The sequence below is a fragment of the Morus notabilis genome, unplaced genomic scaffold, assembly GCF_000414095.1.
Source record: "Morus notabilis unplaced genomic scaffold, ASM41409v2 Scaffold384, whole genome shotgun sequence".
NCBI lineage: Eukaryota > Viridiplantae > Streptophyta > Magnoliopsida > Rosales > Moraceae > Morus > Morus notabilis.
The window spans coordinates 318,215-379,162 of NW_010387635.1; the positions used below are offsets into that span (position 1 = coordinate 318,215).

Consider the following 60,948-nt stretch of genomic DNA (forward strand, 5'->3'; position numbering starts at 1 on the left):
CATCAAGGGTATTAGCCCATTAATTTGCTCCCATCGAATTCATTTGGAAGAAGGGACTAATCCACGAAGAGACCCCTAAAGACGCCTGAATCCAACCATGAAGGAAGTAGTTAAGAATGAAGTTTTGAAATTGTTGGATGCTGGCATAATTTATCATGTTACTGATAGCAAGTGGGCTAGTCCAACCCAGGTAGTGCCTAAGAAATCGGGGGTTATTGTGGTGGAAAACGAGAAAGGGGCTCTAGTTCCCACAAAGGTCGTGACTGGTTGGCGCATATGTATTGACTATCGCAAGCTTAACGCCGCCACTCGCAAAGACCATTTTCCACTTCCATTCATCGATCAAATCCTAGAACGTGTGGCAGGTCATCCTTTCTATTACTTTCTCGATGGCTATTCTGGGTATTATCAGATAGAGATAGCATTAGAAGATCAGGACAAGACCACATTCACATGTCCTTTTGGTACTTATGCCTTTCGGTGAATGCCATTCAGACTGTGTAATGCGCCGGCCACATTTCAAAGGTGTATGATGAATATTTTCAGCGACATGATCAAAAAATGCATGGAAGTGTTCATGGATGACTTGACAGTCTTCAGAAATTCATTCGACACGTGCCTTCTCAACTTGGAAGTCATTCTGTAAAGATGTGAAGAGAAAGGTCTCGTGCTCAATTGGGAGAAGTGTCATTTCATGGTGTCATCCGGCATAGTTCTTGGGCATATTGTTTCTAAAAGAGGAATCGAGGTCGACTGCTCCAAGGTTGAACTTATTTCTAACTTGCCCACCCCCAAGGCCGTTAAGGATGTTAGATCTTTTCTGGGGCACGCCGGATTCTACATGAGGTTCATTCAGAACTTTTTATCTATAGCGAGACCGCTAAGCAACCTTCTACCAACCTCCTAGCAGATTTTCATCTATTTCCCTTTGAAGGATCGATTGAAGCGTCTATATGCTTCCCGTCACACTGCTAAGGAAATGACGTGGCACATGCAGGGGCGTTCGAGGGATGAAGACTCAATGCGTCATCCAGTTGATGGTACAGAGTGGAAAGATTTTGATGCAAGACATCCACAATTTACACGTGAACTGAGAAATGTTTGATTAGGGTTAGCTACTGATGGTTTCAACCTATTCGGGAATATGAGTCTATCATACAGTATGTGGCCTGTTATTGTGACTGCATATAATTTACCCTGTGGCTATGTATGAAGGACCCATATAAGATGTTGACGTTATTGATTCCTGGTCGCAATGCTCCTGGGAAAGATATTGATGTGTTCTTAAGGCCCCTTATAAATGAGCTAAAGGAGTTGTGGGATGAAGGGGTTGTTGTTCTTGATGTTGCTACGAATACGTCGTTTCAGATGCGGGCTGTGTTGCTGATGACAGTTAATAACTTTCCTACTCGTAGTAGTTTATCTAGTTGGAGTGGTTGATTAACGCACAAAAGTGATGTTCAGAACGACTTTTTTACGACGACACGTGTTGTCGTAAAAAGCAGTCATCCTTGATAGAATTTTCTGGAATCTTTTTTTCTGACGACATGTGTCGTCGCAAAAAAGTCGTTCTGAAAAGAGTTTTATGGAACCATTTTTTGCAACGACGTTTTGTATAGTCGTCAGAAATATCTGGAACCTATTCGCGGGAAATTGCCAAATTTATGTTGTTGTTTGGCCATGTCACTGCCAGCTGTACGCATTAATATTTGTGACGACAGGTCCTCGCAAATAATGTACAAACTGACGCCATATTGGTTTTGGCGCCAATGGGTATTAGCGAAGACATGTCGTCGCTAATATGCCGTTTCATTTTAGCGATGACATATCGTCGTAATTTTATAAATTTTGTGCAACGACGTGTCAATGCAAATATTGAATGCGACAACAAGTCGTTTAACAATTTTGTTTTCTTTTAAGTGACGACATGTCGTCACTAATACTGTAATTTTTGCAACGACAAATGTCGTCGCTAATAACCCTTTTTGTTGTAGTGAGATGGGGCGTTTTGATCAGATAGAAATGACATTGTTTCAAGTAAAAGATCAGCACAACGACAAATAGCTTCTATAAATTACATGTCATTTTTCTAAGATACATTACACATAAGGCTTGGTTTTACTTACAACATACATATCGCCCCCTTCAAATCACGGCATGTCTACGACACGCGTTTTAAATTCCCAATTTGTGAATTACATATTGTTTTCTAAATCACACGTCAAATACAAAACGACTTTTATAGATCCTATCTCCAATTCTGGCAACTAAAAATTTAATCTTCTTGATCCTATGTACGCCCATTTAGATTAAGAAAAAACAACATTTAAGAGCAAATAGGGAAAAGCTTCAGCATCAATGTTTTGTTCAGTAAATATTACAAGATAAAAGGCTGTGTTCTTGCTTCCAACAATAGTTTTACCCATTTAAATCGAATAAGGATATACATATGTACACATGATTTTTGTAAAATTTTTCCATATGTGATTTTTCCATATATATATATATATATATATATATATATATTGATTCTAACTACCGTGGTGGTGGTATATACGACCTCCTAAGGGCTCTTTAATTTCGCAGCGTAGGATTGATTTTCATTAATGTTTGCAGTGACACTGAAATTATATACCTCTTATCAATCTATCGGATATGGTTTAGACTTTTGATTTTTGACTCTTGCTAGATGCTAGTGGATGAAAATATAGGTTAGATATATATATATATATATAATCAAATGCTATTCCAACAGGGCAAAACATTTCACTCTCATGCATCCATGAATCAATTTTTTGCTCACAAAAATTTATACACACACACACACACATATATATATATATATATAAATCAAGCACTAACCCAACTAGACATCTGCATCCTTAAGCTTCTCCCTCTATTTAATATTATTAATAAGAACAAAAGATAAAAATTTAACAAAGGATTAAGAATACATCAAAAGTCAAATTAACAGACATCCGCATGAAAAATAAAGATCCTACAAGCAATTAAATATGAACAAGCGGAGAGCTAATACCACAAGCTTAAGGCGAAACTACACCGTTGGGGTAAAACTAGAAGGGAAAATAAATTAAGACATGATATTCAAATTTCTTTCTTATCACTCTTGAATTATATCACTCTTGATGAAATGTCACAATTCGTTTCAGTCCTCTAATTAATGTATCTGTCTCCAATAATGGCTATCTACCACGAACACGTTGATCACATGCGTTGCAGTCCTCTAATTAATTTCTTTCTTATTGGCTTGTACTCTATTATTCAGTTTTAATGAGAATAACATTTTCTCTCTCTAGACAAACAGTTTTTCCTTCGTAATATGTTCTGGCCCTTTTCTGTTTGTAATGAGTAAATAGGGTATGTTTGGGATATATGATAAACTTTCTTTTTAGTACTAGTTTTGTCTATTAATATACCGGTTTTTGTTATTCTCTTTGTTAACATTAAAAAAAAAAAAAATTCTTTCTGTTCTGGGAAAAAGGAATTAAGTAGGATATGGAGTATACATATAAATATTATTGGTATAAAACGATTAGTAAAAATAGTTATCAAACACGCATATAAGGAAGAAGAAACAAGCCAAATGCAACCTTAAAAAAAAAAAAAAGAAAAAAAAAACGAAGTATTAATGGTTAAGATTTTTTCAATTAAAAACGCTCTCTACGTACTACGATAAGGGGAAGCATTTCTTCAAAGAAGGATGCTGTTATCGAAAAATTCGACAGTAAATTAAAATTAAGGATAAGATAGCAGTTCAACTTTCTTACTAGATTATAGGAGTACCAATCTGATGGAACAATATGAGATTGCCAATAGCATTGCTTAATCTGAAATTGGCGTGGAATTCACACAATTACACTCCCATTTTATAAGAATAAAATTGGGTAACTGAATATGCGATTTCCCACATCCATATAATTTTTTTCTTTTTTTTTTTTTTAAAGCTCACACCCATATAATATTAGGTAAGAAAAATTTAGTTCATATTTCAACCGAATTGTCACCTACCAATATTCTTTCTATATTAAATCGCCCACTCTTTTGTTTTAATGAAAAGAAAAAAAAAACATGAAATAAATAAATAAATAAACTCTGAATACGAATAATGACTCCATGTTAATCACTCTGGAGGGATAATGGATCAAGTTAAGTGAGTACGAATAATGATCACTCCATGTTTTCAAAAGGAAAGATAATAAAGTAATTAATAAATTTAAGTGAGTACGAACTAGGAAGATATTTTTCCATAGAAGGCAGAATTCCAAAACTCAATATATATATATATATATATAAGAGAAAAAGAAAACATAGGTTAATCACTCTGGAGGTCACATACCTGAACTATAAACTCACGCCATATAAAAAGAAAAAAAAATCCCAGAATGAAAGAACATTTTCAGATGAATGAACATGTTTGTGATGAAGTAATACAGTATAACCTTAATAAATTAATACTCAGATAAAAAAATAACCTCGATTAAATAATATTTTTGGCCGGACCCAATTGATCCCAAGAGTATTTATTTATCTCGATTAGTTATTAAATTTTCATGGTTAAAAGTATATTAATCTATAGAGGTTTTACTGTATTACTACAAGTACAAATCCAAAAAAAAAAAAAAAAAAAAAAAAAAAAAGAGAAAGAAATTAGAAAAACGTGCGGTTTGTAAGTAGGCACGTAGGGTTCAAAGAAGGATAGAGAATATATTTTTAAATAAATGAACATGTTTCGGTCCTTTTGGAGATAATATTACACTTAGTACTAATCGAAAAAAAAAAGGAAAATAAAAAAACGTGGTTTGGAGGTACGTAGTTGGGGTTCAAAAACTCTATATATAGACACTGATGCAATCTCATGCATGAACCACCTTACTACTACTTGCAAGAGAAAAGAAAAAAAGTAATCAAGATGATGATCAACTTCCGCAGCGCTAGCCTTATAATAATCTTGGCCCTTAGCTTGTTGGTAGGAACATCCGGGGCTCAACAATGTGGAACACAATATCCCAATTGTAACTGTCCGGAGGGGTATTGTTGCAGCACCTACGGATAACGCGGCAAATCAGACGCCTACTGTGCCACCGGAACCTGTCAATGCCAATCCCCCGCTCCTTCTCCTCCACCGCCACCGCCTCCACCGCCTTCACCACCTCCTCCCTATGTCCCGCCGCCTCCCCCTTCTCCCGAAGACGTCAGCAATATCATTTCTAAGGACCTCTTCGAAGAAATGCTTCTCCATCGGAACGATCCGCGTTGCCCTGCTCATGGCTTCTACACTTACGACGGTTTCATTACCGCCGCCAGACGTTTCCCTGAGTTTGGTGCTACCGGTACTCTTGAAGATCGTAAGAGAGAGATCGCGGCTTTCTTTGGCCAAACTTCTCATGAAACCACAGGTACTAATTACTCTCTCTCTCTCTTAAGAAATTTACGTACGTTAGAACGTATGTATAACGTATGTATTATTGTGTAGGTGGAGCAGGATGGCCCGACGCACCGGATGGTCCATACACCTGGGGATATTGCTATACACTGAATGGCCTTGTGTTCCTGGTCAAGATTATTACGGCCGAGGACCCATCCAAATTAGTTAGTAAGTAGTAATCTAGAAATTGAATTAAGTAATAATTAAGTTATGGATGTTCGTAATTAGTTAATTACTTTTTGAGAAATATCAGTTATTTTCACTCATAATTGTTTGTTAAAAAATTCGTTTTTGAAACATATCAGCAACTACAATTACGGACCAGCAGGAGCCGCACTTGGATTAGACCTACTTAGCAATCCCGATCTGGTTGCCACAGACATCGTTGTATCATTCGAGACGGCCTTATGGTTTTGGGTGACTGTACAGGCCCCCAAACCCTCATGCCACGATGTTATCACCGGCCAATGGACGCCAAGTCAAGCTGACAAAGATGCCAACCGACTTCCAGGCTACGGTTTACTTACGAACATCATCAATGGAGGTCTAGAATGTGGCCATGGTCCTGATGATAGGGTGGAAGATAGAATTGGCTTCTATCTGAGGTACTGTGAGTTGCTGGGAGTGAGCCCTGGGGATAACTTAGATTGCTATAATCAAACTCATTATGGGGTTACTCTTCGGAATAATAATTTAAAATATGGGATACTCAAAATGCCTGTAGACATGGCATAATAACGTATATGGGACGAGAATAAATCATCATATTATTAGCTTTCTCATATCAACAGAAAGCTAGTAATTTGCTATATATTACTATATATGTTGCGTGCATGTAATAAAATAAGCACTCCTCATCAACTGCTTGTAATAATAAAATAATAAGCACCTCAGCTTAGTGTAGTGTGCTTTTTATATGATTTGTATCTGTAATAAAATAATATTAGCTTGCTCATATCAAATTTTTTTTTTCCCTCAAGGCCCTTAAGATCTACCCTTACCATAGGAATGATGCTTCAATTTTTTTTTCTTTTTTTAGACAGAGAAAAAAATTATTAAAAACACGGAAAGGAAAAAAAACAAAAAAAAAAAAAAAAGAAGTAAAAAGAAGAAGGAAAAACAAACTAAATGCAAACTATAAAAAAAAAAATGAAGTAATCTAAGAGAAAAATCTCAAGACTTTCTTAATGTTAAACCATTGCCACCAGAATCAATGAAAGCATTTCTTTAAAGAGGAATGGTGTTATCCAAAATTTTAAAACTGAAATTAAGGATATATAAGATTGCTGCTTTAAGTTCATTATTAAAATTATGAGTACCCATTCCTCAATCCCAATTGTATGGATTTTTCATGCCAAACTTAAGATAAATTTGGTAAAAGAAGTTTATTATGTCCCAACTAAATCGACACCTACAAATAAATTATTTTATATTAAATCTCTCACACCATTTTATTAATAAAAAGAAAAATACATGGAAAAAGAAAAACTCTGAATCTAGTCACAACAATTAAATAGTGAATGCTTCTTAATGGAAAGGTAATTAATAAAGTTAAGTGACAGTACAAATAATGACTTCATATTTCTACAAGAAAGATAGAAAGTTAATAAAATTAAGTGAGTACGAATAATGAAACTCAACAAGAAAGATATATTCAAACTCAGCATGAACATATTTCAAAGGTATTATTAATTAGGTCGGTGGTCTTCTCTGGATAATAATAACAGCGGAGGCCTGTTTTTTTTTTTCGCTTCAGGCGGGCAAGAAGTTCCATCTGAGGTTCAAATATTTGGAGATCCTGTAGTTTTTCTTTTTTGTTTCTTAATTTTAAATCAAAATTTATGTTTATTTCTTTTCTGTTGGATTCTGTTCTGTGCAATCTTTTGTAGTCTTAATTACGTACTTAAAAGGGAAATATATATTCTTAACTCGTAAAAAAGAAAAGAAAAAAGAAAAACGTGTTTCCAAGGTAGGTGAAATTCCAAAACTCTATACAACAATATTGCACTCTCATCCATGAATCAATCTTTTGCTCACAAAAAAGAAAAGAAAAGAAAAGAAAATCTACATACAAACATATATATAAATATAATATAATATAAGACGATAGAGCTCCTATGCCAACTAGGTTGGTAACCCTAAACCTCTTTTTATTCATACTGCTTTTCACTCTACATTATTAATAAGAACAAAAAATAAAAATTTAACAAAGGATTAAGAATACGACAAAAAAGTCAAAAAAGACGTCGGCATAAAAAATAAAGATTTTATAGCAAAATTAGATAAGAACAAGCGGAGAGCTAACACCACACGGTCAAGTCAAAACTACAGATTGAAAAATTAGGTAAAAATCTTTCTAGTAAAACCAAAATAATTTAAAACACATTCGAAATTCTTTCTTATCGGATAGTACGTGTTCCATGGTCAATCATGAATTATAGTAGTAGAATTAGGTAAACCTTAGCATTACATGAAATCGACAAGAAGAAAGAGAAAGAGAGGATTAGATAAAGACAACACAATATAGAGACATCTAAATACGAGCAAAACAATCCATAACTAATAGTTTTTTTTTATTTAAAAAAAAAAAGCCCTTTTGGAGTTACCCTCACCATAGGAATGAAGCTTCAATTTTTTTTTTTTTTTTACTTTTTTTAAAGACAGAGAAAAAATTATTAAAAAGAAAAGAAAAGGAACATAGCAACAAAAAAAAATGGAAAAAAAGAAGGTAAAACAAACTAAATGCAAACTAAACAAAAAGAAAAAAATAAAGTAATCTAAGAGAAAAATCTTTAGATTTTCTCAATTTTAAACCCTTCCAGCAGTCGAGCTAAAGCATTTCTTTAAGGAGGAATGGTGTTGTTCAAAAATTTAAAAGTAAAATTAAGGATAAAATAGTTGTTTTTAAGTTTAGTAGTGAAATTAGGAGTGTCCATCCGTTCTTTAATTCTAAAAAAAAAAGATGTATATATATATATATATATATATATGTATGTATGTATAAACTATCATGATCCCAACTAGGTTGGTACGCCTTGAAGCTGTTACCCATACGGCTTCCCACTCTTATATATTATTAATAAAGAACAAAAAATAAAAAGTTAACAAAGGATTGAGGATACAACAAAAGTAATAACAGATATTGGCATGAAAAATAAAGATCCTACGGGGAATTTAAATAAGAACAAGCGAAAAATTAACACCATATAAGGTTAAATCGAAACTACACAATTGAAAGTTAGCTTCCAAAATAGGTTTAGTTTAAAATCTTTATAGTAAAATTCAGAAGGGAAAATAGATTAAAACGTATTTGAAATTCTTTCTTATTGGATCCTACATGTTCGATCGTATTCTAACTTGATCTAGAAAAAACAAATTGAAACGTTCAACACCAATTCAGCAAGACTTTGGATTTTCCTGTCAAGTACATGTAAGAGAGCGTACATAAGTAGTATATATGATTATTTTTAACTTCCATTTAACCTTGAGTACTTTTTCTAGAAAGACAAAGAACGGTGATAATTAAAAAAAAAAAAAAAAGAGTACTTTAAAACGGTGATAAAGTACTTTAAAATGTTATATATAATTGTCTCATAAAGAGACAAGACCACTAAGCTAGCAAATCAAGAAGATATCTTAAAAAAAAAAAAAAAAAAAAAAAAAAAAAGGTTTAAAAAAAAAAAAAAAAAAAAAAAAAAAATGAGTTCAAGAATAAAAAAAATTCAAGAAGATAATTTGGAGTATGGAAATTGGTCATGAGTACTACTCCGTGGAATGTAGGGTGGTGTGTGTGTGTCTATATATATATATATATTATTTCTTTGGCTTTTTGGGTACATCTTTTTAGCCATCTTGACGCAAGTGTTTAAGTGGTCAGAAACACTGAGAGAAACATCATATAGTCGTGTATAGAAATAACAAGAAGTCAAGCATTAACCGAATTAATGGAACAGAAAGTCCGCCATCTTTTTTGCCTTTTCGTAAGCTTTGAAAATCAATCTTTCTGTGCATATCATCTATAAATATCAAAGCAATCTCTCAATCTTTTCAATATACTAAAAGAAAATTATTTGAAAAAAAAAAAAAAAGAAGTCGTGTAGTTCTATGATCATTTTCCTCTTGCCCTTAGCCTTGTTGGTAACAAGATCTGCCTTTGCCGAGCAATGTGGAAGGCAAGCGGGAGGCGCTCTATGTCCCAATAGTTTGTGTTGCAATGAATATGGGTGGTGTGGCTCCACAGACCCCTATTGTGGAAAGAACTACCAAAGCCAATGCGCCGGTTCAACGTCGACGACACCGTCTACACCAACCCTTAGTAGCGGCGACGTCGGCAATATCATCACAAGATCATTGTTTGATCAAGTGTTGAAATACCGGAATGACACTACAACAAATATCATTATCAATAGCTGACTAAAAACGCTATTTAGCACTACCAATAGCGTTTTGTGGAGCGCTAGGACATCGGACGCTATTAAAAATTCTACGAAAACATAACGCTCTGAGAGAGATATGAGAAACACTATAGAATTGTGGTCTTATAGCATTTGAGACATGTTATTTTCAACCTCTTACAGCTATTTGGTGTTGCTACAGTACAGATCAATAGCTTTTTTTCCTTGTTATGTTCATACTCCTGTAGCTTTCTAAGTCAATCACAATCTATTTTGCCAATAGTAAAAGTAATACATACTAAAGTTTTATCTACTTTTATCATATTAATATCATTTTGAATTCATTCAAATAGATGGTGATTCTGAGCAACATCTTACATTCAAATAGGAACATTCAAATTAAAACATAAAAACAATCAATGCTTCAATTGTTATCAGCATCTACCAAGTTGGCAATAAGATCATGTTTACAACATAAGTCACACAATTTGTCCAAAACCTTAACATTCAAAACAAATAAAGATAACGGATGAATAGCTAGAGATATCAAAGTATCCAAAACGTCTAGCTAAATGAAATGGTGAAGTAAATCCTTCCATCATGACAAAATCCTTCCATCTGTGTTTGAATTTTGTGGTTTTTTGTTATTTTCAAGTGTTCTAACGATGACAATATGGCCATCGGTATTGGCTATTTTCAGCCGATATCGACTTATATACCTTGATATTAGTGCCCAATACCAGTATCTAGGTGGATGCTGGCAAGTATTGCCAATATCACAACAGTCATCAGTTACGTCTGTCGGTTATTGCCGCCAACACCGGTGGTTGTTCGTTGGATACCAGCGGATATCTTAGTTGGATACTGGTATCGTGGTGAGATATTAGTATCATGGCCGTATACTAACTGAATACTAGTGTAATTGCCATTGTAGCACGTGTGTGGCCCAGCCCATAAGGGCCATGCGGACTTGACGTCATCCCCACCTTCCTCCAGTATATCACCGACAGTCCCTCGTGAGTGCGGCACGCACCTTTTTGTTTGTTTCGGAGCCGTTTTGGCGGGGCACCCACTACGTACCACACCACCGGGCGGCTCGCCTGAAGGCCGAGTCTTTCTCCGCCGCCAACTCGACGTCGTCGTCACCTGCAAAATAAGGCCAAACGTCTCTGTCGAGGAGGCATTAAATTGGTTTAATAACAGCTTATCGCAGATCTGTAATTATCCTATCGTGTTCGCTCGGGAGGCTAAACGCCCCTTTCAGTTCCTCGCCAATATGGTTTCCATCACATCTAACAAATTGAACGTTATTAAGAGCATCCCTATTACCCAAGACGCGTCAGCGAGTGCATATCAGATCATGAGTTACTTTTTGTTGGATGAAACCATGGCTAAGAGAACGAATCTCATTGGTATCGTGGTGAGATATTAGTATCATGGCCGTATACTAACTGAATACTAGTACTGTAATCGAATGTTTTACCTTTTATTATTGATTCATAATTTTTTAGTCAAATAATTACACTAAAGTATTTATTAAGAATAAAAAGTAAAAGTTTAAATTCATACACGTTTAAAAATAAATTCTTCTTTTCTTCTCGCATGGCACCATATGTCAATCCAACCCTCAACCTTAAAACCTGTGGCAGCTCCTTTTAAAGCCAGTTTATTATTTGTTGGGCTCTTTGCTCGCCAATACCCGAAAGTTTTGTGAGTCTATCCATGTTGCCTTTGTTGAGGATTAACAGGAAAAAGTTTATGTTCTGAGCTCCAATGCCGTCCATTCCATATATTAAGACTGGATAAATTAAAGCAGTTATTATATATAAATTATATATAAGCTAAGACTGGATAAATTAAAGCAGTTATTATAAATAAATAATGTATAAGCTAAGACATTCAAAAAAAAAAAAAACAGGAGAAAACTGAACGAGAAATTTAGCAAACTGTGAATTGTGAAAACTGAAAAATAACTTGCACCGAAAGAAAGAAAAACGACGTCGGCAAATCTGAGAGAAATGAAGACAAAAAAATACGACTAATTTTTAGAGAGCAATTTTAAAAATTTAAAAAAAAAAATACAAGAATGATATCATTATAAACGACGAAAAAATAGAAACAGAGACGATGAATGAGAAAACCAAAGAACCATAGCATTTAACACGACATCAAAGGAATAAGAAGAAAGACAATGAGTAGAAATAAACAGTAATCTTAAAAACGACATCAACTGGACAAAGAAAGAACAGACAAAATCTAAAATCGACTGTAAATAGAAGACACATCAAATGGAGAAACATGGAACGACAACAACTAAAAATGACAGCAACCCAAAAACAACTACAATTTCTGTAGTTTGTTTCTCAAGACATGCAGAGAGAGAGAGAGAGAGAGAGAGAGAGAGAATAGGCAACTAAAGACGAAGGAAAGAAAAAATAAAACTGAACAAGAAAGAGCAAGGGTAGCAGTTGTTGATTTTTCCAGAAGAGCATGCATGCATACATACATACATACATACATATATAAATATAAACACAAAAACAAAAAATAAAATGTACGAAAGAAAAGAAAACATAGAAATCTAAGAGAAGTACTCCAGTACCTGATCAGAAGAGAGACTGAAGGCCCGGAGAATGCTGAGGAAAACGGAGGACAGGAATCGGTGAGAAGAGATGAGAAGAGAAAAGAGTGCTTCCGTGAATACTTGGCTGGTGAGTACAGAGGGTATTTATATATAGGTAGATTCATATAATACCTTAAAATAATATATATATATATATATTTTTTTTTTTTTCTTTTGATCACTTAAAATAAATTCCACGTACCAAACAAATTAAATTTGATGCTTCGGTGGTTGTTGAGTTTTCCTGTCAAAATAAATTTTAAGCAGAGAGCACTGATTGTAATATTTGATGCTTTGGTGGTGACTAGCGTATTATCACCGACATAATCAATTTTGGCGTTGAATGTGGAAGTGTTGTGGCATGTTGGGAGTCAACTATTCATTTGTATAAAGATTATAGAATATTTGATTATAATATTTTAATTAATGCAGTTTATATTCAAAGACTGCTCATAAGTTTTTTTTTATTTTTTATTTCTCGTCTTAAATTTATATTTGTTTTAAAAAAAGAATATATATATATATATATAATACATACATATATATATATATATGAGAACTATATGAATACTTTTACTGAAAATGACAATGTTAACTTGAAAACGAAAATGAAGAAATTTAAGAATGAAAAAATAGCTAGAAGCACGGAAATTTTAGCGGCCACATGTTGTCATCACGAAATTTTGCTGTTAAAGACTCTTTTTCGAGATTGAGAAAGTCGTGATGTCAATGGCTTTTCATTAAAAGAGATATCTGTAACTTAGATTACTTGCAGCATTTTCAACTGATCAGGTCCGTTGTATTCTTTGATTGTACTTATAAGAAACTCTAATTAAGGTCTGAGAGGACTTGAGAGAGTGTAAAATTAGAACATCGACAAAATCTTAAAAGAAATATTTCCAAGAATTGATGGAGGGAAACACATAGTCTTCTTTTATAAGAAAAGAACGTATATGGACATTTTACCCTTTGTTTTCTTTTCTTTTCTTTTTTTTTTTTTTTCCCCGCAGTTCAATCAACAAGCAGAAGTTATTCCAGTCAATGAAAATAAACTCTTACATGTGATTTTGCAGTTTTAGATACCTCTGAGCTTTTAGACAATCCCATGTACGTCGAAGTATTTTTTATCTAGGTTGAAAATATATTTAGCTTTTTTTTTTTTGGCCATATATGGAGAATTTCCTTAAGAGAATATCGATTCACAAGTAGCCTAATGGACTTTGGTGTTTTGGTCACTAGCACAACATTTTGCTTTTCTTTTTTTGCTGAACAATATGAATTCGTTATTATCTAGACGAAGGAAATGTGTGGTGAATAGCATGGTTACTTTTTTTAATAACCCTATACAACAAAGTATATATGTGTGTATAAATAGTAATAAAAAAAAGTCCTGTTATGTTTTTCTTAGTGGAAAACATCCTGCGATCATTAAAACGTGGAACATGTCGTTTGTTCTAGAAATACAAGCAACAAGTCGTCTCCCTCAAACGACCCAATTCCATGACTTGAACCAACATGTCGTTTTATCACCTTTGCAATTAGCTGCCAAATCGACATGTTTTCTCATATACATCTCCTTTAAAACGATTCCATAACTTAAAACAACATCTTTTCTCAGATATAAACGACAATTCGTATCCCCAAAAGGACACAATAAGCTACCCGAGCCCAACAAACAAACCAACCAATTTTTCCACTCATTTGCAAAATCCCCAAATATCCCAATCCCAAATTCTGCAAAACCCTAAAAAACAAAAAAAAAACAAAAAACCTCACTTTACCAGGAAAAAAAAAGGGGAAGATGAAGAAGATGAAAATGGGAAAATTTCCAAAACCAGCTTCAATCCCACAACCAAAAACTCCATCTTCTCTGATTCCTTCTCAAAAACCCAGCAAAACCCCATTAATCCCTTCCTCCAAGTTCAACTTCAAATCTCCAGACCTCTCAGCTGCCAAATCCCTCTTCAACTCCATAAGCTCCACCGTCAATCCCGATCTCAATCACACCAACTCCTTTCTCAAATCCTACGCCTCAATCTCCACCGTCGACGATTCCATCTCCCTCCTCCGCCACATGATCAAAACCCACCCCGCCTTCTCCCCCGACCGATCCACTTACCACATCTTGCTCACCCACTCCTGCGCCGCACCCGATCCCTCCCTCTCCCCCGTCCACGGCGTTCTCAACCTCATGTCCTCCGCCGGCTTCTCCCCCGACAAAGTTACCGCCGACATCGCCGTGCGGGCGCTATGTTACGCTGGAAAAATTGATCATGCGGTCCAACTGTTCGACGAAATGTCTCTGAGACATTCCGTCCCGGATTCGTACACCTACAACTTCCTCGTCAAGTGTTTGTGTAAATGCCGGCCGTTGAGTACTATTTACGAGTTTATCGACAAAACCCGGAGCTCTTTTGGGTTGAAACCCGATCTTGTTACGTATACCATTATCATTGACAATGTTTGTAACAGCAAGAACCTCCGCGAGATCACACGGTTGGTGGCGGTTCTCGGGGAAGAAGGGTTTAAGCCCGATTGTTTTCTTTACAACACGATCATGAAAGGATATTGTATGCTGAGTCGGGGGAGCGAGGCGATCGAGGTTTATAACAAGATGAAGGAGAATGGGGTTGAACCCGATACGGTGACGTACAACACTTTGATCTTTGGGTTGGCGAAATCGGGGCGGGCAAAGGAGGCCAGGAAGTACTTGAAGATCATGGCAGAAAAGGGTCATTCGCCCGATGTTGTGACGTATACGTCGCTGATGAATGGGCTGTGTCGGGAACGGGATGTGTTGGGGGCGTACGCGTTGTTGGAGGAGATGAAGGAGCGGGGTTGCGAGCCAAATGAGTGCACTTACAACACTTTGCTTCACGGGTTTTGCAAGGCGAAGATGGTGGAGAGAGGGGTTGAGTTGTATCGGGTGATGAAAGAACGTGGGATGGAGCTTGACACGGCGGCTTATGCCACATTGGTGAGGGTGTTTTGTAGGCGGGGTGAGGTTGCGGAGGCTTATGAGGTTTTTGATTACGCGGTCGAGAGCAAGAGCTTGACCAATGTTGCTGCTTACTCGACTTTAGAGAGTGCACTCAAGGAGGTCAATAAAGCCAGAGAACAGGGCCGAATTGCCTAGCCTTTTTTATTTGGTTAATTTATTGGAAATTCTTTGTTATTCTCTATTATAAACTTCACTACTTGGTTACTTGTAACACAAGAAATGCCCTAACGCTTCTTTATTCTGTTTTTTTAAGTATATTGAGTTGCAAAAGGATTTAAAGGGGGTGTTGGGAAAAATGGATAGTGGAGAATAGATCCTCAATGGATGTCATTTAAAGTTTGCACAAGGAAAGATCAACGGTTCCTCCTTTCACTTCAATAGCAGGTCATCTCCTTTGTGTTGCCGGTAAAACCATGTTAATTTCGGTTTATCATCTCAATAACTGTTGTGTTATATGTATAATATATATCCTGATTCTCTCTCTGTGAGAGGATTTACGACGAGAACATAAAAACGACAATAAAATGGAAAACCGACAACAACATTGGAACTGCATCCTAAACAATAAACGTCATCAAATGTGGACGGGCACACTTTTCGAAGCATACTGAATAATGGGCAAAAAATAACTAGACGCTGAGAAACGATAACAATTAACAAAATGAAAGGAGAACATCCAGAAACATTACAACGACATCCAATAACTCGAGCATGCTGAAAGAATGGCAGAAAAACAACTAAAGTCTGGATAACGACGACAAAGAAAATGAAACGATAAGTTGAAGACCAAATGACAAGATAAACGACCACAAATGGTAAAACGACACCAAAAAGAGAGGCAACAATTCAAATTACGACAAGAAAATGAAAAAGGGGCTTAAACAATGAAAATGAAAACGAAACAAAAATAATAAAAGACAACAAAGAAAACGAAATGGTATTGAAATTCATTAATTATTTATTAACCTACAATCAATTTTCACGTTCAATCCCGATTTTCTGTTTTTTTTTTTTTTGCCTCGGCTTTTTTTGCGGCCACATTTGTGTTCCTTGTGGCCTTTTCCGAGAATTTCGACTAAAGACTATTAGAATCTCGATTCCAAGCCACAGTGTACTAGAAAGACTTCACTCTCTTGACAAAAAGTTGTAATTTCCATCACATGTTAAGAGGTAAATCCGACCATTCACACAATTAATTACAAGTTGTAACGTCGTGAAAGATTCAAATTGCTAATGTGTTTATTGAAGATTTTATGGTTATTTTCTTTTGTCGTTTAGCTATGGCATTTTTCATGAATCGTATCAAGATTTGATACGAAGGAAAGTGTGGCAGGTCAACTTTACAGGTCGAAAGATATTCTGGTACCTAAATACATTGTCTTGACAAACAAAAAATGATTAGCTTGGAATAAACATGAGTAAGATCACTACCGTACAAGAAGCATTTGAATAAATAATATTGGTGTGTTTATGAGGACAAATGGGTACAAGGCACGAAAGAATGCCATATTTCTTGTACTCCACTTGGTTTTCCCAAACAACGCATCAAACAGACAATTTGTGTTGAGAAAATAAATTGTAATATCTTTAGGGAATCAAGTTTGCTGTCTTATTTTCCCGTTTCATTGATTACCCTTCCAATTAAATCTTGATACCTTATAAATTATTTAAATATTTTTAGTATTTCATTCTTATTCATGTGGACAAGTTATTAAATTTAGATGACATGACAGATAAGTAGTTAAGAGATAGTCAATGAGACAGAAAAATATGAACATTAGATCTAGACTCGCATTTAGATAGCTAGGTGCAATGCCCCACTAATTTATGACCAAGATTCATGTGGGAAATGGGCATGTGATGTAAATCAGTACAATTTGAGAATTCCTTGGGATTAAACTTTATTATTGTGATACAAACTGCCAACAAGCTGCCGGGCCTCTCCCCACAAACATTATAAGATGTTTTACTATAATCTTTGATTTGGGATTACAACGTTTTCCAAGAGATTCAAACTATATAAAACAAAGTGTTGTTTCCCTGTCTTTAAACAAACAATTTCTCTCCACCATATGGGTTAAATATTCAAAGGAGGGAAGAATTAAAAAACAAAAAACAAAAAGCTCTTTTGTCATTGCTAAATTGCCATATGGTACGTAGTGATACGGAATTCATTGCGGTGCTATATTTTATATATACATATATGTATAAATATATATATATATGTAATATCTAGAAATAGGGGAATGAATTTGAAAAAGAGCCATCTTGGTTAGTTGAACCCTAATTATTTTTCATATGAATCCTATATTTTTAGACATGAGGTCTAGATTATATGCTAAATCTTGTCTCAACTTTGTCCCTATTTATCTACTTTGTCTAACATTATTTTCCCCTTTCCTCTTAGCCATTTTCCTCAGTACTTTGCTCTTGCTTTTTAAAATTCTTGCAATTATTAATTGCCAGCCTATTAGTGGACATAAACAATTCAAAGGAAATGATTGAGTTTTGGTTTTGAGGTTAATGATTGTGGGGCAAGAAGGCATACGGCTAGTACCACCTGTACATTTATGTTCCTTAACGAACATTAAAGAAATGAGCAACTTAAGCTACTAGTTGGCCATCTCATAACCATAGAGACCAATTATAGATTTTGATGGTTCAAATTGTTGGCCAGAATTGTAACAAAGTATCTTCAACAAAGGCAGTGTGGGTCACACTGCTACCTTTATGTGCACCGTACAGAATTGGCATGAAAAGGACCAATAATGGAGGTCTCTTACAAAGGTTTGTTTATTTGATATAGAAGAAAATTACTAAATTCTCCCCGAGTTCGAGTGAAATACAATGTGAATTATAAAAAGTAATCTTTTATTTATCGTTCATTTCACCGATTTGAGTTTAAAATTTGAGTTTTGCTATCGTAAAAAACTTTCAGAAACAGTCACATTTAACTTTTTTACTACAGTAAAAAGCTCTCACATAAAGTCATATCTCAACTCGAATTAAAAACTTGAATCAGCGAACTAAATGGGCCCTTAGATTGTCGATCCCTTGAAACTTTCAATCCAAATGTGGATTTGGTCGAAATTGAATACCAAGAAGTCCTAAACTTAGCAACGAAGGAAAAAAGAATTGTCATAAAAAAACTTGATATTCTGTCCAATTTCTATGAAACTAAAAAATTAGCTAAAAAGTATCAAAAGGGAAAAGGAATTTTTAGGAGTCGACAATATGTCTGAGGACATCTCTGTAATTCTCGAGTATTGATAATTTTCTCTTGTATATATAACATAGACCGAGAGTGTTGTGGTGAGTCAAACTTCTCTTTCAAAAGAGAGTGACATCTTCAGCAATTTCATACAGATCAGATCATTGAGATGGCAGGCTCATCTGCAAAACCCAAAAGGTCTATTAGCTTGCCAACAAGGCTACACCCCAACTCCCAAAAGATTGAAGCACAATTGAACAAGCTGAAGACTAATTGGGAATATTCATCATTCTCTTCAAGGGAAACTCCTCTAGGAAGTGAGAATATTCAATCAGGCTTGAGCGATCTTGCAGAGTTGTATAATTCTACCAAGGAACTCATCCACTCTCCTTTGACCCAACAAGCCCTTCTCCAACACCATTCAAGACAAATGGTCGAAGAGACACTAGACATGTCGATCGGGTTGCTAGACGCTTGTGGCGCCACGAGAGACTTGCTTTTAAGAATGAAGGAAAGAGTTCATACCCTCCAATCAGCCCTACGAAGGAAGGCTATGGGAGATTCAAGCATCGAAATCGATGTCCAATCTTATATCAACTTCAGGAAAAATGCCAAGAAGGAAGTCTCCAAAAGCCTTAGAGCATTGAAAACCATGCAAATTAGCAACGTCCAAGCTTTCCATGCCTTGGATGTTGTGGATCACCCTCTAAAAATGGTGACCACATTGTTGAGAGAGCTAAGCGCCATTGCCGTCTCCATCTTTAGGTCCCTCTTCGTGTTCTTATCCGTGCCTGCCGCGACGATGTCAAAGGCGAGTAGTGGATGGTCTTTGCTCTCCAAGTTGTTTGTGCCCACGTCATTTGCAGCATTGGAGAGGGAACACAAGATTTTCAACGAAGTGGGCAGTGTTGATATTAGTCTCTGGTCATTGCAAGGCCAATTAAGGAAGAACAATATCAATAATGGTGCTCAGATTGACGTGGGACTGGTGAAGAGAAGATTAAAGAGTCTTGATTGTTGTATTGAGGGACTTGAGGCTGGATTAGACTACTTTTTTAGATGCCTAATTCAACATAGAGTGTTTCTCCTTAATCTTCTCACGCCTTGAGAAGATTGTGTTAATGAGTAATAGCATTATGAATTTTGGAGTAAAAGTTCCTTGTTGAACAATATAATTTTTTTTTTTTTTTTGGTAGTGATCAGTTTGTAAAGTTAAGAAATGTCAGAATGATATTCTTTATTCGGTTTAAATATTTACTTTTTTACAATCTTTCTTTTTTTTCCCCCTTCAAATGAGGGGGTCCAAATTTGTCCCAAATATAGTTTGTTCATAATTAGTCCCATTTATTTTTTGTTAGAAAAAAGACACTGAAGACTGAAATTTAAGCAATTTTATTTTCATAAGTCGAGCCAAACTCCTTTAAGCACCCAACTACAGCTTTTGAAATTTAAAAAATAAAGCAAGTGAATGAGAAATTTTTGTGAGAGAATAAAAATAACAAAGATAGCCGTGTAACGAACAAATAACAAGAATTTATATAGTCTTTCTGATGCAACCGGCAGTAAATATAATTAAAAACCAAACAATCCGTATATTATACGACACATATTGCATAGTTTCAATATTGTAAAACGTTTATATATATATATATACGTATAATTAAAAACCAAACAATCCGTATATTACACAACACATATTGCATTAGTTTCAATATTGTAAAAGGTTTATATATATAAGTTGGAAATTAAAGGCTATATAAGGTTGTTGCCTAAGGTATATATGAGATAAAGCTTAAAAAAAAAGGTTAATTCTAGGTTTACACTCAATTTTATTTTTGTCCTTGACTTTTTAAACGTCACAGAGATAGTCTCTGAAGTTTTATTTTATTTCAGTTTCGATCATTCTATCAACTAGGCATTAAAATTTAATATAATCCTTATAAATTAGATTTTAAAATTAGAAATAGCTAAAATTTTAAGTCTGTCTGTGGAAATTTACTTTTAATTTTTTGTATTGTTTTAGTCTCTAAACTTTATATGTTTCCAATTTTAGTCCATAATTTATACATATTTCGTCAAATATTTAATAACAAATTAACATAAGGATTGAAACTGAAACATAATAAAATCTTAGAGACTAACTGTGCGACGTCTGAAAAGATATTGACTAAAATATACTTCAAGAACCATTTGTGAGATTAAAAAAAAATCAGCACACATGAAAACTTTAATTTGAGAAGAGGGAAATATATACGCAGGGAAGACACTTTTTTTTTTTGTTTACATGGACGAAGAGCTACATTTGGAATTATGTCCGAAAAGAGCCCTTTTGCTTATTTGAGAAGGGAGTTTCAGTAAAATATTGTTGAGAGTTTTTAGGAAATTCTTAAATTGACAAAGATAAATATGGTAATAACGACTCTTTTTCTCCTCAGCTCCATCCCAAACCGTCCACTTATGGGAGGACTAAAATCTGTGGACCTAAGGGATTCACTATCCAATTGCTTCTCTCTCTCCTTTGTCTTTCCACCATCCCAAACAAGGTTATATTTTACTTCTCACACTTTAATTCCTCCACCATTCCATATGAAGCATACCTCCAAGGATGCAACCAAACACGCCTTTAGGCCAATGACGAATTTACCCATGATGAAAAGTCAAATACCAAACGAACAAGCTAGTTCCAATGTGCCTCTTTATAACGAAAAAGTTATTATTGATACAGCCTCTGTAGTAAAAAAGGTACTTGTGAAGATTTATTTTGTTTTGTCATTTGAATAATTTATAGCTTGACTTTAATAAAATTAATATGGTAATTTAAACATACTACTTTTTAACATAAATATTGTATGTGTAGAAAATTTATCATTGAGGTATTATTCATGGAATTGCTTGAGTATTACGGTCAATAAGCATACACACCATCAGTGTAAAGAAAAAAACTCCATTAATGCTAAATTAATTCGAATGAAAACTCAGTTTAAAGCTTACGAATGACAAAGAATATTTAAGTATTCATTACTTTTTAGTATTGTTTTAAAGTTCATGTACAGAATGAACTTTTCTTTTGTTATATAAAAATTTTCACCAACTCAAGGCTCTTTATATAGGTTTTAAACCCTTATCCCTTTTACTTTTTAAGCAATGTGGGATTAGACTCTTTTTATGTTTCCAAAATCTTAACACGTCGTTTGCTAAATACTATTCTTTAAAGATTAATTTTATTTTGATCTTTTACTTTTAAAATGTCTGATAATTGGTATATGACGTTTTACTCTGTTTCAGTTTCAGTACTTTCATTAACTAGATGTTAAATGTTTAGCGGAATATATAGAAATTATATACCAAAATTAAAAATATCTAAAGTTTAGAGGCTAAAACAATACAGAAAACATAAGTTAATTTTCACATAATCCCTAAATTTTAGCCGTTTCCAATTTTGACCCCTAATTTACATAGATTTCTTTAAATATTTAATACCTAGTTAACAGAATGGCCAAAATTGAAACAAAGAAAAACTTTAAGGACCAACTATGAGACATTTTAAATATCACGACCAAAACGGGATTGAAGGTAAACCTTAGAAACTATTTATGGGATCAATCCTTTTGTTTAATTGTTAATAATGTCACTACTAAACATACGAATTAGCGTAAATGACAAGAAAACATAAATGAATAGTGGAGAAAACAAAAAGAAACAATAAAATAAAAATGGTTTTAGTACAATTGCTCTCCTAACTTGTTGTAGTTTAACAAATTGTCCCTCTAAACTTTCAATTTTAGCAATCAACTCCCTGAACTTGTGAAATTATTGCAATATATCTCATTTTACTAAATTTGCTCAAATTTTTTTAAGATTTAAGGGATTAAAAATGAAATAGTTGAAAGATTTGTCTTACATTTAAATTGAGATGTTAGAATTTTTCATTGAACGTGTTTTTCGACACTACTTTAACACAATCATCGCCAATTGGACATATTATAATAATTGTACAAATTGAAGGGAGTAACTTGTTAAAATTAAAAGTTTAGGGGGCAAATTTCTAAAGCCGTATAGTTTAGGGGCAAATGTGTGAAATAATAAATTAAAAAAAAACAAGCTTTAAAAGCTAAACAGCATCAAATGATGGAACGACAAGAAATAACAAATATAGAAGTCGACTACAAATGAAAATTCGAGAACGAGGAATTTAAACGACAAAAAATCAGAAAAAACGCTTATAGTTAGAAATGACAAGAATATAGACATCTACTTCGATCCACGACAACAAATGATGAAAACAACAACTAATAAAACAACAAACCTAAAAACGACATTTAGAAGAAGCAAGGGTATAGAAATAGAATATACAACAACTAAAAAGAGAAATCGACCGCAGCCGGCAGATAACATATCTGAAAACGAGAGGGAAGATAGATGAGCGACAGATAACCTTCAAAACAAATGAGTATAGATAAAACGACAAGAATTTCAAATGCAACAACAACAACTCTGAAAATGACCAGAAAAGGTGTACACAACAACTATAAAGAACGTGACACTAAAATGCAAAAAAAAAAAAAAAAAAAAAAAAAAAAAAAAAAAAAAAAAATGAGAAACAAGTACAACAAAGAAGAAAACAACAAGGATATAAAATACGACAACAAAAAGATAAAATGACATGTCCAAGTGGAAGACTACGACAAAAACATAATAACAGTGAACCATGTACGACAACAAATGGCAAAATTTCACCGAAAATATAAACGACAAATCATCAAGCCAGCTAATCAATATTATACACCAAAATATAACGAGATTCAAGGATAAAACGACAATAAAACTGAATGAACTAAACAACAACATTATAGTTTAACAACAACTATATTATACCACAACATTAGATAAACGACAAAAAATTGACAACGACGGCCACCATAAAAACGACACCAACTATAATTATACAAAAGCGTAGGAAAGGAGAACAAATTATGAAAATACGAAAGAAGGTAAAAGATAAGAAGAGGAATGAAGGACATGAATGAGAAAAAGGGAAAGCCATTGAATGACGACAACAAGTTGAAAAAGAAATAAATGTTACAAACGACAACAATGAAAATAAGGAGAAGCACTTTGCATAGCAATAATAAATGAAACAAACGACATCAACATGAAAACGACTCCAACATGAACAGATGAAAATAAGCTTGGTTCCAAAGGCGGAATCGAGGAGGAAAGTTAGATTCGAAGAAATTAGGTCAAAAAGGGAAAACATTGATAGAAAACGAAATGAAAACATCAATGAAGGAAGGAACAGGTGTGACATGAAAGATGATTGAAGAATGGAAAACGACAGCAAAAGTAGGAATCGCCATCGAACAGAAAACTTTATCAATGTTTGGAAAACGACAGACAAATAAAAGCTGTAAGTACTGCGTTCTTTTTTTTTTTTTTTTTTTTTTTTTGCAGTTTTTACATTTTTCAGTATATATATAGCTTGGAATGGATGTTGGACATGACCTTCTGTTGAACTTGCAGAGGGGCTAAAAAAAAAATTTTGGGCAACAAGTTAAAAAGTACTTCAGATTTACTTATAGCCTTCCTTCAAAAAAGTTTCAACTTTGTATTACATGATACATATTACATGGCAATTACTAATGACGACATTTGAAATTAATTATATATAAAAATAGAAGGGATTGGGGAAAAAAAAAGCTTGAAAAAAAGCAAGCTAGTAGTAGAAAAGAAAGATAGCTAATTATATAGTAAATAGTAATAAAAAAATTTTTGACTTTTTACTTGAGATTCATAATAATACATAAATAGTAAAGGTGTTTTAACATTTGTTTCTTTTAATAACTGAATAAGCTTATGTTTCACATAAATATTCGATCCGCCGGCATATGCTTATTGTCTTCAATGTTCGATATTAAACTATAATTCTTTGCAGGCCCAGAATTAGTTAAGCCAACGAGAACCAATAATTCCAAACCATTTTATAAAATGAAGTACAAGAATGATTGAGATGAATGCATAAATTCTTAATCAAATGGGCAATGATATTTATTTATGTATTTATTTATTTGTTTGTGAAGTCACACATTGCTCCACATGCATGCAACTCACGAAAAAAAAAAAAACAAAAACAAAAAACAAAAATACCCCCCACTTTTAAAACCATATGATCATGTGGTTGTGGCAGAAGAATTAACAAAACGTAGAGTCATCATAAGCCATCTCTTCGGCTGAAGAATAAGATTCTTTCTTGGTTTAATGGGCTCTTGCATATTAGCTATTCACTTAATTAAGACATTGCCGTCCAGTGTGATTATTTGAGTCCGTGGTTTGTCACTTCATGCATGCAAATAATGCACATTCTGTATGTACTTCTATATATATATATATATATATATATATATATAATATAAATGCTTCAAAAAAAAAATATATATATATATATATATATATATATAAATTCGAGAACAGAGATGAATAATCGAGTTGGATATGAGTATTATGTCTCTACTAATTATATGTGTGCATCACCTAAATTGTCTCCTTTGATAACGATGGAAGGCCAAACGCCGTCCATTGTAAGCACTAGATTGAAATTTTCAGCCAAAAAAAAAAAAGCACTAGATTGATATATTATTGAGATGTAATTAAGAGAGGATAGAAAATAAAACGCTTTGGTTTATTATTGTTCCTTGGAGTTGAGATAATCTAGCATAGTTTCACCATCCCTAATTCCTTTTATTTTTTAAATGAGTTATAGTACCCTAGATTACCATTACAAGAATCTTTCTTGATTTTTAACAATAGTTCTTAATTGTTTGTGTACGCGTCTGTCTTTGACTCGATAGAGATTTTTTTTTTTTTCTCTTTTCTGATCATGAGTTGATATGAGAAATTTTTTACGTTCTTTTTAGCATTTGTTCCTCTCTCTCGCAATTTGGTCTTTCAATTATACGTAATAGCTAGCAATTAACTCAAATTGTTAGTGAAATTTAAATACTTTAGTTTTTTTAGCACTTGCGCCCCTTGAATTTCTTATAGTTTGGCAATTTTATCTCTAAAAGCTCATAATTCTTCACAACTAAATCCCTAAATCAATCCAAAATTTCCCTAAACTTGGATTAATTGACGTTGTTTCTTTTCGTAGAATTTAGAGATCACTAAATTGAAAATAAAAATCTTAAGAGACAAAAGTATCAAATCACAAATATGAATTCAAGAGACACAAATGGTATTAATAATAATAATAATAAAAACCCAATGTTTTAATCAACTTTTGGTTGAAATCAATTGAACTTTTGCTTCAAAAAAATAATAATAAAAGAAAATAAATAAAAAAAAATCAGTTGAACTTTCGAAAATTTGGACGTGGTATCTGCTCAGTCTTGGGGTCCTCAGCAGCACAAGTTTAAATTGATAGATTGACTAAGCGGAAGTGTTTCACATGTTGGGCTCATCGTCAGCATGGATTGTTAGCCATGTGCATGACTTCAACCCTTTAACATGTTTCTCTCTATATATATGAACCACAATGCGTTCTAATTTTGTCCCTAGAATATACATTGAATTTTAGGACTAATTACAAGATTAATACTCATTTTGGACCCCTTGTGACTTCCTGTACTTTGTTCTGTTTAGGAAGATAATCACATGAGCATGTTGCTATATACATATTCTAGTTAATTTTGTCTCTTAGGCTGAACAAACTCTTATGTTACCTTGCAATTTGCAAAGTTTGTAGTGTGTTAATTCTCCAATGAACCAAGACAACATGAAGGAACTGTATTTGGGACAAGAATAATCATGTCGCCATACATACACACACACACACACATATACGTATATATATATATATATATATATATATATATGTGTGTGTATGTATGCATCTATATGTATATGTACATTGAATTTGTTGTATCAAGCCCATCCCAGAATTCTGCCCACTCCCTCACATTTTCAACACTTCATATATTTTAGTGTTTTCATTGGGTTAATAAGTTCAATTTCCAAGGTATACATAGGAATATCTACTGTCTCATGTCTTCTTGTCCCCAATAGGGACCCTAACCAAGATAACATTTGGGTTTACATAATTCGATGCAACTTGGAACTAAATTAATCAACATTTAAATAATTAGTTATCATGCCCCCCATGAACTTGTCCTTGTAAGCCTTGATACATGGCCTATACTTCATATTCAATGCTAATATGTCTTATATATATTGAGCTACACAAAAACATTAAACTTCAAATAGTCCTGTAGTTTTTTAATAATGCTGTAGGACACCAGTAATACTGAGTACCACACACCATTAATAGGCAGCTCCCATATTATATAGAGCCTACATATAATTCAAGATGATACCAAATTTGTTATTGAACCTATAACAAATTGGGATTAAAGAAAAAGACTAAAGGTGGCAGTTTGTTGGCCAAAAATGATACAAGAGGTATCAGAGATGGTTGGGGGCGCTTCTTGCCTTGGCCCTTGGGCATCAAAGAAACCAACTTAGTCTCCTATATATTCAAATTGAACAAAATTCTTGTTTTCCAAGCATAACTTGTGAGAAATCTTGAGAAGTACTTACAAAGTTAAGAACACAAAAAATATGGCAAATCAACCTGTTAGATCCATTAGTTTGCCCTCCCGGGAACACCCGTGTTCGGTTCGGATAGAGGCCTTGTTGAACCATCTAAAATCCTTCCAATTTTCACCATCAGATGTTCCTCATGAATCAGAGATCGTCCAAAGCAGCCTAGTTGGTTTGGCAGAGTTGTACAATTGTGTTGAGGAGTTTATGAACTCTCCAAGCACACAAGCAGCCCTAACGCCCACCAATATTACCAAGCATGGGAAGATTGTGGAACAAGCCCTTGAGGGCTCCATCACATTGCTTGACACATGCAACATGGCAAGAGAAGTATTGATGACCATGAAGGAACATGTTCAAGCCCTTCAATCCGCTCTACGCATAAAGGGCCACGGTGGGGACACGAGCCTCGAGAGTTGTATCCGTGCTTATCTCAGCTTCCGAAAGAAGGCCAAGAAGGAGATTGCCAAATGCCTTGGAGGGCTCAAGAGAATGGAAACCAACAACATCACTTACTCACTTCCCTTGGATACTCTCAGCCAAGATTTATCCACAATAGTCAAGATCCTATGGGAAACAAGCTCCATTACCATCTCGGTTTTTCGGTCTCTTCTCAAGTTTCTCTCCATGCCAACATCATGCGCTACAAAGGCTAATGGATGGTCACTGATCTCCAAACTAATGAGAACGAGATTGTTGTCGTTTGAGAAGGAAGAGAAGAAGAATATTTTGAATTTGGTTGGGAATGTTGACGTTTCCCTCCAAACTCTTGTAGGAAACCTGCAAGGCAATGAGGGAAGAGCTCATGAGGTGATCAAAATGGCTCATAAACTGTTGGAAACAGTGAATTTGAGCACTGAAAACCTTGTGGCTGGATTAGATTGCTTGTTTAGATGTCTGGTTCAGAATAGAGTGTCTTTGCTTAATATCCTCACTAAGTGAAAATTGTTATTAATTGCCCTTAATTTGTATATCCCACTTTATTGTTTCTTGGTCATGTCATGGCATCCAAATTTTATAGGATTTGCTATGGTTTTTAAACTTGTAGTTGTATGAGAGTTGAATTGGAATTCACTTTTATTACAATTTTGATCTCCCATCATTTCAATTTTCAAGCGCTTATTAAATTTGTTTCACCTTTCTTTCTTAGTTGAAAGAGAAAAAAAAAAAAAAAACACACACACAAGAGACATACATATAATGTTACCCCTGTATGTTGAAAATCAATAGTGATGAGATTTAACAGTTCTTTTATTGAGATGATGGTGTATTTATTACTTTGTTATTTTAAGAAAGAATTTAACTTCAAGGGAACTGTCTGTGTGCTCTTCAGAAGTTCTTGGAAAGGTAACAAACATGACAAAATACATTAAAAAAAGTGTGTGTGTATATATATACACACGCACACACACACACACACACACACACACACACACACACACACACTTATGCATAGGTGCAAAATTAGCCAATGGTAGTGTGAAATCAGTCAGAGACAGATCATGGTTCATTGAATAACTCCTTCCATGTCTCCTATAGTCCTGGGGTTGACCAGCTGATGATATAATTAAGCTTTAATATATATATATATATATATATATATATGTATGTATGTATATATGTATTTCTCATCATCATCTGTTACATTAATATCTGAGTAGAGATGTCATGTACCTATATGTAACGTTGTCACCATTAATAAGCATGAGTGATGTGAATTTGACAAGTATGGCCAAGTTATTACATTTTTAATTGTAACATAAATAGTTTTGTGAAAAATGCTATGGATAACATATGACTCAAAAACGACAAAACAACTCAATTGGAGCAGACTTTGGGCCATAGGCAGGCCCCCAGGCCCAAAGGCTCCTCATGCTTGAGATAAGAAGGCAAAGTAGAAAAATAAATGACAGAAATTCCGGATAAATTAGTAAATAGTAATAAATTCAGAATCCACCGCATGACTAAATGCGTAGCCAGTAATCAAAAACGTTAAATTCGAGACTCACCTGCTAAATTTCAAATTTACCCAATAATTAAATTTAGTAAACTGGAATTTATCGGATTTAGTCCATAAAACCCTAAATCATATACATTTTTTAATTAATATTACTAATCTTTTATTTACACTATTTTAACTAAATTTTTAGCTGATAAATTCATATTTTACTCTTACAAATCTTTTTTTATAATAAAAAAAATGTTAATTTATCAATAATTATGGGAAATGCCCAACTTAGTGCCATAGAGATTTAACACACGATCAAAATAATTGCAAAGCTTAACTTTTCGTTGCAGTACTTTTTTCTGTAAGGATCAAGAGCATAGCACGTGTTCCTCAGGCCTCGATCATAATGCAACTTGAGAATTCTAACACGTAGATTAAAACTAGCATCAAGATCAATATATTATTGATGTTGATAAATCTACTCCAACACTTTTTACCAACAATACTAGCAAATCGGTGTTGAGCACCAACGAAAATATATAATATATACGGTTATATATTTATATTCTTTCCTAATCGAACTATATATAGCACTTCTCTATACAAAATATTTTCACCGTAAATTTTCAACTGAAGTTCATTGAAAAAGTTCGCTCTTCATTTTCTCAGTTCTATTCTTAATTATCTTATCTTATTCTTAAAAAAAGAGAGGCATCCAAGTAATTAGTTGTTGAATATGATGAAACATTCTCTCCTGTAATATTTAGCAGATCATTTATCACTCTCTTTGATTGTTACTTCTAACGGTGCTAGAGAAAATAATAGTTTTGAAATAAATAAATAACTTTTTTGTTTTCTATTTTTATCTAAATGAGATGGAGATCATTGGTGTTATCATATCTCTCATTCTTTTTGTCATTTTAGAAATTTTAACTCTTAAAACGTAAAAGACTTGACTAAATTTTACTATTCAATTTTCACTCAAATAACCACACACTCAGCTCTACACAAGACTTTAACGGGATAAAATATCATGAACGTAGTAGTACGTTTTTAAAATTTAAAAAAGACGATTCAAACATAGAGTTAAACTTTAAAATTACCATTGTGTTACACCTACAATAAACTACAAATAACATTTATACGTAGATTAAACATTACTAAATTTCATATTATTCCTAAAATGAAAAAGAAGTTGAGTTGCTGAATGATTGATACTCCTGCTTTTGCTTTCCTGTAATATATTGCATTAAAGTTTGTTCAAAAAGTAGTAGCAAAATTTGTAATACAAAGTCAGTGAATGGAAAAGCACCACCTGTCTAAGACCACCAACTGCCACATTTACTACCAAATCCTAATGGCTAATTCCATTGACTCGTTTTTCATTCCCCTGACATCTCAGCAACACGCGTCAACCCACCACAAACAAACGTGTCATACTTCCTTTGCTTTAGCCTAGAGAATCAATAAAAAAAAATTAAATTAAATTAATTGATTAATTTTGTGCTCATCTTTGGATAACGTAAACCAACAAATAGCATATATATTAGAGACCTTGTCACTAAGTTCGATGTTTCACCGTTAAATCTATTTAAGATCACATTAAATTATAAAAATATGTATAATAAATAATTTTTGATATAAATTTAATAGTTAAAAATAAAAAATTACTGGTGGATTATTTTTTTCAATTCACTATAGAAATTCTCTATATATTAAGCCAAAAAAATAAAAAAATAAAAAATAAGTATCTAGAGACACAACTAGTACAACCCATTCGTGCACATAATATGATATTTGTATCATCACTCTTAATAAACACCGTTGATCTTGGTCTTGGCTTTCTAACCACTATGAAAGAATCCTAATATTATTATACACATATACATACACTTCTTTATATGTACATATATGTGTATACAGATCTAGATCTCAAATCTCTTAGAAAATCCTATTTTTTTCTTTGTCCAACTCCAAGGGACATCCCAGAGAGGCCACGTATTGCATAAACAGGCAACCAAATATTAATATTTCAAAATTGGAGGGCAATGTGGCAACAAGGGAGGCAAAGATGGGTGAATACTACTCCTTCATATATCTCCTTGGGCTCTATTTGCATTACAAATCCACAAAACGACAAGAAAACCGGTCTGTTGTATTGCCCAAACCCTAGAGAGTATTATGCCCTAAACAAATATCAAATGATTGCAATAATGCCTGCCAAAGATGTGACAAGTTAGCCGAACTTGCAGGAACCTCCCATACAACCATCACATGGTCTCCACATTGACGTGAATATTATTGTACTACATTATATATATATATATATCAATATATGTATATATTATATATTGTACCCTTTTTTTCTCTTACATGTGTTGGTGTTACCTATATATAAAGAGGGTCATACCAATTGGGAAACCAAGCAATTCAAGAACAAATTTTTCTTTGAAAGATTAACATCAAAGATATTATAATGGCTTCAAATAAGCACCATGTTAGATCCATTAGCTTGCCTTCAAGGTCTCATCCAAGCACAGCTAGGGTTGAAGAACAGCTCAACAAGCTCAAAGCAATGGAGGAGGGAGCTAGTACTTCTTCAAGTTCTCTTTCTCTTGGTCTATTTGGACTTGGAGAGCTCTATGAATGTGTGGATGAACTTCTCAACATGGGGTCAACCCAACAAGTCCTAAGCCAAAGCCAACGTGAGAAATGGGTGGAAGACTTGTTGGAAGGATCAGTCAAGCTTTTGGACGTGTGTGGGATCACAAGGGATGTTTTGATGCAAACCAATGAGCGTGTTCAAGCCCTTCAATCCTCCCTCAGGAGGAGAAAGGGATCGGATTATTCGGGCGTCGAAAACAACATCACAAGCAACACTTGCTTCAGAAAGAAGATGAAGAAGGATGTCAAGAAGTTCACTTCTACATTGAAGCAAGTGGACAAGAAGTTTGAGGCTTCAATATTAGAGCAAGACAACAATGACCATCTCTATGCTGTTGTAAGAGTTCTTAGACAAGTGTGTACAATGAACATCTCTATCTTCCAATCCCTCTTGTTATTCTTGACTTTTCAAGGGTCAAAACCAAAATCAAAGTGGTCTCTTGTTGCAAAGTTGATGCACAAGGGTGTCATAGCATGTGAAGATCAAGAGAAGCAAATTTGTGTGATTAATGAGTTGGAAAATGTTGATGTTGCTCTTTGCAAACCAACAATACTACTTGGTGATGCTGAAATGATTCAAACAACTCAGAAGAGATTAAAGGCTTTGGAAAATAGCATTCATGGCCTTGAGAGTGGTTTGGAGAGTGTGTTTAGAAAGTTGATTAAGACAAGAACCTCTCTTTTGAACATAATCTCTCAATAGGGGATGAGGGTCTCAAGGCATATTCCACAATTGTAAGGATGTGCTTTGTGATTTCAATTTTCAATTCAACCCCATATATGTATATGTATTCAAGTACATACAAAGAGTTCAACTAATATAGTACATTCAAAATTTTGTCTCTCACATGCATGCGTGATGGCTGCTATTTTTGTCTTCTTATAAAGTTATGTTGTTTCTATGTAATGATTAAAAAGACTGTTATTTTTATCTGTTATTTTTATATGTTGTTTTTATAAAATATATAATAAAAGTTAATTTTATTGACGTTAAATGTAATCATAGATTATAAAAAGTCGGGGATTAATAAACTTAATCGTAGTAACCAAAAGTGGTCGAGTTTTCATAGTCGGTTGTCGTACTCTTAACATTGCGAGAAGAAAGTAAGTATTTGTTAATAATTTATTCAATATAAATGTTAATTTGATAATCGATTACACTATATTCATATACATTTAAACTACTATACAGTCTACCACAGGGACTCAACAGCCGATGTCCGTCATCGATAACTGGGGGGACATGCATCGTCGTAGGGATACTTGGGTTAATCCCCAAGCTTAACAGAATTTTGTAAGTATACTCGTAATGTTTAATTATATTTTTTTATTTAAATCGCATTATGTATTTAATTATTTTTCTTATAATATTTGTAGCATCGGATGGAGGGAGAAAGAGAAACGCAGATCTAGACGCAGTCTGCTACTTCTGGATCATCCCCAGTAGGAACAGTTAACGATGAGGATATTATGGAGTAGTTTCTGGGCACCCGCAGAGGACACAAGACTGGAGTGGGTCGTACACTTCCACAAAAAGTTTATCGAGGGGATGCATCGTCATCTAACTCACGCTTGGTAAGATCTTCTACGACACGTTCTAACCCACACGTAGAAGAATACTTACAATAGAGTTACCAGTAAAACCTCCAACTGTACGAGAGCGTCAGAATGATGTAGGATTTCATCACTCAAATGCACCCCAACATGACTTTTCCAGCGGTTACTCCTCTTGTGCCGTATGTCCGTCCATGTCATCCGCCTCCAAATCCTTCTGATGATAACAACGATAATTCTAGTGATGCTGTTAATTTAGGAGATTAGATTTTTATTAATGTAACAATTTGTATTTCCACACGTTTCTACTACAATTACATTTTTATTTTATTTTATTAATTCCTTTTTACAATAATAATTTTTATTTATATTTTTTATTATTTATTTCCTTTTATTTAATTTTTTTATTATTATAATATCATGAATTATATTTAATATTGGGTTTAAATATGCAATAATATACAACATTGATTATTAAAATGAGAAAAAATAAATAAAAAATTAAAATATTATTTACGACGATAAATGTGGTCGTAAAAAATATAAGCCACGTCAGCTAAGTTTGCATCTTTTGCGACGACTTAATTCAAAAAATGTCGTCGTAAATTCTCAATGTCATGTCATCTTAACGATGTAACCGACGAAATAATTGCAGCAACTCATTTGCGACGATTGTCGTCACAAATATAATTGCGACGACAATCTGTCATCGCAAAAATTATTTTTACGACAATTCAATTGTAGTGACAAGTTTGTGACGATAAGTGGTCGCTAAAAATTCATTTGTGATGACTTTCTATTTTTGGCAACGACTTTTTATCATCACTAATAGCCCTTTTTCTTGTAGTGTTAATATTCAAAAATTTTCGAGAAAAAGAAATTCTATGTCAAGAAAGAAAAAAGAAATATTGCTAATTAAAGTGCAACTTTTATCCATAATTAAGATTAAAGCAAGATATTTGTGAAGTAACATACATAATTTGCACTATGTTAATTTAGGGAGATATTCATATATGCATATATATATATATATATGCATTATATGTTTACTTGTCTATGTGCATGTATCTGACCTGTATTTATTCATCAACAAAAAAAGGCCCGCACACCCGCAAGTAAATACCTCATGCAGATCCTTTACTAGTTAACAGGAAATTAAAATGATTGCTTTTGTTATGTTCGAAGAAAAATCCATTTTCTACGTTTTGGACCTTTAATAATCTTGTACTCTTAATTAAGAAAAAGATGTAAAATTGAAATCCAAATCTCTTCATTGCTCTAGATAATTCACTACGTACTGATCAGTCACTCTGGGCTTCATGGCGGCTGGAAGCTTCTCATCATGATCATGTATATGCGCCAAGTGAAACTTCAGTGATCACATAAAAGGCCAACCATATATGAAATAAGTGTTGATTGTTACCTTAATTAATTGCCCATTAATTTACTTTTAGGAACTAATGATCAAAACAAATTAAGAAGCTCAGAATTTTGGTTTTAAGCACTCAAAAATAATAATAAACTATCACAAAAAAGTGACAAGGTTGGCTGATCTGACCCCTTTTTTGGATTCATTTGTGCATGTCTCCTAATATCATTATTATCAAGATAACAGTATTCCCTTTGTCATTTTTTTTTTATAATTATGACATGTAAAAACAACTTACAAGTTGTTTTTACCTCCTACAAAATCATTATGAGGAGTTAAAATGTCTTATAAGTTTCACCTTGGAAGCTTCAATCACCCATGAGATACATGCTAAATTCATGTACAATGATCTTTGCACAAACTTTCTCTTAAGAACTTCTGAGCAAAGAAAAGAAATATATCAATAATTAATATGGTAATTAAATAGTCCACATGTAAAGTGGCTAATGAAACAGGATATATTAGACGTATAACACGTGTGTGTACGGAAAAATTAATTTGTTTAGCACTATTTCTATCTTCTTTTTCACACTACCATTTTTAAAGTTAAAAGAGTTTATCTAATAGAATTAAAAAAATAAATTATTGGTTTTTTTTTTAACCGTTAGATTTAAATTAAAAATTATTTATTTTGTATAATTTTTTAATATGATATAATTTTAATCAGATTTAATTGTCAAAAATTATTCTACTAGATTAATCAGAGAAAGTTTCAAATCTGATAAATCCCGGATGTAGTAAGTTATTGAGACACGTAATATCTCTTAATTCTTTGTATCTTTTACCTTTGTTTCCTTGCCAAGCAAAGGCACCTCATAGAAAGTTGAAATGTTTTGTCTGAAAGCAACCAAGTTTCCCAACTTTTTTTCTTTCTCGTTCAAGGAATTGTTGGCCCCTTTTCATTATTAACTTTTATTCCTTGAAAGCAACTTCAATTACATTTGGACAAATATACAGCAGAAAACTTCATTTTCTAAAGACCAAATCATGACCAGGTCTTAACTGGGTCTTTTTTTCTAAAGTGGTACTTCTATCTTTAATTGTTGTTTAAAAAATATTTGGGAACTTACGAACAATAGTCACACACATTTGTTGCTTCAACGACAATTAATTTAAATGCAACCCACGCGTCCACATTACCGTAGATATTGGATTATTATTTATGAGCTTCACGTGGTCTGATAGAAATGTTCATTTTCACTTATTAAACTAGCTAGTTACCAAGAATGTTTAGACCAAAAATCAATAAGGGAAAAATAAATAGAGAAAAAAGTCAATAACTCAACAAGTATGTACATAACTAAAAGGATTGGCATTTATAAATCCTCATCATTCACAAAATGGTGGGGGTTCTATTACTTACCTAATAGAACTCAAATTATTTGAGTAGTGAGGTTTTAATTTTATGAGGATGAATAGGAATATTGTAAACAAAAATCATTCTTTTTATCTTGTGATTTTAATGCGTGGTTGGAGGTTTAATCTAGTGAAAATTTCACATTCATCATGTATAGATTTCAAATTCTCAACGCCAAAAAAATTGAAAAAAAAAAAAAAATCAGTCCTTGAAGTCAACTCCAAAAGTAGGATTAATGAAACCAAATGAACAAGAAGCTAGGAGTAGGAAGGCTCTAAACTCTCAACTTTATAAGTTGACACTTGGCAGGTGAACATTGCAAGACTTGGTGTAAACATAGCCAAAACATGCCACTCATGCGACCTTAAACAAATGTTTCCTAAGTTATAAATCTCAACCCCATTTCCCATACTCTTCATTTGAAAATTAATATAATGAATTAATTAAAAAAAAAAAAAAACTACTAGGTGATCTTTCAAGATCTTTTGATTTCTAGAGACTCAAGGTTGATCTCCATATATCCATAGAACTTCGGAATTAGGCCGTCCTTTGATTACTAAATTGGTAACCAACTTCCAATGAAATTGATTGGAAATTGACCTTTGGATGCGTGTATAAGGTGGCGGTGGCGTCGGCGGCAATGCATGGAAGCAAGAGAAATTTGGGCAAATGAATCTAGCTTTTTTTTTTTTTGGGTGCAAAAAAAAAAAAAAAAAAAAAAAAAAAAAAAAAACCCCCCCCCCCCCCATTTTTGAGTTTCACCCAAATGGCAATCCTTTTGCCATATCAAATCAATGGGTGAAGACGTGACAACATAACTTACCAAAAGAAGCCAAAAAAAAAAAAAAAGCCATCATCCCCACACTCCATTCACATGTTTATCACATTGACACGAGGACCTAAAGATTCTTTTGGTCCCCCTCCAAAATCCCTTGGTATAAATGTCTCATATTTCCATAATAATATCCTACACCTCATTTAGTCCAAATTATATCCCAAACGATCAAAAATGCCTTCCTTCTCCCAAAAGCCATCTTCCCGTAATTACAAAATTAGGTCCATTACTTTGCCTGTCAGATCCCATCCCACCACGCAAAGAACAGACCAAGAACTTCACAAGCTTAAAGCTAGTGAGGCCGTAACATTATCTTCCCCAAAAGCATCACAAATACGCAACGCACTTTATGGTCTTGGAGACTTGTACAAGTGCCTTGAGGACCTCCTTAGCTTGCCGTTGACAAGACAAGCTCTAGCCCAACACCAACAAGAGGAGTTGCTAGATGACTCCCTCGGCTACTTGGACTTCTGTGGCAGCACAAGGGAAGCCGTTTCGGTAATGAAAGAAGGCGTTAGGGAACTCAAGTCGGCGATTCGACGGCGGAAGGTCGGAGACTCAAGCATCGAGAGCAATGTCACAACTTACATGTCCTTGAGAAAAAGGATGAAGAAGGGAATTGAGCAATCTTTCAAGCAAATATTGGATCACAAGCATGGAGGGTTTCCCCTACATCATCTTGATACCCACTTGTGTGCCGTGGTTAGGGTGCTAAGAGAGGCAAGTTTTATAACCAACTCAATTTTTAGGTCGCTATCTTTGTTCCTCTCAACTCCGCTTTTGAAAGCAAGGCCCGCTAGTAGATGGTCTTTGGTTTCTATAATGGTCCAAAAAGGAGTAGCACTAGGATATCATGACCATGTCAATAATATTCAAGAGAAAATCAATGTAAATGAATTGGAAAGTGTTGATATTGCACTTGGTAACTTGTTATTAATTATGCAAAGTTCTTCAAGTGATACTGAGGACTTTGAGGATGAAAAGGTTCAAATTGCACAGAAAAAGTTGGATGATTTGGAGGGTGTCATTGATGGACTTGAGAATGGGTTGGAGTGCTTGTTTAGGCTTTTGATCAAAAATAGAGTCTGCCTCTTAAATGTAATTTCACAATAGGATATGATTGGTCCACCATGTTTGTTATTGTACCAAATTTATTCCCTTGATGAGCATCCGCATTAATTTAGAGGATATACGTAATGCTGTGATGTTTAACTTTATGCAAATTTTGCAACTTATGTACATGGATCAAATATACATTATATGTTTATTCCTTCAAAAAAAAATGTATATTTATATTGTATGTTTACCTCTTCTATGTTTTTATTCCTTCTTGTATGTTCAACATATGAACAGTTCTGGGTTAAACCCCAATTCGATTGTCCGGCCCAGTTGAGAAGTGAGAAAACAATTAAAAAAAAGTGTAATCTTGATAAATACCCGTGCATAAATCAAAATTTTTATTTTTTATTCTTAATTCATAACCTTTTTAGTTAAATAATTACACTAACAAAAGAGTATTTATCAAGAGTGAGGGGTAAAGATCCAGACTCATGCACTCTCAAAAGTAAATTCTCTATTTTTTCTTTAAAAAAAAAAAGGTTAGGTCCAATAGCAAAGTTTGGGCTACCCAGCCTATCTCTGCTCAAACCCAACAACCTGAATGAAAATTTCGTGCCTAATCGGGCCGGCCATAAATGGGAGAGGGACAGCCCGGTCTGAAATTTTATAAGGTATTTTAAAAAAAAATATGTGAAAAAGGGTGTTTGTGGTGTCCCACCCAAATAAACTTTTGAGTCGGGACAGGCCCAACCAACAATGGCTGATCTCGGTTCGGCCCGTTTAGCCTAACTCAAACTTATAATTTCTTTCTTTGTCGCTCTATTAAGTTAAAAACCCCGCATTACCCTTGTGTTAATAATTTCAGTAAGTAATTATTAATCCATTTCTCAGGACACTAGTAGTAATAAGGGGGAAAAAAGAAAACATATCGAATACAAACACAAAATTAAAGTAAGCCATTGATCAACTTTTGTGACCAGTGTTTTGAAAAGATAAATTCTCCATGAAAACATAGAATAAAACTAGTCACTGATTTAATTTTAAATATATCATGAAAGAAAGAAGAAGAAGAAGAAGAAAAAAGAAATTTTTCCACACAAACAAATTTTATAGTAAACCGTTGGTCTACTTTGGGGTAAACCCGTGGCATCAGCATCACGGAGGGAGAGGGGATTGGGTGGTGACGTCGCGAAAGAGAAATTCATTGACCGGTTGACTCATAACCGACGTGGCAGCAAGAGATTACAATTGTAAGCAGTTGCAAACAGCCACTTCAGCATAGGATTCCTCCTCTTTCCTCACACGCTCCTGCTCAATCACACGCGTTAAATCACATAACGGCTATTTTTTCCACTTTCGGCACAAAACACAGAGAAAAAAAACAGATATAATAAGTAAATAGCAGTAGTAGTCCCCAATCCAAACCCCATTACCAGATTCCAAAGAGATCCGTATTCCACCGTCGGATCAAAGTCTCTCTCCCTTTTCCAACCGTCCGATCGCCATGACGGTGGCCACCGCAGCGACATCCCAGACAAAGAAGCTGGTGAAGCTTGGCCTCTCGCTTTTCCGCAGAGGCTTCAACTCTCCAAAATGGTATTACTTTCTGTTTTCTTTTCTTCTGTTTGGTTGCCGAGAAAATCTGGGTTTTTGTTCTTTTTTTTCATATGTGGAAAATGGTGGAAACTTGGCAGTAAAACGGCGGCGAAGATGGCGGTGGCTCGGATAAAGCTGCTGAGGAACAAGAGGGAGGTGGTGGTGAAGCAGATGAGGCGTGACATTGCGTTGCTTCTCCAGTCTGGTCAAGACTCCACTGCTCGTATTCGGGTTCTTACACATTCCATTTTCTCTTTACTACATTCCGTCTTAACCCTTTTTATTAGAATTTCCGTTGAAAAACAATAGACAAAAGGAGGGAAATGAGTCCCACTTAACATTTCCTTATTAGAATTTATGTTGAAAACAAACGGAAAAAAACACTTGGTGGCCTCATTTAACCCTCCCTAACTTCGTCTATTTTCAAACGAAGTCCAAAAGAGAGGGGATTAAGTACTTCGATATTTGAAGGCAAATGGAAGTTTTTAAAGTTTAGAGGACAAAGTAGTCGAATGACTCTAAAATTAAGGAGACATAGTTAAGAATAATACCAAATATTATTACCAAATGAGGAAAATTTGCCCAATGTTATCATCTCAAGTCCTTCCCAAACTCATTGCTTTTCCATGTTATTGCTTGGCTTGTAATTGCCCATGCACTTAGTCTGACATCTAGTTCAAATTTCTTACCAGTTATTTGTTTATTGTTTTTTATGTTCGCCAAAAAAAAAGAGGTTCTTTTTATGTTCTGCTGGAATGATTAGGCCCATTTAGTAGTCAAAAGGTTGCATAACTTACTACAAGTGTTTCGTGGTGCGGTCTAGGTTGAACATGTGATAAGAGAACAGAATGTATTGGCTGCAAACGAGTTCATCGAGCTCTTCTGCGAACTAATTGTGAGCAGACTTTCAATCATCGCAAAGCGAAGGTGAAAGAAAGAAATTTGTGTTGTGTTTTTGGTAGCATTTGCGCAACTTTTACAGAGAAGTTTTGTCTAATATTGTTCAATTCACAGAGAATGTCCGGCTGATCTAAAAGAAGGCATTGCTAGTTTGATATTCGCAGCCCCAAGGTGCTCGGAAATCCCAGAACTGGTAGCAATTAGGGATGTTTTTGAGAAGAAATATGGAAAAGATTTTGTCTCTGCTGCCACTGATCTGAGGCCCAACTGTGGCGTGAATCGCATGGTAAGATTCCCCTTGTTTAGCAATATTTGTGTGAAAAATTCCGAGATTCATCCTGTTTGAACATATTTCAGTTTCTGCGAGTGAATCCTGAATTGATGATTGTGTTTTGTTGTAGCTTATTGACAAGCTCTCTGTTAGAACCCCCACCGGCGAATTTAAATTGAAAATCATGAAGGAAATTGCCAAGGAATACCAGGTCGACTGGGACACAACGGAAACTGAGAAGGAACTTCTCAAGCCTCCTGAAGAACTTATAGTATGTTCCTCTCTCTCTGTCTTCCAATTCAAGATCATTTGTGTGTTCTAAAATCGATTTTCTCATTGATCAGGAAGGACCACGAACTTTTGTTAGTGCGACCAGCTTACCGGTAAAGCCTGTGCCAAACCAATCTTTTGACCTTAACACAAATAAGTTAACTACAAGGTAACTTTGCCATTGAATTCATCACTTTCATAATAAATCATCAAAAGGCTTATAATTACTCATCAGAAGGCTTTTTCATACTGTCCTTGACGTCTCATTTCGCTGTCTTTGTAGTTCTTCTTTACCCAGAACAACAACCAGCGGTGATGATGGCAGCCACATGTATTTCCAAGACTCAGCCGGGGCTGCCAAAGCGGCTGCAAAATGTGCAAACGAAGCAATTGCAGCCGCTAAAGCTGCTGCTTTTCTCGCCAACAAAGACTTGAACCGCACCTCTTCTCAACCACCACCATCTTTTGATAACAACAATTCAAACAACAATCCAAGCATCAATATTGGATATGAAGAAATTAATCATCAGTATAACAAAGCTTCAGGAAGGGCATTTGAGTCTCAGAACTTTAATGGGCCCCACACTCCAAGCAATATGGAGACACTGATGAACAACAACAACAAGCACAGTGGAAGAACGCATAGGAGGCACAGCTACAATGCCCCATCTGCACATTCAGACATAAAGTTTGATGAATCAGACTGTGATGAAGAAGATGAAGAAATTGAAGCAGAGACACCACCTAATGGCAGCACCTGTTTTCAGCCGCCTCAGCGAGCCCCGCCTCCAGTACCATTGAAGCAGGATTCACCTCATTCTGTTCATCCAAAATTACCCGATTACGATTCACTTGCTGCTCGCTTTGAAGCCCTCAAGCACCGCCGCAACTCACAGCCCTGAAGAACTTGCTTGACTTGTTCCGCTTCAGTTCTTCTGCATTATATGTCATGGTATTATATACGTCGTATTATATTATTCATATACATACGTAGATACTAAATAATTCATAACACATAATAGGGGATGTTTTTTTTTTTTTTTTTTTCCTTAAATCTTTTTGCTTTATAAGTTGTAATATTCTTGCAAAGTACGTTACCAATGTCATTTTCTTCAACGTTTACTATTGATTTGTATTATTATATTCAAATTTACTGTAATTCAACATTTAGAAAAACAAAGTCCATAGATATGGCATGATTTGCTTGTGTATGACTTTTCTGATTGCTTACGAGTATGGGAGTACACCACATTCAGAGGAAAAGAAAAACATAAAGATAGCTTTGAGCACATGGGCTTCAACTTCAACTTGTTCTGCATTTTCAATTGCTTGTTCATACTGCCCTAAATAAATCGAGAATTATTACGGTGGGACCTATCCTTTTTACCTATGAGTAGGTACTGGTTTTTAACCATGCGGAATGATATGTATTTGTAGCAGTTATGGACTGAGCTTTGAAAATTTTTGAAATGGACATTCACTGATAAGACAATTGAAATCTTAATCGAACGTTAAACCAACACAACAATTGTCGCTGCCACAAAAGTTCCTTAGAAAATTACGTTTTATTTTCTTTGAGAAGGTAAAAAGTGTTGGTGATGAAGTTGAGATTATGATTTTGTGTGGCAATTTGTTTTCTGAGAGGGAGAAAATAGCACAACTGAGATGGAAAATTGACAACCTTTTGAAGAGAAAAGCAGCTTGTTTTGGTTGACTTGGGCAGAGGTTACTGCAGATAAAACGACTTTTATAAAGGAGTCGCCAATTGAAAATGTCATACACCATTGTTTTCAAACTTTTGACTGTTCACTGTTTCATACTTTGGTCCTGTTCTTTTCGCAGATTCGAGTTTTGTTACAGTAAAAAGCTCTCAGAAACAGTCACATCTAACTTTTTTGCTACAGTAAAAAACTCTCACACAACATCACATCACATCTCGAATTCCATACGTTAAAAAAGATATTTGGATATACTTTTGTTATCGCCTCTCTAACAAATTATTAGAATTTCATAATTGCCGGAGATATTGGCATAATCCACTTAACAAGGTAAGCGCAATATTTTCCTAACAAGCTGGTTTTGTTAAGTTGAGTTAGGCCTGATATCCTTTGATTTTTATAAAATGGTATCAAAGCAGGCCTAATTTTGCAATGTTGGGTCCCCCAATATCAACTTATTCGCAGCGGTTTGGCATGGTCCACGTTGTGCGTGAATGGACGTATTAGAATCTCATATTGGCTGAAAATATTGGCATGATCCACTTAAGAAGATGAAGGTAATTCTCCCCTAATAAGCCGATTTTGTTAGGTTGTGTTAGGTCTAATATCCTTTAATTTCTGTAAAATAAATAAAAAAAAATATCCATGCATCAATTACAATGTGATATAATGAACTTGAGCCGCCATCCAAGTACGAATACCCTCGTTTAAGCAAATATCTTTAGTGTAAATCAATTAAACATTTTTTTAACTCATTAAAAAAAAATAATTCCTGAATTCTCTCTAAATTGGAAAGGACCGCCTATATTGACTATGTATTAATGTGCACACAAACCTTGGAAAAACGGTTGGCACCACCAATTTGCTATATTTTATAACCACATATTATTTTTTCGCGTCTTTGAAGGAACAATTATTATCTCAAATATTCCAAAATATCACATGGTTGTCGAAGCTGAATCCCGGAATTAAGTATCCTGGCCCAGCGTTGGATTTATCTCTCAGGAGTAATAAGTTGACCAAAATATAACCCTAATATTAATCTCTTTTGAGCCGTTATCCGATAAATGTATAGTAATTCTTTATCTACAACCGTCAGATTACTTGTAAACGGTCAGGATCTTTCTAAGGTAATAGTGTAAAAAGGTTCAAAACGAGGGATGGCAGCCATGTCCATGTCCATGTCCAATCCATCTACAATAAATAATCATCTCATAGACGCACTCTCTTATTAATTAATTAATTAATCCAACAGCGTAGACAACGAAATTAGGGCACTTTCGCTTTCTTTATTCACAATTCAAACACATGATAAGATAATTATAAAGCAGCCAAATTTGTCCTTGACTTCAATATTAATTATTAGTCCATATTGCAACAAAGCAATAATTTATCTCTCTCTCTCTCTCTCTCTCTCTTTCTCTCTCTCTCTCTCTCTCTCTTTTTCTCCTCTTCTCTCTTCCTCCTCTCCCTCCTCTCTCTCTCTCTCTCTCTCTCTCTCTCTCTCTCTCTCTCTCATATCAGCTTCCTGTCATAGTAGCAAAGCTGTCTAAAAAGAATGTGTAAAGTCTCCTATTCCCCACCTGTATTTGTCATTATTTAATCTGTGTTTCCTTGGCAATTTCCTTGAACCAACTCATTACTTGGCACAACTTGTTACCACTATATATAACACATAATTCTGCACGAGTTTTCCCCAAGGCTACAGAATTAAGGTTTTAGCTAAAGAAAGCAAAACCCGAATTCTTGGAGTCTCCTGTAGCTTCTAAGTGCCAGATCCAACGTTTTAAAAAAAAAAAAAACAACCTCGAAATCTTGAGCTTAAAAAAAAAAAGGGTGCTTAAAATGAGCCGTGAAGCGAAAGAGATAAGCTCCGCTCCTATAACGCCGAGGCCATCGTCGCCAAGCAGAGCGACCGGGGCGCCACCCGTTTCGTGCCCCCCGTCGCAGTTCCATTCGCCGTCGTTGTCTCGGTCTCCGCTGCTGAATGGCGAGGGCGCCGAGGGAGGAGGTGCGGCACGCCCTAGAAAGGCCCCGAAGACCCCGGTGAGGACGCCGAGAATGTCTTTGACTCCAAGGTTCATCACTCCCCTTGGTAGCCCCATCAGGAAGGCCCTGAGGGCCACAAAGCTTGACCCTCAAGACGCTTGGTTGCCCATCACCGAGTCCAGAAATGGCAACAAATACTACGCTGCTTTTCATACTCTTTGCTCCGGGATTGGTATTCAAGCCCTTGTCCTTCCTTATGCCTTCACCACTCTTGGCTGGTAAGTCTATACATACATACATACATACATACATACATAGATACATAAATATATATACATACATAAGGGTTGTTTTCAGTCTTTTACGAATGACCGTCTTATACTTTAACATGTAGAATAAAGGATGAAACATGTGATTTTATTTTATGTAACATTAACTTTACAAAGATATAATATTAGTGTGTGATAGATAAATTTCTTATTATTAAAATACCTTTACAAAGTCATTGTTAATTACTAGAATAAATATCATGTAGGAAAATGGTTCATAAATGATTAATCAAATGATGGACTGATTTGTGATTCATCACCGATTAACTTGATGAACTGATTTGTGATTCATCACTGATTAACTTGATGGACCGATCGTATATCAGTGATTAATCATGGTTAAAACCAAGAAAAAAATGAAAGGCCTTCTAACTTTAGAAAAAAAAAAAAAAGGGGAAAAAAAAGAATATGTACACACACATATATATGTATATATAGTATATATTATATAGATTAGTCTCTTTGTACGTAAGTTTGTAATATTATAGTCAAAAGGCATGTATATTGCTGCGAAGCTTCGTTTAGCTGTCAAGTTAATTTTTATTTCATTTTGTTGCATATGAGTTGAAGATTCTTTACATAATAATATATACACCTCTTATCAACTTATTCTGATCATAGTTAGTTTTATATATACTTATATTAATTAATATGCTTTTTTTCTTCCTTAATTAATTGCAGGTCATGGGGAGTAATCTGCTTGACCTTAGCCTTCATATGGCAGCTCTACACCTTATGGATTCTTGTTCAACTCCATGAGTCTGTCGAAACCGGGGTGCGCTACAGCAGATACCTCCAACTCTTTAGTCTCACTTTCGGTACGATTAATTTTTAACCAATCACATATTCACATGAACCAAATATGTCTTTTTGTATGCATAAAAAATTCATCTAGTAATTTAATTGTGTATGTTATGTGTAAAAATGATCTTATCTATTAGTAAATTAAGGTTGGATCAGATTAATTTAAATTTTAGGCCTTATGACATAAAAAGTAAGTGTCGTATTACTGTTGGGCTAAACCTGTAATCATATGCCACAATTAGTAATTTTAACCAATCATAAATTTACTTCGATCCACTAATTACATGTTATAATATATATATATATATATATGCTACAATTAGTTTTTAACCCATCACAAATTTACTTCGACCCACTTACATGTTATGACATACATGAAATTTCCATTTAGCAAATTTGTGGTTGACTTATTTTATGGTGTACATTTTGTATGTCACAGGTGAGAAGCTAACAAAGTTGCTAGCTACATTCCCAATCATGTACCTATCAGCAGGCACATGCTCGACGCTGATCATCATCGGCGCATCCACGGCAAGAAATTTGACCCAGATAATATGCGGGACCGAATGCTCGAGGGAATTGACAACCGTGGAATGGTACTTGGTGGTCACTTGTGCAGCCGTGGTGTTGTCACAATTACCGAACTTGAACTCAATCGCCGGAGTGTCGCTAATTGGTGCAATCACGGCGGTTGGATATTGCACAATTATTTGGGTGGTGTCCGTGGACAAGGGAAGGCTACCGGGGGTATCCTACAACCCAGTTATGGGAGGTAACGATGTAGAACATATGTTCAAGGTGTTCAATGCCCTTGGGCTTATTGCTTTTGCTTTCAGAGGCCACAATCTCATCCTTGAAATTCAGGTGTGTATAATTGTTCTAATTGATCCCCTTCTTGCAAAAGTTTTAATCATATTGGGGTAGTATTCATAAAACCCGAAAAATTAAGAGAGTTAAAAAAAACAAAAAAAAGAAAAGAAAAAGACGAATGCGTATAAAAATCTCATAGTTCAATACTATTACGTATTAACAAGGTAAAAAAAAAAAAAAAAAAAAAAAAAACTTTTGGTACAAAAGCAAAAACATTTTCAACGAATCTAGAAAATACTAGTTCTCTGCAGAAGTGAGAAGAAGGAAAGTTCGAATCTTTCTACCCATTATTTCTTTAACGTTTTGTTGACCAACATATGAAGTGTTTCCACATCATGACGTTGAAATATCAAAACTTTCTTTGATTGAAAGAAAATTTCAAAACTTGGCCTTTGGCCATATTCTACTCAGTCCAAAACAGCACACGGAAAACTTTTTTACTTTTTGTGCTCAACTTTAGACTTGTAACTACATTAGTCAATGACATTAATTTCATAACAAGACAAGAGACACTACTCCATCTCTCCTCTTAGTCATAACCATATAAAGATTCCAAACACTAATTAGCATTAATGATGATATCAATGATGTGTTTACGGTTCAGTTCTTAAATTATATTCAAAAGATACGTCATAAACACGCGGTTTTTCGCTGTTAAAGAATTTCTTTTGCTATGTTACATTTTTTTCTCTGTTCCGATATAAATTTCATCAATAAAGATGATGTGTTTATCTTCATAACTAACTCAAAAGGTACGTCATGAATTTGCAGGCCACAATGCCATCGAATGAGAAGCATCCTTCCCACGTGCCAATGTGGAAGGGAGTTCAGGGCTCCTACACCCTCATCTCAGCGTGCTTGTTTCCCATTGCAATCGGCGGCTACTGGGCTTACGGCCACATGGTAAGCTCTCCAAAAATCAACCCATAATTTCGTATTATTCTAAATGAAATATTGTTTGAGTATCAAAATTGATATGTGAATTTGTGACTGACGAGTTAAAAAAAGTGCTCTTTAAAAATAAAACTTTCTTAATAGTAATGCTTTTTAAAAAATAAAATAAGTATTTGTACGTTTCAAAGTTGAGTACATGTCTATAATTAGCTAAAAATTGATACATAATTGGCACTCTTTTGAATGAAACAAGTTTCACAAGTGAATTTGTGGCAGCTTAAAGTTGACATTTTAATTTTGAAATTGTCTAAAAACTAATAGTATCATGACTAAATTATGCTACATGCCAATGCTCTTTAAATAACATTTTCCCTGGTGAACTTGTTACCAGATCCCATCCGACGGAATGCTGACGGCGCTCTTCATGTTCCACTCGCAAGATGTGTCCGAGTTCGTCTTGGGAACGACTTGCGTCTTCGTGATAGTAAACGCGCTTAGCTCGTTCCAAATCTACGGGATGCCAATGTTTGACGACATCGAGTCCCAGTTCACAAGGAGGTTTAAGAAGCCGCTGCCGTGGTGGTTGAGGGCCGTGAACCGGGTCGTTTTCGGGTTCATTTGCTTCTTTGTGGCCGTTGCAATTCCCTTCTTGTCAAGCTTGGCTGGCTTGATAGGAGGAATATCATTGCCTATTACATTGGCTTTCCCTTGCTTCATGTGGCTCAAGATCAAGAAGCCTAAGATGTATGGCCCCAATTGGTGGATCAATGGGGCACTTGGGGTCCTTGGGATGGTCCTTAGTGTCATTTTGGTCGCTTCTAGTATTTATGTTATCATTGACACTGGTATTGAAATCAGTTTCTTCAATCCTAAATAAAAATCATCCCAAGAAAAAAAAAAAAAAAAAAAAAAAAAAAAAAAATGAATTTAGGGGGGCAATTTTTTTTTTTGTTAAATTAAATTTTGGAGGTGCTGTTTGTGGTTTTAGTACGTGGGGGTGTGTGTTACTGATGTTAAAAGGGAGAAATGTAATATAAATTCAGTTTTTTTTTTTTTTCCTCTTTTGATATTGATTTTGGGGTTGATAATGTAATAACTTGTCGCATTCTAAAATTTTAGGTGTTACACGAAATATTGATCTTGATTATCCCTCTTTCTTTCTTTCTTTTCCTTTCTTTCCTGTCCCTAACATGAAAATAAAACAATAAATAAATTGCTATTCTTCAGTGCAAAATGGCTGCTCAAATATAGACGTTCATATTGAGGCCTTTGTAAAAATAATCTAATAGAAAAACTTTATTCATAAAATGACAATTTAAAAATTTTTATTTACAAAATGACTTTCTGAGAAGAAAGAAAAACGAAAAAAATGAACTCAAAACCCTCCCTGAAGCTAGCTCCGTTTCTCGTCCCTCACGAAGTGCTCAGTCATGGCAAATTTTTTTGATTTCTTCATATTCATTCTCCCCAACTATCAAAGCTCTAGATCCGCAAGATTGAAGAAACTTTTGTCATATTTTGTTTGATTAAGTGCTTTGAAGAATAAGAAATTATTGGAAGAACTTTTTGGAGAACAAAATTTGGAAACTCCAACATAAGGGAAGAGGAGATCTCGGAGGTTCTGAAGGGAGAGAGAGAGGGGGATGAGGATTTTGAGTCGTTCTCTTACCTTCTTGGTCGTGAGGGCTCGAAGAAGGGAGGAGAAGGAAGAGAGCTCAAATTTAGTATTTGGTCTCAAGAAGGAGGCCACCTCTGTTAATAATACCTATTAATTATATAATTAAGAATTTATTCAAATAAAATAAATAAAATTAAAATTAAAAAGTCATTTTCTTAATTTTACTTTTTTACTCGGTTATTTTAGCCAAATTCTCCGTTCATATTAGTCTTTCATAAACAGTGCTATATTAGTCTTTCATAAACAGTGCTTCACCAAGATCACCACCTAAGTCTCGGGCTTTTTTCAGCCAAAACAGAAATAAATAAATAAATACTCGGGACTAAATAGTCTTTTATGGGGACTACCAATAGAAAATAATAGTTGAACATTCTTTCTTTTTGGTCCCTTTTTGTATTTAATTGGCAATTAGCAAACAACTTGGTACAACTTTATCAACTTTTTCTTTTTTTTAAGGCAAAATAGTTTTCATCAAACAGAAGCTAAAAAAACAGGACATTAACCTTAACATAATTACAGAAAAGAACCTTAACAATGCATTAACAGCAAGAGTATGGACCACTACATTGGCATTTGGCCCGCTTATGAGGTCTAATTACTCACTTATACTACCCATATGTGTGTATTTTAATATAATAAGGTTTTCTTATACATTAATATATATTAATAAATATTAACTTTGATCAAGTTTTTCACGTTGTTTTTAGTCTTTCTGGTAAAATTTTCTAGTTCTATCATGAGGAGCCTTACCACTTACCAAATGAGTATGACCGGGAGTAACCGGTAGTCAAACATTCTCTATCTAATAATGCTAAAGAGTACCATGCCAACTACTGCACAACATTAAAAGGTGGGTTTATAAAGTCCATTGATGAGTCCTACATTTTATTTGTAGTACCGGTGTTCCGAAACGTTTTTTTTTTTTTTTTTTTTGGACTAAATGAACATTAACCCCCATTGCTTGCCAGTAAATTTGTTCTAATAGACCACGATGCTTATTTTACGACTCACAATATATGAAGCGTTGACTTGACCATAATTAGGAATACAAGACTTCATTCTTTAATTACCACATCATTTAAAAAATGAATTCACGTAAGAGAAAACACTACAATAAAAACATGGCTTAATTAATTACAAAAATTCCATCGAAACGCTAAGCTTAGCCTTAGGACATTGGTTCTTGGCTTAAAGGATGTGAAACTAGATTACACTAATTGAATATTGAGGATTGTCCCAACCTTACAGCATTACCACAATGGCTGCCTAATACAACCTCACTTGTGAAGATGGAAATACATAAATGCCGAAAACTTGTTTTCTAAAAGAATTGAGGGTTTCTGATGTTCCGAGTTGGGAGGAATTTGTTTCAGCAATGAATGAAAGATTGGCTCCAGAACACTTGTTTTCTAGATGACGAATGAAGTTATTAACTTTTTCTTCTCTCTCTTTGTAAAATCATGCCACTATGTACCTGATTATCAAACTCTTGACAATGAGGTACATGGTGGCATGACATTCCGATGTCAACATCGATGACCTGAATGTTGATGTTCGTGATCAGAACACGGAGCTAGAATTTTATCAAAACTTGGAATCGCCATACGCGGAAATAGAGTGGTTGTTTTCGTTCTTCACGAAACTATAGTTGGAAGTCCTTGGCTGTCCTGTAATTGTATAAAAGCTCAATATGGGAAGTTTTGCTCAAGATCATGCACTCCTTCGTATTTCTTTTCACATGCAACTCGGGTCCATCTTGTATCTTGGTCGTCTAAAATCTAGTTATTTACCCGTACCCTTTTATGTGTAAATTATGTTTAAGTTCTACAACTTCAGTATTAATAACAAGGTGTCCACGTATACATCGGACCACTCTACAACTCTAGTTAAACTATCGACAAGAAGAAAATCAAACGGCAGAGAGTCAAATCGGGTAATTTCTGAGAAGCCTTGGTGTATATAAATTGTACAAAAACATGATCCAGAATCGCTCATCCGACAAAAAAATTACATGGTAGCAAACCAAGTCTATGACAACAACATAACCTAAATTAAATCTCTATATCCCTAAAATGAGAACCCACAAAACCTTCTCTGATGCCAACAAATAGGACTACAAACACACTTTTCTAAATATGAATCTATGATGCTCCCAATTAATTTTTTGAACACGCAATTAATTCAACAATGCATATATATAATATTAGCAACAACGACAGGTTACACAATCCAAACATGTGTAAGGTCTTGATTTTTCCTCCAGTTCCTGAGCCGTAGGCAGCAGCTCCAACTTGTATATACTAGTTTGCGCGCAGCAGAAACGGTAGAGATTTCTACATATTCCTTCGCTAAAAGGATTCACTCTTGCAGGAAGTCCCCTATAAATTCAAGGTTTGGCATTAATTCCTCAAAAATATTTGCAGCTCAACCTGATTAGACTAGCAAGCCAAAGTCCAATATGAACACATCATAAGAAGAAATAAACTAACCTTAGATACGGGATGCGTCTACGTCTTATTAGTTCAAATGTGGTCTGATTTGTCAGAGCAAGATAGCTGCAGCAAGAATGGATTTAGCTATGCTCTTTGGGTTTTCTAATTAAAGCCACAGTCATAGTAAGAATGAAATAAGCCAACTGCTCGTATAAGCAGGTCCGTCAAATAATTCATCAAAGTGAGATTAGTACAATGGGACAGGGGAGAGGAGGAACTTGTCACAAACAAGATTATCTTTATGTTGAAAGAAAACTGTTAGAAGGTAACAACTTTACCTATGAAAGGTTAGCAGGAGCAGCAGAAAGACCAAGGATATTGACAAAATAATCAACAGCAATATCACGATTGCAACCTTCCACCTAATTGACAAGATCAAATTAGGATGGAAAATTATCCCTCAACATGGATAAATAAAAATTGTTGTTAAAAACCCAAGCACCAACATAATTACAACGCCTTGGGGGCTTTTCCCGTTCATTCTTCTTGTTGGGCTGGCTTTAGTCAAGCAGTCATTAGACTGCCCCTCCATGATGATGAAGTACGATTTTGACCATGCCTAAGAGATTGCATAATAAAAAAAGAAAGAAAGAAAAGAAACTTTCTCATGACACAAGGATATCAGAAAGATCCTTACCAAGCTTTTGCTATATTAGCCTTCAGGTAAGTAATATAAAGAAAGCCAATCCACAAACACAAAGCTGTTTCTTCAAAAATGTACCACCTAGAAAATTTTGCCAACAATCAAGGTTCGTAATTAGGTGATCAAACATTCAGAAGTTCCAATAAATGAGACACTTTCATTAATACGTCAAGCAGTTAGGTCTTATACAGAAGGTATCAATTTCAACAATTCACAATCATGGTAGTTCTGCAATGATGTGAATACTAATGGTTATATACAACAACAACAGCAACAAGCCTTAATCCCAACTTAATTGGGGTCGGCTATATGAATTTTACTTTTTCACACGGCTCTGTTCGAAATTATACTTTCCTGAAGGCCTAGATCTAGAATGTCTTTCCTAACGACTTCGGTCCACGTAATTCTTGGTCTACCCCTCCCTCTCCTAGTATTAGGTATACGAATGTCCTCCCAAGCACGAATTGGTGCTTCTAGCGTCTACGTTAAGAAAGGAAATTTTGAGATAAAACATAAGCATTCTGGAGGCAACTATCGTCCATCTACATATATGTTCCTGAACATCAATAGCCAGATATCTTACTAGCGCATCTTACTGTAAAGAAAATAGAGGATCACCTGCCTCAGATTGACATCAACTTTACGAATGCAATTTATAAGAATCAAAATAGTATATTTAACTCACATATCTCAATTTGGGAGGGACAAAAATATGCTAATGGAAAATGTAGGGGATAATTTCAATTTTGGCCGTGGAATTAGGTACCCTGTCCCGCAATGGGATAACGAGCACAGTTTAGGGGGCCAAAATTAAAATTAACCCAAAATGTAAAGCATGATCCTCATACTCACCAAAATTTACAATGGTTACCCTGGCCAACACATGTTCCAAGCCAAACACAATGATGATCAAACTGAAGGACGCATCTATCACAATCATGACAGTGTCTTGCTCGTGGAGGCTGCATATAGAAACAAATAGAAATATAACCATATTGTCCTACGGGAAACAAACAAATTATCAGAGTAACAACTTAGATTTTATATAATGTAACGGAAAGATGACATTATTAGTTATAACGCAATACAGGCCTGTACAGCAGGAACGAAAAAAAAAATTGGAAAGAACAATGCAAATAGCTCTATGGCTAAACCTTAACTTAAGACAATGTATTACTCTGGCTGCTCCTATCCTCTCCTAAAACTAAAACAGAGCCTGATGTAAGATTAGTTGAAATTTATCGAGATATTATTACTTAAGCATAGAGAAACAAGGATTGTGGCGAATCATGTAACAAGGTTTAGCATAAGAGATAGAAGATGCAAGCATAAGATATAAGTACCTGTTCAACGTTACAGTAGGAGCAAGTAAACGTTCTGCAAGGATTGAAAGGAGCTATTGAGTATAATATGAAACCTGATATGGTGTCCTTTCCAAAAGGTTTAGTAACATAGAACAGAAATAAACTTTTCTTTTTTTCGTTTGTTTTTCCATTTTTATTTTTGTTTTTCAATTTTTGTTTTGTTTTCTGCACTTTTTTTTTTTTTTTTGCCCCCTCAAAAAGAACACAAGTGAATACATAATACATAAGCTACAAACTTGATCCTAAATTCTTTTTTTTTTTCTTTTTTGCTAGCCACAAGATTCTAACTTGTGAGGAAAAAAACAATCCGTTAGAATTCCAAACAGGGAGCTAAGAAGTAAGGCAGTAAGAGAACACAGAACTAAATCGGCAACATTGACTTCCATATATGTACCATAGTGTTAGTGTGTTACTACAAAATAGTACAAATAGGTCAAAAAAAAAAATGAACAAGTATATATAAGACAAGCAACTTGAACCCCGTCTGAAAAGTAAAGGTTTGCATGGTACCCCCACTGGTTGACATATCGATCCCTTTTCAAGTCATTCTATTATTTTTCCCCGGTAGAAGGTGATTCTATTATTTAATCTAACAGCTAATGAGCAATTTAGGTAAGCACATATCAATATGCTAAGAGTAATAACTGCCAAAAAAAAAGCCAAAAGGATGCCATTAAGAGAACTTAATAAACAGTTACCTACCTAATGGAGGTTCCAGGTGGATACATGTCCATCACTAGCTTAGTCCAAGATGTTAAATTATTTCCTGAAAAAGCCGACTGACTTGAGTCGGTAATCACAACCGTATTTCCACTTTTGCTTGGAGCAGGCTGTCTTTGATCAAACATCATGGATTTAGAAAATTAGAGAGTGAAACATACTCGATCACGAAGCTGAATCTCACAATGACTAGAAGGAAAATATAATACTTACTTTGAGGCCACAGATAAACTCTTACAAATTGCATTTGACTCGTTGACAGCCCTAATCGCATCAATTACATATCTACAAATAAAAATTAAGGAGAAAAATTACATTCGGCTTAAAATGGAAGAAAAAAATTAATGGCTTTTATTAGTTGCACATAAATCTATGTAAGCAGTGTATCTGATAAATTACAAAGGGACTTTGCACAGCCACAAGATCTGGGGCTCGAATCACCTCATGGCACCTACTTGACAAAAGAAGTTATAGTTCCGTTCCTTTCAAAGATTGTAGGGCTCCAATTTTAAACTCGGGCTCACAAAGTGAGTTCGGAGGATTTCTGAGATCAAAAAGACTTTTAGAGTCGTTTTATAAAGCTAGATTTTTGGGATTCTAACTTTTACTTCTACTTTTCCTTTCACTAAAGATAAGAGTCGTGCTTCTTTCAAAAACACAACAATCCCAAACTGAGCCGATGTGACCAATGATCGATATTAAAGATTGGAATTTACCCGGGTGATGAACTGGAGGTAATAAAGTATTGAACCAATGTGGCAACAAAGAGCAGCAAGTATATAGAAGTATACCTGAAAAGATGAATGAAAACAAAGAACAAAAAAAAACAACTTAGGACAGTAAGAAAAATACCTGAAAACAAGAACATAATGTTCATATATGCACTCATAAGCTGCAATTCTTCAGAAACTTCACATCATATTTTTGCCATAACGAAAAGGAATTCTTTAGAAATGAAATACTGAGGAAACTTGAACATACCAAGGTTCTCTCTTAGTTTTCTCTATCAAATCTCCATCAAATAGAAAAAGAATACCCACATATATCACATGAAGAATCACCAACGAAACTTTCAAACCCAGGGCAGATCTCCGAGCTGAAACCCACTCAACATGAAACCAAAATCCATCAAACGAAAAAATAAAATAAAATAATAAAAAAAAAAGATGAAGAATAAGACGAAGAAGTCAAACACTTTTTGGCTGCTAGGAGGCAAAAATCCAAAAGAAAAAATCCAACATTTTTTATGAAAAAAAAATCCAACATTTTTTATGAAAAAAAAATCCAATCTTCGCATACCAAAATTGAAAAAACCAACAGATTTCTGGTTTCTTCACCTCTGAAAATAATAAAAGAGCATTCCAAAAGGACATAAATTATATTAAATCGACACACTTTTCAGTCCTCCGTATAATTTCTTCCAATTTCGTCACATTTCTCGGCAACCAAACAGATGATAACTTAAAACAGCAGGAATTTAAAAAAAAAATTGTAGAAATTAAGCATACCGGGATCGGAAAGACAGGGAAAAAAGCGAGAAAACCGGTCCATTGATTGATCAATCAAGTCTCGAGAGGGCTGGCATATATGTACGATCGTCATTTAGCTCAAGAACATCCGGAACTCGAGACTCGTTTCTTCCCTTTTTCTCTCGGTGGTTTGACGAGAAAAACTTTTCTCGAGAAAGTGACAGAATCGGAATCGGAATCAGAAATTCCCGCAATGAATTAACAAAACGAACTTGCAGATATAGAAGCTAAAATTGAACTCCTCTCTTCTCTCTCTCTCTCTCTCTCTCTCTCTCTCTCCTCTATCGAAACTCCGTGGACTTCTGATTTGAACTCGAAAGAAAATCTACTCTCTCTCTCTCTCAGTATTTTTTTTTTTTTTTTTTTTTTGCTCTGCTGATGGCGACAGATTATGATCCAACGCTTGAAAATGCATGCACGAGTGCAAAGTGTATGCTTCTACATTATGGGCAAAATTGTACATAGCCGTCCGAATGTCCGATCTCGATGATGACAGATATTTGATTCATCTATTAAAATTGTAAAATTGTGTGATTAAAATTATTTTTAATTTATGTATATTTTTTATAAAAAAAATATTATAATTATAATTTAAATTAAAAAATAAATTTAAGTACCAAAGCTCTCTTCAAATCTGGACCCACTTTAACATAAGTGGTCTATTTATTTTACGGCCTGGCCCAATTATTAATTGAGAGAAAGTTGAGCTCACATTACAAAAGTCTTTATGTTTTTCTTTTTTTTTTAATTCTTTTTGAGAATAAATTCTGGATAAGTTGATAAATTGAAGCAAATTTGAGATTTATCTGATTCGCCCATGATCAGATTTAATTGCGAAAAAAAATTTGCTAAATCCAGAATTTATCTGGATTTACTCATGATTAAATTTAATAAATCTATAACTCATCGAATTTACTCTTATGAAGCTCTAAATTATATACATTTTTATCCATACGTTTATTTCACCGATTCGAGTTTTCAGTTTTAGATTTCAACAGTAAAAAGCTCTCAAAAAATGTCACATTAAAATTTTCTACTACAGTGAAAAGCTCTCAGAAAATATCACATCTGCTCAAATTGAAAACTCGAATCCGCAAAGTGAACGAGCATGGTACGTACTTTGTTCTGAAACTAAAAATATAATTTATTAACAATCGTAGTAAATATGCTGGTTATTAACATAAAAATTTGAATGTAGATAAATTAGGGTTCATTTAATTCGTTAATTCGAGTTTTTAATTTGAGTTGAGATGTGACTTTATGTGAGAGTTTTTTATTGTAGTAAAAAAATTAAATGTGACTGTTTCTGAAAACTTTTTACTGTAATAAAATTCGAATTATAAACTCAAATCGGTGAAATAAATGAAGTCAATTACACTTTTCCTTTTTCCCCTCAATCTGATGGATGCTTTCGTCTTTTCACCCATTCTTTTTCCTTTTGAATTTTATGCATATTAATATTATTATAAAAAAAGTAAACAAAAAAGGCACTCTAGAAAAAGATATTTGTCTTCCTTTGTTGCATTCAGTTGGGTGGGATCAAAGGATGAGTCTCGGAAACGAATGATAGTTCTTTATAGGACACATTATATTATTTGGTTGGATATATAGTACACGTTACATGTTTTATTCACTTAACCCGTCCCTCATGCATTAATCCGAATATTAAATTTAATACAACTACTTATTCATACACAACATGTGCATATATTCTTACTTTTTTATGATTGTTTATGTTGTTTTTGATAAGTAGTTATGCATAAGATTACTCGGTGGACGTTTAGTTTATGAATTCATAATTATAATTTTCAATTTACGTGTATTTTTTATGAGAAAAAATATTATAACAAATCACGAACTATAATTCGAATCATGGCACGAATTCTCATCGTAAACACCCTTATCACAATTTCATCAAGATCCATGGTCAAAATTTTAGGTCAAAGCATGGCCATCACATGTACCAAATTCTCAAAATAAGTGTCAATTGCGCCTTAAACGGTTGAATTGAATCACATAGTACTGAAAAATGTACCTTAATGGTTTAGCTCTATAGTCTCCAAGTAATCACCAAAAAGAATATATGAAGAGCCGACTTTGGAGGATTTAAAAAAGAACAACTCTTTATTTGAGGACAAGAATGATTTTAGGGAAAGGAATTTTGTTGTTTATGTTCTTAAAAAAAAATAATAATGAAAACTTTGTGGGCCTATATAAAAGTAAATAATGAGTGTATATCATCAAATTATATTTAACGACCACAAGTACTATTTTTTTGTGTGCTATTTTCTTCAGGTAGGAAATTCGACCGCAGATTTATTGGGATTGTGTCCCTATTTGTTTGCTGAGAGTAGCGGAATTATTAGTTACTATATATATATATATATGCATATATATAAAAAGAGGATTTTGCCATAGATCAGATGAGATTAGAGAAAAACTCAATCAACTTGCTTTTGTCCATAACCTCTCCTATATTCCCTTGTCTAATCTATTCCCTTTTTTTAATTCTCAAATTGGTAGTTGAACAGGCAGAAGTCAAAATATATCTGCGAATAAATTAGCCTAACAATAATTTCACACGCTCGTTTCAAGTATTAAAATCGAGACATAAATATGGGGTCGGAGAGATGGGCATGGATGGTTTGGTTTTGGGTGATTTTAAGTATTGGAAATATGGTTGGGATAATGATATTACATGTTTCAGCTAATCCAGCAGTGCCAGCAATCTATGTATTTGGGGACTCAACAGCAGATGTTGGAACCAACAATTACTTGGCTGAGTGTGGAGCCAAAGTCAATTTCCCGCATCATGGCATTGATTATCCAGGCTCCAAACCAACCGGCAGGTTCAGCAATGGCTATAACTCTATTGATTTCCTAGGTAACTGATAATATTTCTTAAGTTTTCCTTTCTGGGATGTTTGGTCGCAGGATTTAAACAATGATTTGAATCATAGTTTATGGTTCGCTACAGTGTTTGCTTTCACAAAAAATATACGTAAATCGAAAATAGTTCTAATCACATGATTCTAATCCATGAACCAAACGTAATTCAAAAAAAAAAAAAAACTGTACAATCCAATCAAAATTGTTGCGATTAATGGTTTATGACGAAATAAGTTCATAATTGATTTATCAAATTATTTGAGTCATGAAAAAGATTCAACTAAAAACCTAAATAAATCATTAGATATCTACGTGCGTGAAGTCACTCCTAACAATTTATCAATTTTCTTTTGCGTAAATTTAGCCCAGTTTCTCGGTTTCGAGGAGAGCCCGCCACCTTTTCTCTATCTACTAAGGAAAGATAAGAAGAATTTCATGAGGAATGTCCTCAACGGAGCCAACTTCGCCTCCGGCGGAGCAGGACTTCTCGGCATTACGGGAAAAAGACCATATGTACGTAAACATAGAAAGTTATTTCTTTTAATTAATATTGGCATGTCTTTTTTTTTTTTTTTTGTGACATATGCCTAAAATGTTTACGTGCAATACAGAAAAGGGTAATCTCAGTTGCAGAACAAGTGCAACAATTTGCAAAGGTTCGCAATGCTTACACGAAATTGCTAGGTAATCAAGCAGAAGATAGGCTCTCTAAGTCTCTCTTCCTCATTAGCGTTGGAAGCAATGACATCTTTGAATATTTTCTTTATAACCAAACACAAATCAAGAGCGAAAATTTCATCTCTACTCTTCTCTATTCTTATGAATATCATCTAAGGGTACGTATATATATCTTTTCTTTATATATGTGTATATATATTGTCTTTTTCCTCTTGTTATAAATGTTTTTTCTTCTAAATATAACAAGCTACATTTGTTATTGCATGGCAGGGGTTGTTACGGCTCGGAGCGAAAAGACTTGGCATCGTCTCCGTCACTCCGATCGGGTGTTGCCCAATCATACGCATTCGAAGCGAGAATGAAGAGTGCTCGGACACAATGAACGCATTTGCTAAGAAATTCAATTTAGGGCTGGAAGCCCTCTTGAAGAAATTGAGCACAGAAGGCGCAAAACCAATGAAATATTCGATTGCCAAGTCATATGACATGACATTAAGTGTTCTTAACGACCCTCTTTCATACAGTAAGCACACATGCATCTCTAATTATATTTACTTCTTTCATGTATTTTTAACCCGTCATATCATATTAAAATATAAATAAATAAATTTACATACACATGCGCATATATGCAATTTTAATTGAAAATTTGATGAAGATTTAACAGTCTAAAATTATGTAATCCTAATGAAAAAAAAAATTCTCGTAAAAAAGAGTGTTTCTTTTTATTTATGACATTCAGGTTTTAATTTTTCGGTTTTATAGATTTCAAGGATGGAAAAAGTGCATGTTGTGGTAACGGAGGAAGACTAAATGCGGAGGAAAGGTGCAAACCAGATTCTAAGGTGTGCAAAGACCGAAATGCCCTTCTCTTCTGGGACCAATTCCATCCAACTGAGGTCGCTTTTAAGCTTGCAGCTATGGCTCTCTATGGCGGTGGCGACCAACATATCGCTCCCATGAATATTAGTCAATTAGCTATACTTAAGTTCTGATTAAGTTTCTAATAATTAAGGTTACCCATGTCCAATATAATTGGATCCATATTCAGGTTTAGTTTTCGTTCTTGTATGTACATACATATCTATAGGGCTCGTAGTTATATATGTTAAGCAAGGATAGCTTAAAGGGCACTAAACAAATGTTAGACTCTTTTTCTTTTGTTGGACCATTTCATAATCTTCTTTAATTGGTAAGGAGA

At 34.4% G+C, this 60,948-nt stretch overlaps 8 protein-coding genes and 1 pseudogene across 8 annotated transcripts; 8 read left to right on the forward strand and 1 right to left on the reverse strand.

Annotated features, from left to right (window-relative positions):
• Positions 1 to 6,181, forward strand: part of LOC112095318 — a 19,834-nt pseudogene extending 13,653 nt beyond the window's left edge.
• Positions 6,182 to 14,112: 7,931 nt separating this feature from the next.
• LOC21409237 (pentatricopeptide repeat-containing protein At2g17670) lies at positions 14,113 to 15,839 on the forward strand. The gene has a single exon (XM_010114958.2). The coding sequence runs from the start codon at positions 14,265 to 14,267 to the stop codon at positions 15,597 to 15,599; it is 1,335 nt and encodes a 444-aa protein (XP_010113260.1). The 5' UTR covers positions 14,113 to 14,264; the 3' UTR covers positions 15,600 to 15,839.
• A 3,005-nt stretch (positions 15,840 to 18,844) lies between these two features.
• Positions 18,845 to 19,783, forward strand: LOC21409238. Its single transcript, XM_010114959.1, has one exon. It carries the CDS (start codon positions 18,845 to 18,847, stop codon positions 19,781 to 19,783), a length of 939 nt encoding a protein of 312 aa, XP_010113261.1.
• A 7,502-nt stretch (positions 19,784 to 27,285) lies between these two features.
• LOC21409239 lies at positions 27,286 to 28,209 on the forward strand. The gene has a single exon (XM_010114960.1). It carries the CDS (start codon positions 27,286 to 27,288, stop codon positions 28,207 to 28,209), a length of 924 nt encoding a protein of 307 aa, XP_010113262.1.
• Positions 28,210 to 31,691: 3,482 nt separating this feature from the next.
• Positions 31,692 to 38,360, forward strand: LOC21409240. The gene is made up of 2 exons (XM_010114961.2): positions 31,692 to 32,525; positions 37,202 to 38,360. Exons 1-2 carry the CDS (start codon positions 31,692 to 31,694, stop codon positions 38,165 to 38,167), a joined length of 1,800 nt encoding a protein of 599 aa, XP_010113263.2. The 3' UTR covers positions 38,168 to 38,360.
• A 1,169-nt stretch (positions 38,361 to 39,529) lies between these two features.
• LOC21409242 (IST1-like protein) lies at positions 39,530 to 42,412 on the forward strand. Its single transcript, XM_010114963.2, has 7 exons — positions 39,530 to 39,709; positions 39,808 to 39,940; positions 40,533 to 40,636; positions 40,724 to 40,895; positions 41,011 to 41,151; positions 41,225 to 41,319; positions 41,434 to 42,412. Exons 1-7 carry the CDS (start codon positions 39,618 to 39,620, stop codon positions 42,050 to 42,052), a joined length of 1,356 nt encoding a protein of 451 aa, XP_010113265.1. The 5' UTR covers positions 39,530 to 39,617; the 3' UTR covers positions 42,053 to 42,412.
• A 2,128-nt stretch (positions 42,413 to 44,540) lies between these two features.
• Positions 44,541 to 48,867, forward strand: LOC21409243 (lysine histidine transporter-like 8). Its single transcript, XM_010114964.2, has 5 exons — positions 44,541 to 45,135; positions 45,868 to 46,004; positions 46,430 to 46,854; positions 47,632 to 47,763; positions 48,146 to 48,867. The coding sequence occupies exons 1-5, from the start codon at positions 44,714 to 44,716 to the stop codon at positions 48,629 to 48,631; spliced, it is 1,602 nt and encodes a 533-aa protein (XP_010113266.1). The 5' UTR covers positions 44,541 to 44,713; the 3' UTR covers positions 48,632 to 48,867.
• Positions 48,868 to 51,371: 2,504 nt separating this feature from the next.
• On the reverse strand, positions 51,372 to 56,524 carry LOC21409244 (protein S-acyltransferase 10). The gene is made up of 11 exons (XM_024177060.1): positions 56,160 to 56,524; positions 55,633 to 55,747; positions 55,368 to 55,442; positions 54,865 to 54,936; positions 54,634 to 54,765; positions 53,911 to 53,944; positions 53,420 to 53,529; positions 52,562 to 52,648; positions 52,203 to 52,286; positions 51,922 to 51,987; positions 51,372 to 51,810 (listed from the first exon to the last, which is right to left on the reverse strand). Exons 1-11 carry the CDS (start codon positions 56,251 to 56,253, stop codon positions 51,636 to 51,638), a joined length of 1,044 nt encoding a protein of 347 aa, XP_024032828.1. The 5' UTR covers positions 56,254 to 56,524; the 3' UTR covers positions 51,372 to 51,635.
• Positions 56,525 to 58,796: 2,272 nt separating this feature from the next.
• On the forward strand, positions 58,797 to 60,742 carry LOC21409245 (GDSL esterase/lipase At5g55050). Its single transcript, XM_010114966.2, has 5 exons — positions 58,797 to 59,064; positions 59,434 to 59,582; positions 59,681 to 59,905; positions 60,018 to 60,270; positions 60,513 to 60,742. Exons 1-5 carry the CDS (start codon positions 58,797 to 58,799, stop codon positions 60,740 to 60,742), a joined length of 1,125 nt encoding a protein of 374 aa, XP_010113268.2.
• The last annotated feature ends 206 nt before the right edge of the window (positions 60,743 to 60,948 follow it).

Excerpts from the sequence above, each read along its gene's own strand:
- LOC21409238 (XM_010114959.1), top strand. The coding sequence starts at position 18,845 with ATGGCAGGCTCATCTGCAAAACCCAAAAGGTCTATTAGCTTGCCAACA.
- LOC21409237 (XM_010114958.2), top strand. The coding sequence starts at position 14,265 with ATGAAGAAGATGAAAATGGGAAAATTTCCAAAACCAGCTTCAATCCCA.
- LOC21409243 (XM_010114964.2), top strand. The coding sequence starts at position 44,714 with ATGAGCCGTGAAGCGAAAGAGATAAGCTCCGCTCCTATAACGCCGAGG. Across the intron at positions 45,136-45,867 it reads GCCTTCACCACTCTTGGCTG|GTCATGGGGAGTAATCTGCT; the intron begins GTAAGTCTATAC and ends AATTAATTGCAG. Across the intron at positions 46,855-47,631 it reads ATCTCATCCTTGAAATTCAG|GCCACAATGCCATCGAATGA; the intron begins GTGTGTATAATT and ends ATGAATTTGCAG.
- LOC21409239 (XM_010114960.1), top strand. The coding sequence starts at position 27,286 with ATGGCAAATCAACCTGTTAGATCCATTAGTTTGCCCTCCCGGGAACAC.
- LOC21409240 (XM_010114961.2), top strand. The coding sequence starts at position 31,692 with ATGGCTTCAAATAAGCACCATGTTAGATCCATTAGCTTGCCTTCAAGG. Across the intron at positions 32,526-37,201 it reads TTGAGAGTGGTTTGGAGAGT|TCCAAATTATATCCCAAACG; the intron begins GTGTTTAGAAAG and ends CACCTCATTTAG.
- LOC21409244 (XM_024177060.1), bottom strand. The coding sequence starts at position 56,253 with ATGACGATCGTACATATATGCCAGCCCTCTCGAGACTTGATTGATCAA. Across the intron at positions 53,530-53,910 it reads CCTACTGTAACGTTGAACAG|CCTCCACGAGCAAGACACTG; the intron begins GTACTTATATCT and ends TTCTATATGCAG. Across the intron at positions 52,287-52,561 it reads GCTAATATAGCAAAAGCTTG|GTGGAAGGTTGCAATCGTGA; the intron begins GTAAGGATCTTT and ends CTTGTCAATTAG.
- LOC21409245 (XM_010114966.2), top strand. The coding sequence starts at position 58,797 with ATGGGGTCGGAGAGATGGGCATGGATGGTTTGGTTTTGGGTGATTTTA. Across the intron at positions 59,583-59,680 it reads TTACGGGAAAAAGACCATAT|AAAAGGGTAATCTCAGTTGC; the intron begins GTACGTAAACAT and ends CGTGCAATACAG. Across the intron at positions 59,906-60,017 it reads CTTATGAATATCATCTAAGG|GGGTTGTTACGGCTCGGAGC; the intron begins GTACGTATATAT and ends ATTGCATGGCAG.
- LOC21409242 (XM_010114963.2), top strand. The coding sequence starts at position 39,618 with ATGACGGTGGCCACCGCAGCGACATCCCAGACAAAGAAGCTGGTGAAG. Across the intron at positions 41,152-41,224 it reads AGCCTCCTGAAGAACTTATA|GAAGGACCACGAACTTTTGT; the intron begins GTATGTTCCTCT and ends CTCATTGATCAG. Across the intron at positions 41,320-41,433 it reads ACAAATAAGTTAACTACAAG|TTCTTCTTTACCCAGAACAA; the intron begins GTAACTTTGCCA and ends CTGTCTTTGTAG.